We start from the raw sequence: 72,089 nt of genomic DNA, 5'->3' as shown, positions 1-72,089 counted from the left end.
GTGGGATTGGTCAAAATTACCTTCCCTTTCCCTCGTGTCTTTTGGGCAGTAACATTTGGTCTGAAGAAAGAGTTCTCCTTTGTACAAAGCTCACAGATGAAGGTATCAAGAAGGTATTAACTGTCCACTCAAAGGCTTTGTGATTATCCTTAAGGTCACAACATGGTCTTACTGGCTTTTGACCTGTGTGAACATTATGTATGTCCACGTAGCAAAAGATGGACTAAAAGACAATAAATGTGTTTTTAAGGCATCACCCCATATGGCAAGCATAATCCTTATGCATGGAAACACTGAAACAGGCCTGACTGAAGTACATTAAGGCTGGTCAATCTTGTGCTTTCACTAACATTTCTTCTATCACATATTTCATTGGACAAGATTTAATTCCAAATGATAGAACAGGCCTTAAATCCTTAATTCAGCAGCTGCCGTAGGAATGGCCCAATTGATAATCTAAGGATAATTACAAAAACAGCCTTTGGCAAGGAGGGTTTTTTGCTCAATTCTTAATGGATAAACAGGAATGAGCAGAAACCAGGTATTCAGATATTATTTCTTTACATGATACAGTCTCAGTATACCCCTCCTGCCTTTAATTTTAAAGGAAAGTTGATATTATAAATATTTTTTTTTTCCTTTTTGTACATTAAATACAGCTTCATGTTGTAGCCACAGTATCCTTCCCTGATGTACCTTTTTTTACTAACTGTGTTCTTCTTCCTCTCTAAACAAATTCCGAGGTTCGTAATAGAATTTACAAGTTAGAGTTACAAAAATCTATAGAAAGATTAACTGGCATTAATGGAAACTGGCAGCTATGCAGAAGTTTTGTACAATGAAGTTTTGTACAAAGGACCGGCCTCAAACGCCATGGTTGGTGCAATACAGTGTACAGACAGCATATGAATGAATTATATGCCCTGATACTGATAATGCTTTGTGCATTGTGCGAGCTTTAAACATGGCCTGAGAGGGAAATACATTCAGTTAGAGTAAATGCACCCATGCAAATATAGCGCTGCCATAACTGCATAAAAACAAGTACACTGTGGGCAAAAAAATTGGTCTCTGCGCCTGTTTTCGGCACATTATACCTTGACTATGTGTCAGGGCCAAGTAGTATTGCTGCTCAAGACACCCCGCCTTACTGCCCACTCACTTCCACAACCCCAATGTCATTGCCTCTGGGTCCTCTTTCTCTTCCAAACCTTGTCACTCGCTTGCTTGCTTTGGCAATTGGTCTCCAAATTTGCTGGCACTGCACCTCCCCAACTGCTTCCTAGGTATGTGCCTACTGCTAGTTCTGGCCCTGCACCCTATAGAAAGGCCTGGATCCCGGGCGCAGCGTAGGAGGAGGGCCCACATGACGGGGCTGACGATGGGAGCCCCGATTGGTCAGCCCGGGCATGGGGTAGCAAGGGTTAAAAAGGGGTGCAGAAGGAGGCGCCAAACAGTTGCGCGGGAAGACAGCTGGAAATAGGATAGGGCAGCAGCAGCGGCGTGAATCCCCACCCACCCTCCCTATTGGTCAATGTATTCGGCAGGGGGAAGCCTGGCAAGCTAGGGGATAGGGTTAGGGCCGGTAGGACCCCTAGCGGGACTCAACATAGGGAGGCTAGATGTACTACCCATGGTAGCGTCTTAGTCACAGCTTTGGCGGGTCCCTTGCCAGTCTGCCGGGCATGATGGTGTGTTTGTTTGGACAATACTGGACCGTTGGGGCAACCCCTAAGGTGGGTACCCACGGTGGGGTTGAATATGTTCAGTTAATTTCCCCAGGGCTTGGTCCCTTGCAGGTTGTTTCTGTTTAACAGCTATGGTGTGGATATTACAACGCTAGGCAATCTCACTGAGCTAGGGGCAAGCGTCTAGTGAGCATTGCTGGCATTTGGAAGGGCAGACTGGCAGAGGGCTTTACCAAGGGCTACTGATTGTTACCAATAGTTACCAATTGCTGTCAATTATTATTGTTACAAATCGTTACAAGTTTTGTACCATGTTGTTAATGACGTTTTCGGATATGTAAACAATAAAGTATTGCTAAATGATTGTATACAAATAAAAGCTGTGGCCATATCATCCAACAAAGGTGATGTCACGCGTGGTTTGTTCAGAACGGTTGGAGGGAGGAGTGAACAATGGGTCATGCCCCTAGTCAAGGAAATGAGCCTTTATGTCCCACATAAACTACACTCAAATCTATTCTGTAATTTTTTTTTTTAATAGGGCAGTTCACCTATACATTAATTTTTAGTATGATGTAGACAGTGATATTCTGAGACAGTTTGAAATTGGTCTTCACTTTTTTTTTTTATGGCTTTCCAGTTATTTAGCTTTTGCTTAGCAGATCACCTTTTTGGTATTTCAGCAGATGGTTGCTAGAGTATTATTTTCCTTAGCAACCAGGCAGTGGTTTAAATGAAAGATTGGAATATCAATAGGAGAGATCTGAATAAGTGCATAAGTAAGAAAAGTTAGCAATAAAATTGTAGCCTTACAGAGAAAAAGTTTTTTTTAGCTGCCAGGCAGTACCAGGCCTTGCCCACCCCCATAAGCACGCATGTCCAAAGAGTGCACAAGTGTATGCACACAGGGGTATGGTGAGGAGCAGCGCCAGAAGTCCCCATTGCTCCGTATGGGAGCAAAATGTCACAATTTCATTGCGGCTGGGCAACATGCCGCCCCTAAATTGTGTGTCCCGCCCTAAGCCTGGGCCTTTGTGGCCTCATCACAAATCCAGGCCTGGTGAGGAGGCTGGCAGTGCTGAAGACAGGGAAGGGAGGTAATGCACATGCAGCTGGTGGGGTGGGGGGAAGGGCCTGGGACTAGGGGTAGGTGAAAGAAGAGGTACGTGCTTAGCGCCCCCTCATCACTGTGCCCTAGGCACATGCCTCTTCTACCTACCGTTGGTTCTGGCCCTGCTGTCGGGTCAGTGACCCCAATTGAAATCTGGAAAGATGCAGAAGAGAAAGGCAAATCATTCAAAAACGATGTATAAAAAAAGACTACTTACAAAATTTATATAAATTGGACATTCTATAGAATGCTAAATGTTACCTTAAAATTGAACAACCCCCTTAAGAACCACTAAAGTCCAAAAATAAAATCTTTACAAGCTATCCATTTACTCAAATAAAACTGTGTTCAGAGTTTGTGCTCCCCCTATAGGCTGTGCATGAATTCTTATACGCTTTGCCTAGGAAGTTTACTTTTAAACCCATTACCTTTTGTACAGCAAGTAAGAGCTCCTACGGGAAGTGGCCCTTTAAATTTCTGGGCTCCCACTTGCATTTTTCTGAAATTAGCCTTGGACTTCAAAACACCCATAGTATTTCTAGTTTATTTAAATTATTACAGTAGAGCTTTATGTACAAAACATAATATGTAGTGATATGATGCCAGCTGTCTGTCATTGTCTTTTGGCTCAGTGATTTTTTCCTTATATTAGACATGTTTCATGTGGAATGAAAAGCTTTCAGCAGAGAGCTACAATATGCCTATTGTTATTTGCTGCAGTTACTGTTTTACAATTAGCTGATTTCTAGGAAATATACTTTGCTCAGGTAGAGGTTTATGTCAGATACTACATATTAATAAGAACTGTAATTCAGTTATTTGTTGGTACTAATAACATGGTTGTCAAACCTGTGGTCCCACAGCTGCTGGGAACTGGGGTTCAGAATATCTGGAGGGTTATGGGTTTGGCATCCCTGGTATTTGAATAGAGATATTGATACACATCTTCTCCTTCTTCTAAATATAAATTAAATTAGATGTTGCAAAATATATTGAAGTCATACTGATACATTACCATCAGTACATTACCTTATACAGGCATGGGATCTGTTATCCAGAAAGCTTCAAGTTACAGGGAGGCCATCTCGCATGGAATCCATTTTAATCAATCCAAAATTTTAAGACATATTTCCTTTTTTTCTGTAGTAATAAAACAGTACCTTGTACTTGATCCCAGCTGAGATACAACGAATCCGTATTGGAGGCAAAACAATCCTATTGGGTTTAATTATTGTTTAAATGATTTTTTAGTATGGTGATCCAAAGTATGGAAAAAAACCTTTTCCGGAAAACCCAGAGCATTCTGGATAACGGGTCCCATACCTGTATTACATATGACACGATGCATTTGAAAGGCCCATAGGGCTTAATGTGTGACACACATCGAGGTGCTTGATTTGGATAGTCTGGAATGACACTGAAACATTTAAGTGTAAAAGTTAGATTTATGAAGTCCACCTGCCTTTCATTGGATACAGTATTTAAACTGCCAAAATAAACCTGCCTTATATTAACATTGCAAGAAGATATTTTAGACCATCTACCCAACAATTCATGACCAACTACCAAAACATACAGACCCAGATTCCCAAGGTGTAAGGGGGTTATCCTTTACCTACTAGGTAGGCTAGAGTAGACATACCTTGTAGGATGGGTGAGCTTCCTATTGCCCAGGGGTATTAATGGTAGTGTATAAAATGGAGCATGAATGGTACTGAAAAGGCCTCAGTAAGAAGTGGAAAACACCTTAGTGTAAGTAGGGAATAAGAATCCCCCTAAATAAAGACTGGTATGGTGGGAAGATAGTTTCCTGTTTTGCCTTAAAACAGTGATCTCCAACCAGTGGCTAAGGGGCAACATGTTGCTCCCCAACCCCTTGGATGTTGCTCTCAGTGCCCCCAAACCAGGTAGTTATTTTTGAATTCCTGACTTGATGGCAAATTTTGGTTGAATAAAAACAATATGTAGTACCAAATAAAGCCCCCTGTAAGCTGATAGGGTGCATAGAGGCTCCCTAATAGCCAATCTTAGCTCTTATTTGGCACCTCCATGGACTTTTATGATGCCTGTGTTGCTCTCCAAGTCTTTTTACATTTGACTGTGGCTCACGAGTAAGAAAGGTTGGGGACCTCTGACTTAAAAAGACACAGGGAGGCACTTAAACCCCCCACAACCTGACAAGTGACACAGAAATGTATTTCAGAAACATGTCATGGACTTCAATAGGGAACAGGGCATGTGGATTAGTCTGTGGGCAACCACTCTACACATTTTATTCAGCAGATAGACAAGCCTTAATTCTCGCAAATGCCATTGACAATCACCATGAGGCTGCGGGGATCTGCATAGGCTTCTCTGTACATTGAAATGTCAATTGTTTTGAATCTCAGTCAGGAGCTGGATGAAGTTGCAGGTGTAGGGATGTTACAAGTGGGAATCAGCTGTGAATAGGGTTGAACCTGTAGCGTCTGAGTAAGTGATGACCTGATTGAGTAAGTGATGACCTGAAGTGAATGTGCTAAGCACTAAATCATAGGCTGGTTACCCAGAATGCTACTAGAGCCAATGAAAATAGCGAGAAATGTAACCAACCACAGAAAGGGGTAGAAGAAAAAAATGCAAGATAGGAACAATAATGTGCCCATATACAGTACTTGAATTAAAGCAACACAATGTATAATTGTGGGGAACTAATAATATCGATGACAGCTAAAAATCAGATTGAAAGAACCCTATACTACCCCAATGATACCTTCTCAATTAAACGTTCAAATCACTAAATGCCTAGCATTATTTTTCCACATGTTTTCTTTTAAATATCAGTGACAAAATTCTCAAATGTATTTTTAGTGTATGAGAAGGCAGCATGTTGCATATCGTAAGGAAAATATTTTTGGTAAGTGAGATAAATTATCTTACAGCATAACTTGTGTTGGTGACAGAAAAAGTTAGAGATATGTTAATATAGCTAGAGAGCTTTTCAGCTGATTCAAATGTGAGCTGCCATGTTTGGGGAAGCTTCCTACAAAACATATTGCAGATGAAATGGTTGATTGTGGTCCTTGGGCATAAGTCCACTTTATTCCACTGTGTAAGATCTAGGTTCATAGTGAACACTATTAAATAGAACAAAAGCTCCTTGCAGATATAACCCTTGTAGCTCTCTGATAGCTGCTTAGCGCTGGACAGTCCTTTTACCCCATTCATGAGTTGTTTTTATACTTACAGTCTTATAGCAGATTTTCACACAGCTTCACTACACAGATATGGCCACCAACCAACCATGACAGAAATGCATGTTTATGATAAACACTCGCTGAGATCTAACAGCATCGCCGTAGCAGAAGATAATAAAAGGACACAGTCCTATGATTTTATTTTGCAGAAATCCACTTTAAAATGAATGCAGTTAAATTGATTGGCACTAGGTGGAGGCATTGTCATAGCTTCTATCTTTAAGCACCATCGCAATGTACATTCCCCAACAGATCCACACAGTTAGCAGCACAAAATATTATCAGCTACATATGCCGGTAGATACCTTATAGATTCTAACCATACTGGGGGGTCTGACTTAAATCTTACAGGGGTGCTGACCAACTTGGAATGAAAGTAATCTAAATTTCTAACAGAACTGGTTTAAATGAAAACAAACAATATTTGCTCAAAGATTATGCAGGTTTGCTGATTGGGGTAAAAATTGTATGTTGAAAAAATGAAATACAAGTACAAAGCAATGCCTTATAATCGTCACTAGCTAGTGTATTGCCAGCTGGCTTTATCTTGTCAGCTGAAACCCCTACATGCTGAATTTGCTTCCAATTCTGTGTTTTTAAAGGAATACTGTTTTTCAAAACACATCAGAATCCTGCATTGAAATCTGTTATTAAAAAACACAAACAGATTTTTTTATATTTAATTTTGAAATTTCACATGGGGCTAGTCATATTCCCAGGGTGCCAAACCATTTGACCTGTGCTCTGATAAACTTCAGTTACACTTTACTGCTGAAATGCAAGTTGGAGTGATATCACCCCCTCCCAGCAGCCGATCAATGGGAAAGGAACAAGATAGCAGCTCCCAGCAGATATCAGAATAGCACTCAATAGTAAAAAATCCAAGTCCGGCTTGTGACTCCTCCAGTTACATGGGAGTAAGGAGAAACAATAGGTTAGCTGAAAGCAGTTCTAATGGCAAATAATTCACAAACTATAAAAAATAAAAAATGAGGACCAGTTGAAAAGTTGCTAAGAATAGGCCATTCTATAACATGCTAAATGTTAACCTAAAGGTGCAGGGAATCTCTTGTCTCTGTCAACAGATTTAAAATTTAATGTTGAGCACAACTTTCCCTTTTATGCTATAGATATAACTTAGGTCAGTTAACTTGTGACTAGTCCTGCAGCCTCCATATGGGAAAATGCATTAAACGCCCCTGTATAAGAGCACTTAGGGCAGGGGTACACAGGGCTGGTGACTCACTTTTTCTTTCTATGTTTTGAATGCAGGTTCTATCTAAGCTGATAAGAAACCCGTGCTCTACACAGAGTCAAACTGGTCTGATCAGCTATTATCCTGGCTTTTGCTTTAAAAACCCAATGGGTGAGCTTTAGCCTATAGCAGGGGTAAGGAACCTATGGCTCGGGAGCCAGATGTGGCTCTTTTGATGGCTGCATCTGGCTCACTGCCAAATCTTTAATAAAAAAAATAACGGGGGGCGTGGCCTGCGCTCAGCAGATAGAAGACGTGTTCTAAGCCTTAAAACACATCTTTTATTTGCTGAGCGCAGTCCACGCCCTTCTCCGCATCTCATCCAGCATCCTTGGGACCCACCCTACCTTGCCCCTGCGCTCGGAGGATAGAAGACGTGTTCTAAGCCTTAGAACACATCGTCTATCAGCCGAGCACAGGCCACGCCCTCCTCCGCATCTCATCCAGCATCCTTGGGACCCACCCTACCTTGCCCCTGCGCTCAGAGGATAGAAGACGTGTTCTAAGCCTTAGAACATGTCTTCTATCCGCCGAGCACAGGCCACGCCCTCCTCTGCATCGCATCCAGCATCCTTGGGACCCACCCTACCTTGTCCCACAGCATCTGCGGCCAAACATATTGTATGGCTCTCACGGAATTATATTTTAAAATATGTGGTGTTTATGGCTCTCTCAGCCAAAAAGGTTCCCGACCCCTGGCCTCTAGGATAAACCCATGTAAATGGGATTTTTTTGGAGCTCTTTGGGATTAGTTCCTAGAATGCCTTGTGTTCATCTTTTTGTTTAAACTGTACTGGCAGGGACAGGACCACAAGGGGGAGAGTCATGATCTAAATGGGCAGGCCAATGATGTTGCAGGGGTGGGGTTATGATGAAAAGAGGGCTGAGACAAGCTCGCAATTGTGGTATTGTGATGTGGTTTGGTAAGTATTCTTGTTAGTAATGGGAGAAAGGAGAAGATTGGAGCGGCCAAAGGGTTTATTTACTTATTAGAAATTTACCAGCAAATAAATTGTTAATAAATTTGTAGTACTGTCCCTGGCCTTGGCTGGTATTTTTCACCAGGTAGACTGATGAAATACTAGCCAAGTGGCAACCCTAGCAACTATACTAGCTGTAGTAGTTATTCGGCAGTTACTACGTTATTGCTATTGGACATCAGTTATACATAGACCATCTTGATTGGTGCTGAGAGGAGTATTTTTAGGAATCAAAAATATGGGTTTTTCAGTAAGAACTTTTATTATATTACCTGGTGACTGATAATACTATAACATTGGCTTTCTTTCTTACATTGCAGCATATGTTCCCTAAATACTTGCTAAATTAAATTTGCTCAGAGGTAAAAATGTTTGCACAAAGCAATCACATTTCACATATATTTGCATTAATAACTTTTATCACATTTTCCCTATTTGTATGTAGCGGTTTTCAGCCCTGTATGTCAGGTCGGGCCCCAGGAGGCCCTGTCTCACACTATATGTGTGGTGCTAATTCACACATGGGAACTATGTAGTTAGTCTTTCTGCCAGGTCAGAGAATGACAGGGCTAAGAGTTGAACAAATGCCAGAGAAAGATGTTTACCCTTGGGTAGAGTTTTTTTTGCTAGATGATAAAGTGGATTTTTATATTTATTATTCAGTTCAGTGTAATCACTAACATATATAAATCTTTATACTACAGGAGTAAAGATGGTGCCAGTCTGTGCAAATCTTCCTGCAGTAATAGCTACAGAACATCTAATTGAAATATTATATTTTTTTATTAAGTGGCAGGTAATATTTTGTGCATATCTTGAGACACTTTATGGTTACCTCCTTCTACCTTCTCTGATTCAATAGCTCAGGACATAGCTGGAATCAGACACACTAGCTGCTGGTTGGCTGAGCTGGTTGGGTCCAACTTGGCATGCTTTTTACAGTAAAGAATAGCTACCCCTGTACCTGAATGGCTAAACCTCCTTTTCTTCTGACTTCAGCTATGCCAAAAGTTTATCAGCAGACCAACCATCTTAAAAATGAGCAGTCATGCTTTATACTATTTAACAGTGTGATTAACATAATCCTGCCTAATACACCGATTTCTTCACTGTCACAGCATGAAACTTTCAGCCTTTATACAAGGTGGCAATCCAAAGATGGTATCTGATAAAGAGGAGGCATATTAAAAAGTCTTACAAACAACTAATAATAATATTGTTAACTTATGAGCATAGTAGTTTATCCTCATTATGTAAATTCTTCGCAAACCTTTAAAGATTCCTTTGTATCACTTGATCAAGCTGATGGACGAGGCAAAATCTACTGGATGCAAAAGACAAGTTTGTCAAGGAGATATGGCAGAGATTCACATAGCAGCGAAGGTACTTTGTGTACTTACCTACCTTTGTGGCCCTTACTATCCTTTATATATTAAAAAAAAACAAAAAAAACACAAGTCAAATTACAAACATTAATGGTTTTGTTTAAAAAAAAAAGTCTGCTGCCATTAATGGGACAGTCAACAGGAAACAAACAACTGTAACACCTATTCCTTAAGGTGGCCATACATGGGCAGATTCAGCTGCCGAATCGGTTTCTTCAGACCTTTTCGGCAGCATATCTGCCCGTGTATGGGTGCTCCACCTACCTGACCGATATCTGACAAAAAATTGTTTCATTGATGCAGTCCTTGGCCTCGACAGCCCATATACCTGCCTTTTTAATTCGATAATTTGGCCCTAGGGGAAGCACCTTTAGAATCCTCTGGATTCAGTTATGCCTTCTTCAGTTTTACTCCTTATGGTAAAAAAACACCCTGGTAATAACACTGTTATTTCTATTCAGAGAGAACATTGTCGAGAAATGATTGGGCTGTGCTGTGTAAGGGGCTTTTAATGAAAGCATAGCATGCCTTTCAGTGTAAATTTCTATTTGAATAAGTGCATCTCATGGTAATATAGAGACATTTCATTGCTTATAGATTTCTTGCCAAGCACACCCTTCTCATTACAAAGACAAGCAATTCTAGGATCTACTGTGCTGCTCATAAATATAGCACCTATATGCAATGTTGTTTGCTGGTACCTCACCCTGTCATCATCACAGTTCTAGATTAACACTGAGAAATACCATGCCTTTTATGATAACTCTTACATTTAAACCCTCTAAATTACAGTGTTTGTTGCCTGTTTTGCCCCAAAGCAGACTTGGAGAATGCAATGGTGCAGCCACAATTTATAACATAATTAAAACAACTGGAGGACCTGAAATATGTTAACAAGAGATCTACCACTCTGTATATGAATTTAACCCTACCCAAAGCAATTTACTCTGTAACAGCAGAATAAATGTTCATGAAATGTATGATTTTGTTATTGCAGCAAGGTACCTGTAAATTGGAGTGGTGTAGCCAGTATAAAAAAGCTTGTGCCAGGCTTGTGCTGCAGGAGTTGAAACAACCCAACACAGCCTGAAACAAGATAAGGCAGAACAAGGCAAAGTGGCCTAACAAAGACATGACAGTATACTTCTGCCTAGCAGTATACATTTTACAGCCCTACATGTTGAAAAATAGACATTGTGTACATAAAAAGCACCTGGAGATGTGGTGGATCACAATCTGAGAACTGAGATCATCTGCAGTTGGTTGGGCAGGGTACAAAGTGCAAAAAAACAGGTGCAAGCTGCCATGTTTTTTGTACTTTGCACCCTTCTCTGCTCAGAGCACCAGTGAGAGCAGGCCCTTGCTATCAAAAATGAAACACAAGGACCTGCACTTCCTCCAGGAAAACAGTGCTGTCTGTGTTTAGCAGTGCTGTATTCATAAGTGATGGGTGGGCACATGTAGGTGTCCCCCTCCCACCCCTACCTGTCCCCTAACTTACACGTCATTCAAATCTCTGATCTACTGCATGCCAACTTGTACCATCAGTTTAAGGGAATTGGGAAATTATTCTTAATCTACTAATGAATGGTTTAATAAAATGGGTAATAAAATGGGTTAAAAAATTTCCACTGGCAAAAACAAAGAAGGGAAATAAATATTTAAATCACAAACCAAAATTCCATTATACAAATTCAAAATGAAAAAAAAAAATGAAGTTATGGCATAGCTTTAATTTAATGGCAAGATTGTAAAAGCTGCCTTCTTTTATATAGAATTAATTTTTCATCACAGTTTGTATGTCTTCCTTACGTTTCCTTTTTCTTTTAAGAAACATTCCACAGTACAGTGTTGCTGGCGGGTTCAAGGCTAAGGGCATTTTAGCCTTTCTTAGCACTAGGCGTTAATTGGAAGCCTGAATGATAGCCTGCGAATAAAGAGCATAAGTTGATGCATTAATAGCTGCTTGAGTGAAGCATTCTTCTAGCAGTGATTTGTCACTGATTCCATTATCAGACACAGTGTGTGATTGATTGCTCGCTCCTCACACACAATTTACACATCTTGCCAGTAGGCTGATGCACTGCAGAGTGTTTAGCACTTGCTGTACAATAAATGACCTATATAGCGTTTTATTTAAAAAGAAGAGGATTAGCACTGTGTGAATATCTTTTTGAAAATATTCTGGAATTCACATTAGAACAGTTCCAAGTGCGGTAGCGATAGGGCCATTAATATTCTGCTCCGATAGAATCATATTTTTGGTAAACAACAGGTGTGATAATTTGAAGATTCTTTGGAATCTTTGGGGGGAGGGGGTTGGACTAGTTTAGAGCTGAAGATATTGACTTACTGTATAAAATTATCTTTTATCTGTCCCTTCCAGCTGGCCGTACCAACATCACATTATGAGCACTATTGGTAAGGGGTTTATCAAACTACTGGAGACAGAGCTGGGTCACAAGTACTTCCCTAACCATATAAAAGCAGAAGGTGCTATTATATAGGTCACTGAACTCCAAGGGGACCTCTAATATTGTAATACATTTTAGCAGGTGCTAAATTATCCATTAAAACCTACAACATATAATTCTGACAGCCTGTCTGCATTCAGTAAGGGCTTTCTCTTTTTTGTCCTCATGTTCTCCACCATTCTTTTCCCACTTCATTATGACATAACAATTTACAGTGTGACAGCCAGGTTTCTGTAGTTTTAGTGTCCTCTACAACAGTGCACCCACTTGTGGCCTGCCCAGATCTGATGTCAATGGCAGCCATATTGGATACCCGCATATGCAGGCAGTGGGAAAAGGGAGCAGGGTCAGTATGACAGAGACAATAGAGCAGGGGTAATGCAAGTGGGAGCCGGGGCATTGTAAGAAGGGTTGTGTAAGCAGGCCTGTAAGTAATGTGAGCAGGATCGGCGGCCAATGAATAGGAGCACCAGGTAGGGGAAAAAACAGCTAGGAGCATATCACTAAGTTATAAACAATGTGTTCTGATGCCATGTGCAGTCTCTAAAGATTCAATTTACAGTTTAAGCCATATAGTACAAAAATCAGATTTCTCCACTGATGCAGATTTAAATAATCTCTGTAAACAGCAACATATGTTGGCTCTGTACAAATGCAGTTTTCCCACTGTATTTCCCAACCACTCTTATATGGGAGTCACTGTATTTTCCTTCCTAAGAGAAGAATTCAGCCTTAGCAACTCTAGGCTTCCTTCCTTCATCCTATATTTATAATATTGAGGCTCATACTGAACATCTCTTAAATTGCAGTACAGAACCTGGTGTTATGCTTTCCCGCTCAACTCTGTATACTGTACATCATCTAGGTGCAAGACCAACAGACAAAAACCTTGCACCGTGGAGCCCACCCTGTTACCGATATTTATGGATAGACATGACTGTATTTTTAAATCTCACTTTGAATTATGGGGATTATTCATTCTCTTGGGTTAAAACCTCCAAAAATCTATAATAGCATCACATTAATGTGTGAGAAACTGGAGCCATATTGAAGGAAGGGAAAGTTCTCTTTGCAACAATTATGAAAATGTTTGGCATGCAGTTCCCTTCACACTCCCGGGTTGTGTATACTATATTTAGTGGTGATTCTCACCACATTAGCCCAGAGCCTCTACAAGTATATGGATAATGTTACCTTTGGGCATAGTTTATTTTCATTTTATTGAGTTGTATGTGCTTGCTGCTATGTATAAACATATTGCCAGCTTTGGAGACTTCGGAATAACACAATAAGAGATCCCGCCTTTTAGAAATTTTCTGACAGACTTTCTTCCATCTGTATCTGAAGGCTGGTTAAGCTCCTAGCATTCAGGATAATTTGGTTGCTGATAAAAGGCCAGCTTTTAATGGATCTTGCTCTGTGGTGAGAATAAACAATACCAGCCTGTTATGGTACAAGGAACTTCATTTACCAGGTAGATTTCATGAAAATTGTGAAGACTGATAAAAGTTGTAATAAAACAAACCTTAAACATGCCAAAACACAGGAGACATGATGAACTATTTCCCCAGAATGCCCTACATTTACCAGTATAACTTTAAAAGTGGACATTTATCATTCTAAAGTACTAACACTAAATCGGGAAGGAATTCATGATGTCACTGGGGCTGAATGCACATAAGCATCTATACAGCAGTATAACCATACAGCTAACATGTTGATTTACATTTTCACTCTCTTTACCAGTTTAAACAAACTTTACTTTATTTACTGTCAGGTGCAGGAGACAGGTTTAGGTGTGTGCTTGCTATATCCTCGGACTCTCTGTAGCTCCCCCCCCCCGTTTTTAGAATTGCTGTTTGTTCCTTTTGCAGGTGCTCCTGCTAGGAAAAAAAACTGCACTGGCCCAGGGAAGTTTGTATTGCAGTGCCACGGAGCCATCTTGCTTTCCCATTTGTCACACCCATTTGTTACATTCACATGTGAGGATCTATAGCCAAGTCTAAGACTAATGGGGAAGCTAGGTAACATGGTACTACAGTGACAGTGACCAAAAAACAATCCAGTGGGCCATGGTGCTGGTGCCTCCCACCCCCCGAGCATGTCCAAGTTTCACCTTGGCATATCAATGGAGATAGGGGATAGGGGTCAGACTGCCATCATTAACCAGTATTCAGTGATGGACACTGAGAGACAGCGGCAGTGGTACAGCAGTGTGGTGGCTTGTGGTGGGCCCCAAATAAGGCAGAACAAAACTGAACCTAGCAGTTCTATTCATTGCGTGGGTACCTAATATTTTGGCACCTCCTCAGTGAACAAGGCTTTCCTTGTCCTTGTTATAGGGTATAAGAATCCATAGCAGTCTGTTTTTGCACAGTGAAAGAAAATATACATTTATTAAAATTTGAATGGTTTTATGTGTAATATTTGTAATTGCAGTGGAAAACTGTGCTTGTTTATCCCTTTCTGTTATCTGGGTCTGACTCTTAACACAATTTAACAGGAGTCAGGTCTCTCTGTTCTGCCTGTAACCTTGGCAGGTCTGATACATTCTAACAAATTCTTACATGCACACTTCTTTGTTTTGGCAACGATGGGGTTTACACACCAGCCATCCTGCCACACATGCTGCTGGTCGCTTGCAACCCACTTACCCCCATGCCGCTAGTCTCACAAGGCCCATTCAAGATGCTACCCCTACTCATTGATTGCAAGGGGCCCCCCTCCACTTCTCCCACCACTGGTCACTGCCTTGCTCATGTCCCCTTCTTCAGTGAGTAACTTACTGACCTCCAAGCTGTGCGCCCCATGCTGCTGCACCCTAGGCAGCCACAATTCTGCCTAGTCCTGGTTCTGTCCATATTTGTTTGCCGGAACTAAAGTATATATATTCAGTGGATTACTGAAGAATAAATCAGTCATTTCACCAGTTTAACAGAAGTGTAAACTTTATTGTTTGTTACAATTGTTCTGCATGTCTTTCCTTCCAACCTCTGAATAACCGTTCAGACAAAAGGCATCATTTCACAACATTTCTCCTATTTTTTTTTGTAACTATTACTGAGACCTGAATCAGTCTCTCTCACCTCTACTAGGAAACTAATTATTTAAAAAGCAGCATGAATTGCAGCACCATTAAAGCTAAAAAATAATCCCTTTCGTGGAAATGTTTCCACAAATGACTTTTTTTTTTCTTAAGTAGCCAGAAAATGTGCTTCTACCAACCACAGGGCTCTAAGATGATGACTGCGTGTTTCCTACATATTTCAGATTTACAGTATGATTACTGTATTTCTACAAACAATGGCAGCCACTAACACAGATGCAGGAAAGCCGTGGTCTTTAAGCAAATCCCAAGGCTGGCTGAGGATCCTAGGTGTTGAAGTTTAGTAACAGTTGGAGAGCCGCACTCTGACTGTCCCTGTTAGAATACCTCTCTTCTAATCTGCTAATATATTAACCTATCTAAATACAATTAAGACTACATTAAAACATTTAACATCAAGTTACATTAAGTGCTTCCTTGAAATATTAGGAATTTGTTTACACTGTATTTGGCTTCTTTTGAGTTGGTTATACAGACAATACACATTACGGTCTTTTAAAGAATATGGCTTGCAACAACTTGAGATCTATCATTCAAACCTGGTTATGGAATTCTTTGCTTAAGCCGGTAAAAAGTCCATGGACATAGATAAGTACAGATGGCTGGAAATCGGATGAGTCTCAGACTGCGGTGTCAAATAATTACACAAAAAATATGTCCCATATCCTCTTTGTTACTCCCTTTAAAAAAAATGCCATGAAATTGTAGAATGGTGAATTGTACTGTCGACTTGTACCAGGAGAGGGCACTTTAATTAGAATTGTACTGCTTGAGAAGCAAATACAAATGAAAGCACAGTGTTAACCCTTACACACACACACACAAACAGCCCTGCAGTAGTTATCTGATAAGGAAACGGTTCACAAAAATAGAAAACATTAGCCTTTAAGATTTATATAATAATATATAGATGTATAGATATACACTGGGCTTTTTCATGTCACTTGGAGTGAAACATTCCAACAAGCAAACCCACGTTATTTCCTTTCAACTTTACGTGCAACCTTTAGTTTGGCTTGAAGGTAGATCCTTAACAACTGATGAGGCTTTACATTTTGTTTGGTCCATACCTGCCATGAATTCAATTGCAACTGGGCACTGTATAAAAGATAATAATAGATAAGTAGAACAGTAAGAGTCTTGCGGTAATACTGTAGTGAACACCTTGGCTAACTGGTTTGATTTGCATATTGAAAGGAACCAAACCTGTAGATGCGCATATCACGGGAAAGCAACCTCAAGGTCGTTGTTCAACGCACATTTTTCCTGTAATCCGGGTTACTTCTAGTCCATGACACACAGTCTTGTTTTAACCCCAATCAAATACTGCAAAGTGTTAAATCTGACTGCTCTCGTGTCAGTAGTTAGGGGTCTTAGGAATACACCCAAGGTGAAGCTTTCCCAAAGATCTGATACTTGGTCTAAGATCACAGTCCATCCTTGCATTTTGTTCCCTTGACATACTATGTAACACAACGAATCATCATCACATTTTAATAGTAATCTCATTTACTAAATCAATCTGTTTTCTGTCTGTTGTCTTTAAGAGGTCTCAGTCTAAGTGCTCGAGATGTAGTTTTCTTTGTGCCTCTGAACAGTTGCTCAATCCTAACCTTCTATTACTTTTGTATTTTAACAATTGGTGACCCTGAGCTGTGACTTGGCATCGGAGTCCATCTTTAGTCAGCCTTAGAAGCTTTCCTGGTTTTGGTGATATAGGCTTCAAAGAAGAAGTGGCAAAAAAGCACAAAATAGCTAAGGTACATAATAGAAGACCATACAATGTTTTGCACATGAGATGGGCACTGTCCCTGCTGCATCCAGGAAAAGACCAGATAATTCACCACACAGCCAATAATCATTTGGGTGATCTGTGACAATGTGATCAACATGGCAAACTTCCGTGACACTCTAAAGCCAGCTGCCCGGAGAGCATAGTAAGAATACATGACGGCATGAACTCCGTAGTTCATGGTCATAAACCAGCCACCGCCTGCAACCATGTCCTTATATGAATACCAGGAATACAGCAATACTGTTATATGGTGGTACCAGTGAAGGAAGATGAGCTTCTGTTTTCTAAGGATAATGAAAATTGTATCTCCTGAAAGAAATAAGACATTATTTGTTAGTGATTCAGTCTATTAAGAAGTAGTTTAGTCTCTATAGTGATTATTTAGATAGATAGGATAGATGACAAGCCGAAAAACGATTGCCGAGAATACGCTCCATACGCTTAAAACTCCCCCTACCTGTGCCTGCACCCGAATGAATTGAATACGCTTGGGTACAGGTACATGTAGCCGATATCCGTCTAAAAAAGCGAGAAAATGCAAAGTTTTGCATTTTTAGGCGGGTATCGGCTACATGTGCCTGCACTCGAACATATTCAATTCATTCGGGTGCAGGCACAGGTAAGGGCAGCTTTAAGCATATGGAGTGTATTCTCGGCATGCTTTTTTCGGATTGCCGAAAATATTCGCGATACGCTTCATGTGCATTAGCCTTATATGAACTGCTTATTATAGAGTAACATCAGCTGTTTATATTGCACACACAAGGGGTGTGGCGAAAAATGTGGTACTGTGGTTGTGTTAATGGGGGCCCCATATAAATAACCTGTGTGGGGCCCCAGAGTTTCTGATGGCAGCCCTGATCAGCCCCCTCACTCTGAACAGCCTTTCCATGTGCCTGCACTGCGCCCAGGCCAACACAGTGTCTCTGGGTTCAGACAAACCATAAAGCAGATTGGAGTGTAGGGGCGTTTTTCAGTCTGTGCTTATATGCAGACCAAGAAAACACCCCCTATGGCAGTAGTCGTACAGGTATGGGACCCGTTATCCAGAATGCTTGGGACCTGGGGTTTTCCGGATAAGGGGTCTTTCCATAATTCAGATCTCCTACCTTAAGTTTGCTAAAAAAAAAAAAATTTAAACAGTAATTAATCCTGGAGCCAAAACAATCCTATTGGGTTTAATTATATCTTAGTTGGGGTCAAGTACAAGGCACTGTTTTATTATTACAGAGAAAAAGGAAACCCTTTATAAAAATATGAATTATTTTATTAAAATGGAGTCTATGGGAGATGGCCTTTCCGTAATTCGGAACTTTCTGGATAATGGGTTTCCGGATAAGGGGTCCGATACCTGTATGCTTAAAGCTAATGTCCCACATTTAAATGTGATAGGTAAAATAATCGCAGGGGTATCAGTGATTAGAAAACTTGACTACACTCAGCTCTTGTTGGCATGGAAGGTTAGGAGATGAAAATGTTGCTGCTTGCGATTCATCTATGGGTAGAAAAACTGTGGCATCCCATATTTTTATATATATATTTATATATATATATATATATATATATATAATTGTACAAACTAAAGTGGAGCTAACGTACCAGTCTAAGGACCTAGTCCGAACTCACGGACATATATATATATATTATAAACCAAATAACTATAAAATGCTGACACATGTTTCATAACCTTTAAAGGCAACAGATACCAAAGAGCCAAGTGGAAAGTTCAACTTTGACACGTCACTGGCACTTTATTCTTTTCATGCCAGGGCCGTAGATTCTACATTTCACAGCACGTAAAGGTTAAACAAAACAGCATAATTGAGGGAAAATATTCATAGCGTTATTTCTCAGAGAGATTTAGATTTTCTAATGTGACAAAAATTAATCTGGGGGAATGAATTTGTAAGTATTCCCTAACACGGGTTACACTGCTTTGATTAAATTGCACCTAATCCCGGATTCTATTCGAGCAACTGGCCAGCACATCTTTTTGGCACAGTGAGAACATAAGGCACTGAAAGAACAAATGCCAAATATTAATCAGGTGCTTTGAACCTTAAGTATTTAGGCAACTGTAGACATATTAAATGTCATAAACCACAAGATGCTATAGCTAAAGATATAAAATAGGGCACATTACGGATTATTTTCTGTGTTCTGCAGAGTGCGCAAAAATACCCATAACTTAAAGATGATCTGATAATAGAATGTTGTTGGGCAGAGGTGAGCAAGGAGAGATAGAAGTCAGTGCAAGGCTTACCAGAGATTAAGTCATTTGCAGCTTAGTAGGGACAGACTATGGCTAATGAGCATTAGGACAGAAATAATATAACCTTTAAATGTACTTGATATGCAACTCCATGTGTGCAAACTAAAGAAAGGCTACTGACTGGCAGAACCTGCTAATAAATTGTACATAGAAATATTCTGTTAAAACCACTCAGAAAATTTAATGTTATCTGGAAAATAATGACATGAATATGTTCGGTCATTATGTAGAGTTTAATTTCACCTTTAAGTGCTGTGAAAATTAGAACCTATGGCACCTACAGGGAAAGTGCCGGCATTGTGAAGTCTACTTTTGCACCTTGCTATCTGATCTGAAGTACAGGTTTGTTTACATTCCACATGTGGTATAAGCTCCAAGCCACTGCTGTCTTCTGTGATGTGAATGACAGTAGCCAGGGTTTGGATGCTTCTCCACTAGTAAAGAATTTTCATTGTGTGCCATCAGTCTTAGGGCTCTGTCACACGGGGAGACTAGTCGCCAGCGACAAATCTCCCTTGTCGCAGGCTACTAATCTCCCCGAAATGCCATCCTACCGGCGTAAATGTGGGATGGCAAGACTAGTCTAACCATGTGCCAGAGCCCTTAACAGTTACTGCTGTGTTTACAAGGGGAACTTTAATTAAACTTAGCACCAGAACTAGGGATAGGTAGCAGCGACACGTCAGAGGGGGACCAAGCAGTGCGTGGTGAGTGAATGGACCAGGCTGGAGGAAGAGAACCAAGCAGTTAATAAAGCTGCTTGTGAGCAAGCTATCTAGGGAATGGAGCTATGGACAGGCTGGGTGCCAGGCCATGCAGTATTGCCTTGGCCACCAATACTACTTGGCTCAGCAATGATTAAATAATTACATTCTCTTCCTTTCTCATAAAGCTATAGTTCAGCCATACTTTCTGTGTGAGATTTAAACTGTATCATAGAGATTCTGATCTCCATTATGCATCATCAAACCTGAAATCCATTGTTTAGATCTCTACAGAATTATGGACCAAATAAAAAAAAAAAAAATAATGCACAGAATTCAGTAAGAGTAATGGAAGAAAATAATTTTGCTTTTCATTTAGAAAAGTATTTGTATATTTTATGTAACACTGTATGTATGCTTTTCTGCATTCTCACAGTAAGGGCAATTGAACTTGAGTAGACACTAGGCATCCCAATTCAATATTAATTTGTTCAAACTTATGGCCTCAAAACACCTCGTTCTCCTTTGCACCCAATTAATTTTGTCTAAATGGTGCTTGCCAGTCAATCAGACCCTAAATTGCCATATTTTACCATACTTTCTCCTTTTTGTATTCTTTTGCAAACAGTTCAAATAGCCTTGGTCATGTTTGGCACAGTGTCAGTGACTTACCCAGTTCTGGTGCTTTGCTCAGCACAAAAGCATAAGCCCAGAATTTGCTTACGGGTCCATAATAGAAGCTCTGGTCACATACTGACTGCTTCAGGCCTTTGGTCATCAATATGTACAGCATATAAGCGCCAGTCCGAACAGCACCGAAAATACTTTTAATAAAAGAAAACAAGTTCACATTAAACAATGACCAATCCCCAAACTGATACCCGAACTGAGACCTGTATTCAGCGCATCCTTACAAAACATTTGCATGAATTTGCATGACTAAAAACATGGGGCACGTGTGAAGCTTACAGTTTTATCCCATATGTAGGGCTATACCCTATAACCCATAATTATTTGTTTCTGCCTGTTTAAGGACTTTATTTTTGCACTAAGACCTGTGAGTGCGGTATCTTTTCAATTTAGTACAATACTTGTGTATACTGCACCCAGGCATACTTACTCCAATATTACGTGAGTGCCTGTTTTTCATTGCTTTTATATATATATATCAGGATGACGATCCTGTGGTGATCGAAACGCGTAGATGGTATGCTGAAATAAATCACTGACCTGATTGATGCTGTAGCTGTGAGTGCTTTCTACTGTTGAGTTTGATGCATTATTTTTCAGCACCCAGCCTGTGCCCGATACTGGCGAGTGCCGATTCTTTACAAGACTATATATATATATATATATATATATATATATATATATATATATATATATACACACACATATAACATATTATGGTGGTGCATAAGACCAGTCAATCCATTTAGTCTGCATGCCTCAGGGAGGGTCAAACATAAATGACAATTTTAAAACTGAATCTGCAGCCCACAGACAAGTTATATCTATTTAAACAGAGCAGCAGTGCTTTCAGGCAGCGGTGATTTACCAAACTGGCTGTTAAAAGCTTCCAGAAGAAACCAGAAATAATTTAATGGGCATCAATCTCTGTTGCTTTGCGTTTAATCATTTCTTATTTATCAATAAAAGCAATTTAAGTAGAAGACTGCCTGCATAAATCCCCTATCTCTTCAAGACTGTTTCACTGTCCAACTAAGTTCTTAGGTACAAAAAAAATGTATATAAATAACTGCAGCTCAACTCAGAAACATATCCTGAATGATATTCGCTATAAAAATGGTGGCATGGGGCCAAATAACCATATTATATTGAGTTCAAACTACTTATGGGGCAGACACAGACACAACAACAGTCAACACAGTCTGATCAATGCCCTATGTCAGCAATGTAATATTATTGCTCTACTGACACACTGCCAATAAATAACGTAAAACTAAATCCATACTTGGCAATCCTGATACAGTAATATACTCTACAAATGCACTGTCACACATAGACACAGCCACAAGGCAATTAACTGCTTACTTTCAGGAGAAAATCCTTGAAGTTAGCAGACCTGGCCAATAATAAATTGTAGATGTGACATCTAGCCATCACAGAACTGCAACCCATGACAAAGCATCATCTGAACACGTGCTGTCTGACTGTGCATTTTTTATGCTCTGCCTTTTCATTCTGTCTAGTTATACAGAAGGTATTCAACTGCAAACAACAGGTTTCAGACAGGATCTAAGACCTAATTTACAAAATCATTAAAGAACTACTTCTCTGTGGGAGACTTAATGGGGCCAAAAATGGTGCAAAACACTGTTATGTATCATTTTACTGGTACAGGTATGGGACCTGTTATCTGGAAACCTGTTATCCAGAAAGTTCTGAATTACAGAAAGCCCATCTCCCACAGACTCCATTTTAAGAATATAATTAACATTTTGAAAAAATATTTTTTTCCTTTTTCTTTGTAATAATTAAACAATACCTTGTACTTCTGTCCCTCGCTGAACTACCATTTCACTATGCACACCTATTTACCTTTATGTATATTAATGTCTAAATTGTTTTTATTTGCTCATACTGCTTTTTATTATTGTATATAATCAAGTATTTTACCTTTACTGCACTTACTTCAACTTCACTGTATTTACTTCAATTTCACTGTACCATATTGTACAAGTACTTCAATTTCACTGTACTTACCTTAACTTTACTGTACTTTAACTTCACTTACCTCACTTGTATTTATTTTAACTTCACTGTACTGTACAAGTACTTCAACTTTACTGTACTTACCTTAACTTCACTGTATTTACCTCAATTTTACTGTACTTATTTTAACTTCACTATACTATACTGCACAAGTATTTCAACATCACTGTATTTACTTCAATTTTACTATACTTCAACTTCACTGTACTTATTTTAACTTCATTGAACATTGTGCTATATTGTATATATTGCTGTTGTCCCTTGCATTTCTGATTAGATGCTAAATTTCATTTTGTTACCCTGTATTTATACATGTGTCATGACAATAAAGTTGACTCTAATCTACTTGATCCCAACTAAGATATAATGAATCCTTATTGGTGGCAATATAATCCTATTGGGTTTATTTAATGTTTCAATTATTTTTTAGCAGGCTTACGGTATGGAGATCCAAATTACGGAAAGATCCCTTATCCGGAAAACCCCAGGTCCCAAGCATTCTGGATAACAGGTCCCATACTTTACATGTAAGGCTAGCTGTAAGGTTAAAGCTGACCATACATGCATTAATAAAATCATTCATAACAAAGTTTCATATAACCTTTGGTGTGTACTTGCTGGCCCAACAATTATCACCGATATATCCATGTACTATTTCTACGGTCTTTTACATGCATAGTGGTCCTCAGCTGTTCTATGTTCTCAGTGGCATGTGTTCATGTGTATGTTGCTGATGAAGTGGGTACAATAGTCCATGCATCTATGACTTCTGGACTCTTATGATTGCTTTTAATCTACACAGGGCAGAAAAAGAGAAATAGCCGCAGGAAAGAACTGAAAAGTGAGCTCTGGGCAGAAAGCATAAATTGCCAATTCAGAGAAGCTGCATGTTCTTTAAAAACAAAAAGTAATCAAAATCTTTATACTTGTGCAGCAAGTTAATATAAGAGTCTGCTTTTTGTATTCATTTTTGGAATGGTCTTATTTGGTTTGTGCTGAATGGACACCTGTCCTTTCTCATACTTTTAACCCATTGCATCACATTCTGAGAGTCACAAAAGTAACTAATTTTTAACCCAAATAACCAAAGCATCAAGCACTGTGGTTTAGTCATGTTGGTCAATCTCCCAGAAGAAGATAAAGGATAAACCATGCAATTTCCTTTTCAATACAGAGCCACCATATTTAATGTCATCATGAGGAGGTTTCAGCACCCTCTATCTACACACACGTTAATATATAATGAATCCTGCTGAACACTGTTTAAAAAGTTCATTCTACCAATTAAAATACAAGATGCATATCTGTTACCTAACCATGCATAGGATAGTGATCACACTGAACTATAATGACTTTTTGAACTATTTTTTAATTATTTCATTTAGTTTCTGGCCTGCATAAGAAGACAGGCCCATAACCAAGTAATTATGTTGAAAATGAAATCTGCCTTCACTACCTTATAACAGTTCTTCTACATGCACAACAATAGTTTAAGGATAAGTCAAGGTGAATATAGGCAGCCACACTATGTTATAAAAAAACCCCCAATTGTTTGGACCAGGATTATTGGACATCAAATGTGTCTTGGACCTCTGAGTTCTAGAATTAGCAATGCAGCAGCTTCATTTAAATATGCAGCTAAAAAAAATTGTGTAGAATGACTTTTTGTATTTAAAATAAAATGAAAAGCCACATATTCCTTTAACATAAAATTGATAAGTGTACCTGAAAACTGCAAGACTAAGCGACCACAGGATGAGGGGCTTTCTTAACTCAAATTTTTCTCGCTGCTTCATTAGGTGCCGGCCACCAAATATAAAGGCTGCATATAAAGCGGAGAAGAGGAATGACTTCTTCCTAATAAAGGAAAAAAAAAATACCATAAATGCGATCAACGACAAAACAATTGCTAAAACAAAAATATTTGTCAATCTAGTGAAGAAATTGTAAACACAGGCTTGAAAATTGAAATTCAGAACATTAAGTGAATCAGCGTTTGGAATGATCTATTTCTCATTCCACTAGTATTTAAGTAATGGCAACCTACATGACAAGTTTTAAAGTCTGAAGCTCGCTTCTATGTATCTGTAGGACGCATTTATTTGGAATCCAACTTAGAAATAATACGGCTAAGCAATTGCAAATCTTTAAAAAAAAAACTCGACTTATGAAAAGATCTGTGCAAAGTAAATTTCTGCACAAAAAATAAAAATTTTAGAATACTGCTGAAATGAACTGGAGTGCTATCCTATTCTTTGCAAGTTTGCTTTAAGAAGACTTCTAAAGAATACTAGGAACAGTGACCCGCTCAGAACAATAAGAGTGTTTCTTTCTAAACCTATCGTTGGTGCTGTGCTCTTCTCTATTCTGTTCCTTTACCCTCCTTTTCATTAGATGAAGTGTCCAATGATGCAAATCCAGGTCTGAACAAGGATTCAAAATAAACCCTGACATTTTAAGTACACAAAGGCCTAAACTAAAGTAACCATAGTGACTGACTGTGGCATTTACAGCAGTGCCTCCGGTACTTGCCAGAATCCACAGATTGCCGGTCCAGGCCTGTGCGGAATGCATTAGGAGGGAGGAGCTAAGAGACCATGGAGCACTGAGGTACCTCTGTACTATTAGGGGCACATTTACAAAAGCACGAACGCTCCGAGCGTATTTTCGCCGATTTTTTCGGGCGTCCGCACAACTTTTTCGTACGCCGCACGACTTTTTCGGACGTTTGCACGAAAAAATCAGAAAGGTTTTACCGCTGTTTACAATTGTTCGGTACGAAAATTTCGTGACTTTCGGATCGCCAATACGATATTATCGTGACTAATATGATTTTTTCGGAAGCAATTTCGTGATATTTGCGATCTTACGAAATTTTCGTTTCCAATACGATTTTTTCCCATTCGTGATTCAGATTCGTGGATTAGTAAATGTGCCCCTTAGTATGGTATATTTCTTTTTCAACCAATTTATGATTGTTTTGTGTTACAAATAAAAATGTACCAGTACATAAACTGAAATCAAGTTTGATACTTAATAAGTGTGAATGCAGAAGCTCTAGACTACCAAAAAAGGGTAGAAAATTGGGATCTACTTCTCAGAGCCCCTAGAGGGTCGCGGTCAAGAGTGGCACAGCATAAATCCCATGTGGAAATGTATACCTCTTAAACTTGGGAGACCCCAATGGCAAATTCTACTAGTTACCTGGTATTTTACAGGGTCCCCATCAATAGCATAAAATAGATGTACAAATAAAAAGTTTCCTTTTTAGGGACCAGAGACTGATGTGGCCCTCCAATAATACATTACCTTTTTTCACTTTGGCTTTCATATTTTGGGAAAGCCAAAGGGCACCCCTTGCAAAAGAATTAAAAATACTGAATAGTAAAAACGAAACCCTCATATTATGTGTTTTAATAAGCAAACCCAATAAAATTACCAGATATACAAGTCCTGTGCACCTGGTTGTTGTAAATATAATATAGAAGAAAAAAAACATCTGTGACACTGTTGTGTGCAGGGCAAATAGAGTTTCCCGATAGAGAGGACAGCCATCTGCTTGACTAAATGGTTGCATATGGCACAACTGTTTATTATCTGGAAGTTTTTTACAGTAATTATACTGATGTGCCAAAGATGACCAAGTCTTTGCTGAGTTTAGTTCTCTTCAGTCACAGAAGAAGCGAATGCTTCTTTCTTTTTTAATGAAACATGCTAGAATAATAATATTCTGAAGTCTCAGAATAACTCTCAGAATAACTAGCTTGAGGAGAAAGCCTACATGTAAAAGCAATTGGAAAAGTCTTTCCGAAGACATTTATCCCTGTATTTTGTACGTACAGATCATTTATCCTGGGTTATGATCTACAACAGGGGTCCCCAACCTTTCTTACTCGTGAGTCACAGTCAAATGTAAAAAGACTTTGAGAGCAACACAAGCATTATAAAAGTTCATGGAGTGTGCTCTATAGACACTATCAGCTTACAGGAGGCTTTATTTGGTAGTACATCTTGTTTTTATTCAACCAAAACTTGCCACCAAGTCAGGAATTCAAAAATAACTACCTGGTTTTGGGACACTGAGAGCAACATCCAAGGGGTTGGGGAGCAACATGTCGCTCACGAGCCACTGGTTGGGGATCACTGATCTACAACATCAATCACACAAAAACAACTTGGGGAACCTCAATCTGACAAAATAATGCCACTTTTATATTTATCTGTGTGAGTACCAAATGATGGTATAAGCACCACATTGCAGCTGCTATTTATGCCCATAGTGTCAACATTGGTCTCTACTGCCAATACATTTGAGGTTACATTACTATAATTTGACTCAATAACAAAGAAATACATTGATAACTTCAAAATGATCATGCAACTTCTTGGTCACGTCACAACAAATACATACTTTGAGGGGCAATGAGATATTATAAGGTAAGATAGTTGCAAAATGAAGCATCTGTATGTCCCCCAACTATCTAGTCAGACTCTCTATTTTGCAAACAGTTTACAGGTAGCAAATAAAATTCTTGTAGGGAATAAAATGTGAAAAGTAATCCTCTTGTTTGGTCAATGTGCTAAAATGGGTGCAGTTTGGACAGACATGCAGCAAACAAATTGTACATATTGCTATGGGATCCATTTATTTGCTCTCCAAGCCAAATGATGGGATCAATATGTGTGTGGGCATGGAGAATAGTTAGGTTGGGCAAAAATTAAGTGCATAGAAGACTTTTGGACCTTTTGGCTGTTAATTCTATCTGACCAACTAACACTATCCACATCATTAAGTTTACATTATTTTCATTACCTTTAGAAATGGTAAATAAACACTTAGGGGCACATTTATCAAAGTCCGAATTTCTATGCTTCTAAGTACAATTGGCAAAATTTTGTATTAATAACGATAATTTTTGATGTACGTTAATTGCGCGAAAATTCGTATTGTGGTCGTATGAAAATATTGTGGTACAATCCTAAAGTTGCGAAATTTTTGTATCCAAACTATCGTAAACGGCGCAAAAAACTTTCTGACTTTGAACCTTCCGTGCATGATTTTGGAAACCTCCCATAGGACTCAATGGCACTCTGCAGCTCCAACCTGGCCAAAAGAAAGTCACAATACCGAAGCTTGAATGAATTCCGAAACTTTCGAAGTTGTTGCGACAAATACAATTTTGTCGCACAAATTGACGCAAAGCACAAAAAAGTTGCGGAAATTAACGAAAATATCGTGGAAAATACACAAAGTTCTGTAAATTAGAAAAAATACAAATTTTTCCCATTCTGACCCAATCATACTTTGATAAATGTGCCCCTTAAAATCAATGAAGCATTAACTTGTTCAGTAAACAAGGATATCACCGACACTTTTTTGTGTGCAGAAATGATTCAGCTTTAATTCAATAAAATAGCTCCCAGCATTTCTTTACAAAAACAAAGTTTAAAAGGTAAAGAAATCAATAAAAGCAAAAAAAAAAACTTCAATAATTATTTTTGTCCTCAGCTGCCATCTGATAGAAAAGGCTACTCTGTCATTGTTTGTAATACTAATAAATGAAAAGCACCCTACTGAATGCACAGAGTGGTGACAGGCGGACCATGGTACATCAGATGGACAGTGGCAGACAAAACCTATGCTATGCCTCTGAAGATGTTGCAGATGCCTATATTTTAAGGGACCAAATAATAATGCATAGTAGACTGTATAGAATAAAAAAAATCAGTCCAAGAGTAATTAGGAATCCATTTAAAGCTGCATTATATGGCAGCAAAGAAAAGGCACTCTTTATCAGAATAAATAATCAACACTGACTATACAGTGAAATGTTATAAAAAATAATAATAATAATGTGAATCTTAGAAAAAATATGAACAAAGACAGCACAAAACAGAAATATGCAGCTTGAATAAATATTCAATCCTTGCCATACTTTGGTATTTTGAGGAGCTACATTCTGCAGCAATAACATCTTTTATTTTACGGGTAAAGTATGCCTCTAGCTTTACTAACTGTTGATTTTGCCTATTCTTCCAGGCAGATTTGTTCTAACAAAAAGTGCTGGGCAAGTACATTGCTTAAACAGCCTGGAGGCAGCACTGAATTGAATTGTACTAGTCGGTTGTATCTGGTGGTCTTCTCATGCCCAGCAATAACTCGAAAACCAAAAATTATTCAATTTTTATAATCATTTAATCAAGTCATAATTTTATGTTATATTACATGAACCAAAAATGACTATTGCTAAAATACAACATCAGGAAGAACAAAAAAACAGTTCTTTGCCTGATTTGGGCCATCTGCTAAGCTAGACTGATCCAGCCAACTGCATCTACATGTGAACCGGCTGAACTAAAAAAAAGACAAAAAAAAAAAAACTATTAAATTTTAGAGAGACTGAGTTGCATACTAACTGCCCAGCAACATATAATTATTTGCCTGCAAACTTTTGTTGTTTGCTAAATTTTAATTGTAATAAAGTAAAAAGACAGCACAAAAACAGAAGATTGAAAACATGTAATATGGGTTTTGTTAAAAGGAAATCTATATATGTTTTACTAGACATAAGTTATATTCTGCCTACGTTATGGGTAACTTACAGAGTTGTGCCCTCCTATATGTGCTCTATGACATTACTGGCACCCATGGCAGCCAATGACATTAAAACATATTACACAATGCGTTTGCGTCTAGGGAATAGCACTGGATTCAATGAATAACACATAAGTTTGGTGGATTGTGGGTAATGAGATGGGTGAATGCCTTTGTGCCTCCCTCTGCCAGTCATTAATACAGTGTTTCTGGACAAAGGCAGTGCTATATTCATGGTGGCGGGGGTACAGTCTGTTGTTCATTGTGCAAAAATACAAAAGACATAGTGGTCTGTTACCATTTTTTGCACTTTGCACCATGTCCCATATGTAGTAATCTGTACTGTACAGTAGAATACATTAATACAAACAGGGGGTTATTAGGATAATAATAGATATATACACAGTATAACAATAAATACAAATAAATAAATACAAATAAATACAAGATACAGTTGCAATAAGTTAAGAGTCAAAGACACAAAAGGATGGAGGTTCCTGTACCGTAGAACTTACAATCTAGATGAAATCTAGTAGAAATATAAACAGAAGTTGGGATTCGGTGGTCAGTTTTTCCTTAGTAGTGTAAGTTCAAATATGATGGTATGCTCTGGACAGCATAATATGTATAAATTATATATTTATATACTTATTTATATTCAATACAAAGTACAGTTACAATAAAGATTAAATGATAACTTGATTAAATAAGCAAAAATTCAGTCCTAATTTGCTAATACAGTACAATTTTAGATACACCCCCAATGCTACAGCAAATTCATCAGAATGGAAATGGGATGATTGTGATGTTACAGAGTGGGTAAAATTTGCTTTGACCGCAAAAAACGAATGTTTCATGGCATTTTGCAAGCTTTCAGCAATAACTGCAAATTCCTGCAATTCCTTCGTTCAGCTGACTGAAAGGCTATAGTGTTTTCATTTAACTATAAACCTATTATTGAAAAAATATTATGTTTCACCGAGTACCAAATTTTTCAGCTAAATGCAATACTTAGCATAGCTCTGGTCCTATTAGACAGAAAATGTCCGCAATAACAAGTGACAGCTTAAAAATGAAAAAAAGAAAGAAGCTCAGAGAAATGGAGACACCCAAAAGCACAGCCTGTGACCCTTAATACATTCGTGCTTCAAATCGAGTACCCATGGGTATTTCCAGGATACCTGCAAATCGGTTGGCACTCAGCTGGAATCTACTTGATGTCCCCACTGTTGGTTAAGTATTCATTCTAGGAGTATGCAGAATCTACAGTGAGGCATAAAGAGTTACCAATTGGCAGCAACACAGATACTATGGTGTGTAACTGCCCCTTTAAAAGATGATTAGCAGCTCTTAGTTGTACAGTTTTTCGCAAGATTCCCCACTGGTTTAAATTGGAAATGGAATTCGAACACAACAAACCAATTCAAGCACAGGAAACTGCAAGTGTGTATGTAACTGCAGTGATATTGCATTGCAGTTTGCAGCTTATTATCAAAATTTAAAGCAACATTTGTGACTGTACAGTAAAAATTTACAGAAATGCATATACAAATAACACTTAAATAGTAACATATATACAAAAAGGATATTAAAATCTCCACAGCTAATTCTAGCTTAACCCACTGCTCCTGACCACAACACATCACATCACTGATAAGGAAAGCCCAAGGGATGACAAAGTTGTGGTATAGCCAGTATCAGGAGCATGAAATTTTGTTCTGCCAGTACTGTTGCTAAGTAACTGCTGGCTAAGTGACGTAATTCAGCCTTATATTCCCACGTGACATGCCTGTAGTACTATAGCAGTGACAACAATGCACAATATTTCACAGAATTTGGAAACTAGAATTTGCAGTTTAATGCAATAAACAGAATACCTTTAGAGTATTGGTATTTTCTGTATATCATTTAGCATGAATGGATTATCTTACTGTTGATTTTTTTTTTATGCAAAAAACCCTATATGGCAGATTCATTATGCGGTGTAAAAAAATATAACAAAATTCGCCACACATGGGCAGGCTTCGTTGTGTAAAAAATTACACCATTTTTTCTTGTGAACTAAAGTTAATGCAACACATGGCTTTTGTAAGCTGCATTTTTTATTATTCACTCAACTGTGTAAATATGCTAATAATGCACTCACATTGGAATGAATAGCATTGCCCCAATTGTAACGGCTGTTAAAAGACAAAACACAGGACTGTGCATGGTTCGGTGTTGGCGAGGTAATGCCATTAGGTTTCCAGTGACTGCAATGCAGACGCAATCAATGTTGTTAAAATACACTGTGGTATCAAGATGGCAACAGTAATCTGCGTCAAAACTGATGCAACAGCACTGCGTCTGACTCTGCTCTGTGCCCGAGTTGGCAAAATGGATGCAACGGTGCACATGCTTTGGTGCAAGTTATGCCTGTACCTGTGTTTTTTTGGCGCAAGTGTGCTGCATCTATTGATGCAGGGTGGTGTGCCTACAGTGTTTGTGGATGTAAATGAGCCCTAATGACACCATGTGGACCATGAGGAATGAGAAGTCACTGATGGAAATGGATTATGGGAAAGTAAAAAAAAAAAAAACAAAGTATGGCAAAGTCAGCTTGTATCTGTTCATGTTTATGCACTGGTGTATATTACATTGCCAAGGTAATTTTTAAAACACCATGTGTTGCATTAGCTATAAAGGAAAAGTCAAGCCAGGGTTGGTAAATTTGGACATAGGGCAGATTTTTTTGTTTCAAAAGGCTGCTGCAATGTATAATCTCTGTACTGCATATGTATTTTTATACTTGGTTGTTATAGGAAATTCCTTTGTATCTTTGTGTTCGATTTCTTACTGATAGTGTTACATCCTAGCACGTGAATAAAATATACTGGCAATATATAATGCAACTTGCTGCTGCAATGATTGCACTTTAATTTTATTAAAGGCTCACAATTTGTTGTTTTGTTTTGTGCAATCTGTTCACATTACATTATTTTGTAGTTTTGGCAAGTGGGTCAGCATATTCTGTTAAGCCCAGGGAATGAACGCACAGCTGCAGGCAATGCCCAAGACAGCAGAGCTGCTGACTTAAAAGGAACAGGACTCGGGTCAGCAGTTTTAGTCCCATAAGCAGCTTTTAGAAACTTCAAATGGGCAGAACATCTGTTTGGAGCAGATCTGGAGAAGAATAAGAAGTTGGCATTAATTAAGGCAGGTATAGGCAGCCCTTACTGAGAATACAGCACATGCAGTTACTACTCCATTAGCCAACAAAGAAGGATTTTATTTTCTAATCTACGCAATAGATTTTAGCACAATAATTTAAGCAAAGAAATGCTCCTGCTAAACAACATCTAGTGGATGCATTACAGGGTCTTTCAATGGCAAATCAAGTCCAAATGCATGAGAAGATTATGCCCATAAATTGCTCAAGTGATGCCTATAATGACATGGGTACAACTTCCATGCAGATTACAATACTGTGCTAACCCTCTCTCACTCACAGCAGGGAAAGGAGCTCCCATATTGAAAGGTATTTGTTTCCACAGACAGAATGGCACCAGTGCCTCTAAGGCTAGAGGCAAACTGTGCATTTTGCACACAACTCTCCACCTGTGTACAAAACACAGGAAAAGGAAAGCGGATGATCCACACTGTCTGCCCTTAGCCTAAAGCTGGCGAAACCTAGTTTCGTATGATTCTTGGACTGTGTGTGCATTCAAAATTATTGTCCCGATTTTCGCACCATGTCAGTCATTTAGTCAGTCATTTAATCGATTGCCCAGGTTAGAGAATTTTGGTCAGATAATGATAAAATCTGCATGTATTGTGTATCGGACAATATCCTTGGGGGCCTACAAAGGAAGTCACTTTAGTACAATTGGTGTCTGCCAACTATTTCATTTTTCAGAACATCCTCTGATTTGTATTTTTAGGGCTTTATCCTACAATTTCAGTCTGAATGTTAGAAAGGCCTATGCATCACTTCAGTTTTCCAAAGTTGCTTGCAGGAGGAAACCGAAGTGAAGTGTAGTCATTTCAGAGAGATTAGTCACCTGCAGTAGCAGACATCTATCGTAGACAACTAATCTCTCCGTGGGACATTACCCTTAGATTTATTGCATGTTGCAAGGTGCACATCTTCCAATCTTCTGACAGATAAATCTCACATTATCCTCAAGCACTCTTGGGTACAATAAAGAATTCATAGTGGATTCTATGTTGGAGAACTGCTCAGGGTAGACACTTGTGGCACCTCTTCCTTTGATGCATGAGTAGTATGCAGACTTTTCTGTGCATGAACCAAGGTTCCAAGCATTCTTTGCATAGGTCTTTTGCGCGCTTTGAATGAAAAGCAGCAAGAGTGAACCAAAGAGTTGATTCTACTGCTAGAATCAATATAAATGTAATTATATTTGCTTTAAATGCCAATTTGGAGTTAATAGAAGACCCTGTTTGCCTAGCCTCTGGCTCCTACATGAATACTAACTTGATAATTAATTTATGTAATGAATTACTGCATAAAAATGATTCTTAACATTTTTTAAAATTCTCAGTTTATCTGTAAAAGTGATTTTATTTTATCAGATAGATTGCTAACAGTTAAGTTTGTAGATAATTTTTACTACATATATTGCATTTATAATGGTGTCACCAATGTGCACAAGGATGTAGTGCAAACACTAGGAGGCCACTCTCATTTGCCTAATGATCTTTCTGCTTTACCGACTTTAAAACTGTGACAACAGAGAGATTATTGCTTAGGGGGATTAGTAGAATGTATGACTTTTTTCTATATATATCTGTAGTGGCTCCAGGGATAAATGAAATGTAGCTGATTAGCTGTCCTATAATACCTTATTTTGATCAAAGTGAATTCCTATACTAAAACAAATGTGATTTACAGGATATAGCACTGTCCTCTGAAGAAATTTTGTCTGGGCAAAAAAAAATGTAGCCAAGTAGAAAGGCAACACCGTAAAAGAACACATTACAGAAGCCAAAGACAGCATGATTGTGCAAATACAGTGTGCAGTCTTACCAGCTTCTGTAAAAATATTATCTTATGGCCAGCTAGGTGGGTATGGGAGCAGAACTGATCAGACCCAGTCAGCTTACCAAATATGCTGGGCAAGGCTATGACTCCAGTTTTTGCTTAATCAAGGCTACCACACTGTCTTAGAGCATACTGTGCTCTCTCCTTCATATCTTGGAAGAACCTGAGGATTAAACACCAGAAGGGTTATTTACATCTGCAAGTGCAATGAGTAAAGTGCAACTGCACAATTTCAAATCCTCCCACCCCCACAATACGAAGTTTTTTTTAAAGAATTCCAGTGTAGTTGTGCCTGACAGAAAATGTCACAACTGTGCACACATTTTGTTGCAAATTGTAACATAAACTGCACTTGTCAGCGTGGCGTAATTTCTGGTATTTGGCGTGTGAGTGACATGTGAGCCAGATCACAAAGGAAACCCTGAGCTACTGCCTGGTCCAGAGGTGGCTGTAGAGCAAAGTTCAATTGTCATTTTCGAGAACAACTATACAGTGCAAAGAGAACATTTTGATGCACATACAGATACATAACCCATTAAGGCTCTGAATTACAGGAAGGCAGCCATAGACACCATTTTTAATCAAATAATTAAAATTTCTTAAAAATTATTTTAATATATTAATAAATCATTACCCTGTATATGATCCTATGATATCATTAATTCTTACTGGGGCAAAACAATACAATTGGGTATATTTAATTGATTTTTTAGCAGACAAAGTACAAGTCTCGAGCATTATGATTAACAGGTCCCATATCGGTACCTATACAATATGTCTGTAAAAGAGCACTTTTCTTTTTAATTTACTCTAAACTATCTCTAAATATACACAAAGGAACCTTCTACATGTATATTGGAAATATGATCCCCCAACTCAATAACTATAACAAAGGTAACATTTCTGCATTTTAACAAATACATAAACGGTAGACTCAGTACTGACTAAGATAAATAAATGTGTGTCTTTAATGATCTTAGGACTACCTGCAAAAATACCACTTTGCCTTATAGTCTACAATGATAAGACAGATACATTTTACATATTGGCTATATGCTAAAACCAATGACTTATGCCAATGGTTTTTCTCACTTCTCATCATGTTATTATCAATAGACACAGCCCAGGGCCACAAAGAGGCACTTTTTCACACCACACTTATAAGCCTAACAATGTACAAACACAGTCTAGGCATGCATATAATCTGGTAAAAAGTAAGTATGGATAGTTCAGGAACTACTAGAAAACAACCTTCTAGCCATGCAAATGTGCAGGTGTTGTATGCTCCCTTGTTACAGCCGTCATACAAAGAAGCACAGTTCAATTAAGGCTGGAGAGCTGAAAGATGCTCTTGTGATGACTGCAACCTAAAAAATCCCATGATATCCTTTCTACTGCAAGTCTCAGCATCCCCTGACAGTCAAAGCTGTTGATAGATAGATAAAGTTCTAACTCAGCAAGAACTAGAGGGCTACTAGTTGGGCATCACTGAAGCGAATAGTACATAACCGCACTTCTCTTTTACTTCAAGCCCTGACAAACACCCAAGGGGAGATGTAGAAAGCAAAGTATAGCAGGACTGACTGTGTGTAACATTAACATAGAATCAAGGATAGGAAAAAAAAAAAAAAGTAGGACAGCTTGCAATTCGTTTGGCAAAATGAAAATGCATTTTCTTGCTGTCTGTACTGAAACATTTTAAATGGTCTATACTGCTATTAGTGAAAAAAAAAAAGATGCTTCTTGTATCATGCATACAATAAAATATAGACAAGTAATGGGAAGGCCATCTCCAAAATAGTGTATAAATAAATATTGGTGGCAAAACAATCGTATTTGGTTTATTAAATGATTTTATTTAAATAATGTATGGAGATGTAAATTATGAAAATATCCTTTATCCGGAAGACCCCAGCTGCCAGTCATTCTGGATAATAAATCCTATGGCATCTGCCTTTTGCAATTTCTAAATGTTTCACATACCTACTCTCCCCCCTTTTATAGATTATAATTTGCAAACTTCCAATTAAGAAAAATGTCTGTTTTGGTTTCCAGAGTAGTTTGCATTCATTTACAATAAGAATAAAAAAAGAAAAAACGACTTCCATTTTCTGTTAAGCTGGGTAATTGCACTCTGTAATACCGTAATTACAACTGCCACAACAAGTTCAATTTTAAAACACAGTCACATCCAGAACAGTAAATATGCCAAACAAACGAGAAACTGTTTACCAAGGGTAAGATTTTAAAGAATGTGCGTCCACAGAGTAGTGACAGAGTAGTCAGGAGCAACCCGCTCCAACCCTAACCCACAGCTACGTCTTTCAGCTCTGTATGTTACTTCTGCGTGCACCTCTGGCTCCAAGACAGGAAAACTTTGGAGCAGAAAAGTAGTGTACTTCCCTAGTCTTACCTGCACCCAACCAGAAGAGTCATCCAAATTTCAACCGAAACCCACGGGTCCCACAGGTTTCGGGTCAACCTGCACATCACAACTATACAGATATTTTTCCTGTTACCACCAAACTCTGCTGAACCTGCAGTTCTTACAATTGATTCCTCAGGGCTTTTAGTGTCCAGTTTACTTATTAAAAAAAGGTTATGTTCACTATATAGAAGATGATTATAAACAGCTGTTAATTCTGTAATACAAATTTTATTAACCGTAACTATTAAATAGATTAAAATAGCATTTTTCCATATTTTGGTATGAATATGATGGAGTAACTAATCCCAAGAGAAAAGAATACTGAGAGCAAGTCAAAAGTGAATCACAGATTCATAGAGCATAATAGAAATACATAATTAGTGCACATTTAAATGATGAGAATGATGATAGAATAATAAGGATCTAAAACCACAGTATTAGAGATAGCTGACAACTCTGATAGCTGAAACTAGAACACTGCCTCCACTGGCTACATTAGCTTTAAAGATATCTGTGGCATATAGCAGTATAATGTCCACTGGGAAGTTTGAGGGTCCATAAAATATCTTGGAAGACCAATTGCAGCTAGTAAGCCTCCATTTGAACAGTGCTGCTTCCAATGATGATTAGCTGACAAAGATCTAATTAAGTAATAGAGACTTCCTACAGACAACTCTAAAGATCTGCAATACAGATATGTAGACAGTTACTCCGCTGGCAGCAACACTTTTCCCCAGGGCATTTGCAGTAATGCAAATGGTAATTGGCTTTGGGCAGGGTTGCTGGGGATCTCAAAATCATCATTTGATTTTGTTTATAATAGCTCAGAGTTAAAAAATTATCAGAGCCCCTTCTTCTCCTTCCATAGTTCCTCTGAAGACCAGAAGTTAAATATCAAAAGCACTCTCAGTTTCCCTTGCTTAGCGCAATAAATAACTAAAAACACCGATACTTCTTAAATAAAACAGGGAAAAATAGTTTCAGCACAAGCCCTAATTATTGATCTCATGTTGAGCAAATAGTGTATGCCGTTTAGTACATTTTTTTCACTTACAAGAAAAATAAGCATTCTCCTCCATTGTTACACTGAACTATTATTTCAATAAATCCTTGATGATGATCATGGTTGACAAAAGTAGAATAAACAGCAGTTACAACTGCTCTGCTTCTCTCAGCCCTGTGTTTTTTGTGCCAGGCTGAAAGAAGCAGATCCGAATCTGTACGCTCCTCTTAAAGACTATGGCAACTGCCCGAGTGTGGGCACACACAGAGCGTATGGAAGCGGATCTACTTTTCTCAGCCTGGCAGAAAAGCGCAGGGCTGAGAGAAGTGGATATACGCTTCATCTGACTTCAGAAGTACAATGTGTGATTTCACTGTTGCAATGTTAATATGAATGTAAAAATGTTTTACACACAGCAAATTAATACAATGTAATAAGTTAATATTCAATACTACAGAGCAGTAATGTATTTATAATTTAGATGCCATGCCAGTTCATATATGATTCAAAGAGTGCTAACAGTTGCTAAATAAACTATTAACTATTGCTGTGTTGAAACCACTGTGACCAGTGCCAGGGGTTAACTATATGGGATTTAGTGTTTGGGGGGGGCTGTACAGCATTTTTTTCATAATTATCCTTCCATATGTCTGTGGAGCCACCGTGCTAATAGTCACAAAACAAAAGTTCTATAGTTTACACAAACAATGGCCAACTAACTGTAAATATGATGTAATATAACCAAGCAGGGAAGCAACAAGAACTTCAGTCACAGCAAATATAAAAGCTCAGCTAATTCTGAAAAGCCAACACTGGCCATGTTAGCTACCCACATAAGCATTCTAAAGGGCACTACATTCTGTAGGGCAACAATTTTAAAAGAGAAGGAAAAAATAAAAACATTTACAGGTATGGGACCTGTTATTCAGAATGCTCAGGACCTGGGATTTTCCACAATTTGGATCCCCTTATCTTAAATATGCTAAAAAATTATTTAAAACATAAACCCAATAGAATTGTTTTGCCTCCAATAAGGATTTAATTATCTCTTAGTTGGGATCAAGTACGACGTATTGTTTTATATAAAATAGACTCAATGGGAGATGGCCTTTCTGTAATTTGGAGCTTACTTGATAATGGGTTTCCGGATAATAAGTACAGAACTTTGCTACATAATTTATTTATTGTGTATATATATGGCCAAAGCATTTTTTAACTGATTTACAGACATTATACATCATTCAAATCATTACCTGTCCTAGTGGAGCTTACAATCTAAGGTCTTTCTCATATTCACACACACTAGCGTGGGGGTCTCCAGCCAGCGGACAGTGGGCTGTGCTGAACCAAGCAATCTCTGGTCCCAGCTGCAGATTCCAATAGCTCAAAGACAATTAAAACAGCTCAATTACCTGCAATCCCAGCTCCCGATGTGTTACACAACATCATACATTTGAAGCATCATTGCCATGACAACAGCTGTGCGAAGCCCAGGAAGCTTTCTACTGATAGCGACAAGGACCAAAATACTTAAAGCTCCGTACTAAGCAGTGGGCATACCACCACTTAGGGGGGAGTAAGAATAGAGAGGGGCTAGGCAAGTCTAGTTGCAAGGAAACTAGCTCAGGCCTCCCACGGATTCTTCAGTGGGAGCAGATCTCATCTTGTATTGCCAGCTTTGTATTTTTGGGATTATTGCACTCCCGTACATGGGGGGGGGGATGGGGATGGGGATTATGTTAGCACAAGCCAATTAAAATGTAAGAAGACATGTGTGATGTTCTGGTACCCTGAGAAATTATGTAAAAAATGCTCAACTTAGTTTTCTAAATGTTGCTAAACTAAAAATTCCAGCCCCCAAAGAACAGCTATTAGCTTGGCTGTGGGGGGGGGGGGGGGGGGGGGGGAGGGGTGGGCAGAATAAATTTAAATATTATCATATGAAGGTGTTTTTTGGAAAAACAAGTAGAAAACATATCAAGATAGACATAATAATGGAGTGAGAGTGAATGTAGAGTGTGTTTACAGTGGATATAAAAAGTCTACACACCCCTGATGAAATGTCAGGATCCTGTGCTGTACAAAAATGAGACAAAGATAAATTTATTTCAGAACTTTTTCCACCTTTAATGTGACCTATAAACTGTTCCACTCAATTAAAAAACAAACTGAAATCTTTTAGGTGGAGGGAAGAAAATGAAAAAACTAAAATAATGTGGTTGCATAAGTGTGCACACCCTTAAACTAATACTTTGTTAAAGCACCTTTTGATTTTATTACAGTCTTTTTGGGTATGAGTCTATCAGCATGGCACATTTTGACTTTGCAAGATTTGCCCACTCTTTATTGCAGAAGTACTCCAAATCTGTCAGATTGCGAGAGCATCTCCTGTGTACAGCCCTCTTTAGATCACCCCACAGATTTTCAATCGGATTCAGGGCTGGGCTCTGGCTGGGCCATTCCAAAACTGTAATCTTCTTCCGGTGAAGCCATTCCTTTGTTGATTTGGATGTATGCTTTGGGTCGTTGTCATGCTGAAAGATGAAGTTCCTCCTCTTGTTCTGCTTTCTAGCAGAAGCCTGAAGGTTTTGTGCCAATATTGACTAGTATTTGGAACTGTTCATAATTCCCTCTATCTTAACTAAGGCCCCAGTTCCAGCTGAAGAAAAACAGCCCCAAAGCATGATGCTGCCATGCTTCACTGTGGGTATGGTGTTCTTTTGATGATGTGCAGTATTGTTTTTGCACCAAACATAATTTTTGGAATTATGGCCAAAAAGTTCAACCTTGGTTTCATCAGACCATAACACCTTTTTCCCCATGCTTCTGGGAGACTTCAGTGTTTTTGCAAAATGGAGCCTTGGATGTTTTTCTTCGTAAAAAAAGGCTTTCGTCTTGCCACTCTACACCATAGCCCAGACATATGAAGAATACAAGAGATTGTTGTCACATGTACCAAACAGCCAGTACTTGCCAGATATTCCTGCAGCTCCTTTAATGTTGCTGTAGGCCTCTTGGTAGCCTCCCTGACCAGTTTTCTTCTCGTCTTTTCATCAATTTTGGAGGGACGTCCAGTTCTTGGTAATGTCACTGTTGTGCCATATTTCTCCACTTGATTGTGACTGTCTTCACTGTGTTCCGTGGTATATATAATGCCTTGGAAATTCTTTTGTACCCTTCTCCTGACTGATATCTTTTAACATTGAGATCCCCATGATGCTTTGGAAGCATGGCTGGATGCTGTGGACCATGGCTTTTGCTGTGGGACGCGACTAAAAAATGTCAGGAAAGACCAACTAGAGCAGCTGAACTTTATTTGGGGTTAATCAGAGGCACTTTAAATAATGGCAGGTGTATGCTGACTCCTATTTAACATGATTTTGAATGTGATTGCTTAATTCTGAACACAGCTACATTCTCAGTTAGAAGAGGGTGCGCACACTTACGCAACCACATTTTTTTAGTTTATTTGGTTTTCTTCCCTCCACCTAAAAGATTTAAGTTTGTTTTTCAATTGAGTTGTACAGTTTATGGGTCACATTAAAGGTGGAAAAAGTTCTGAAATGATTTATCTTTGTCTCATTTTTGTACAGCACAGCAACCTGACATTTTACCAGGGGTGTGTAGACTTCTTATATCCACTGTATGTAAGAACATAGCGAGAGCTGCAGTTGTACATGGCATGTACTAACAATACAATCACACAGCTTCCCTTCAAGGCAAACTAGAACAGGAACACCTATTCATCATACCTGACCCAGAAGCATGCTGACTCCGCAGAGACTAATTACTAGTGTTGTTAGGAGAGGTCAGCATGTGTATGACTATTCAGCATTAAAATCAGTAATAAAACTTAGGCCTAACTCAGGGGAAAAATGTAATTTCTGCTGTTTACAAAATAGGTAGGCAGCACTATTTTAATTGGTTTTCTCAAGTAAAATCTGACACGGAGATTTCATCTAGCGTTAGGTCAATGAAAAGCACTTCAATCTGTAATAAACAGAACAGAGGGTGAAAACGACCTAACATCTAATCTTAAAGGGGATCTGTCATCCAGACATAAAAAGCTGTATAATAAAAGTCCTTTTCAAATTAAGTAGGAATTCCAAACTCCTATTTTTTTTAAACATGTCCATACCCATTATAAAGGCATTTAAAAATCCCAGCTGTCAATAATATATTCTGTGCCCCACCTCTATGCGTAAGGCTCCGTCCAGAATTTCCTAGATGTCCCTGCCCTCCTCTTATTCCCCCTTTCTTTTTACCATCTAATTGTGTAGCCAGTGCATGGACATGGGCATCAGGTCCCCCATTCCGGCTCATACGCAAGATTTTGACATGATGCAAAGCTTTTCTTACTAACGGGATCCACAAAATGGCTCCTGCCTGCTTTCTGGGATTGTGTTGTTCAAGGACTGAAGGAAACAAGATTTAAATGATTTAAGTAAAGTAAGTAAAGGTTATTTTGCAAACAAACAGAATAGAAAATAATTTGGAATTATTTCTTAAGGTGAAAGTTCCCTTTAACAAGTTTACATCTAACTAATGCAAGAACAGGTATTTCCACAGCCACAGGGTGAAGGAACGACTTTTAAAAAATAGTTGGTCTCCTCAACTAATTGCAGTGATTTAGCTGCTATAGGTTAACATACTCATTGCTACGAGCAACTGGGCACTGTTTGCGAGTGTCTTCGCTTATAAATGGGCAAATGTTTCTACATCCTGATTCAACTGATCCAAAAATTACTATTCCATTGTTATTGGATGGAATTGTTGTATTGTACAACCACAAAATAAATGTGCTGAAAAGACAGTGGCATCACTAATCTTTAGAAGAAAACTTTGGACGACTTAAGAAAGTCGAAGCAGCACATGTTTTCCCACCGCCAATTTACATTATCGCCAGTGGGAAAGCATTTGGAGGAGATTAGTCGCCACTGCCAGAAGAGATTAATCGCGGAGCAACTAATCTCATGTGTCATTGCCCTAAGACACTGATATACCTTTATGCCTTATTTATGTTCTTATTGGAACAACTCTGACACTGCTCCACAGATTTGTTGGTCTATCCTCCAGGTGATAGTCAAACTTATTTAAAAAAGGCCAGGTTCTGAGTTAGTTTGCACGTTAAAGAAGAAGGAAAGGCAAAGTCACTTGGGGGTGCCAAAATGTTAGGCACCCCCAAGTGACTTAAATCGCTTACCTTCTACCCTGGGCTGGTGCCCCTGTTAGGAGAGAACAGCACCAGCCCGGGGTAGCTGCAGCACTTCCTCCTTCCTAACATTTTGGCACCCCCAAGTGACTTAGCCTTTCCTTGTCCTTTAAGTGAACAAACTATGGGCCAGATTCAATTCAATGAGAAAAATCTCATGGTTTATCATGTGAAAACACATGGATGAGATTTAATTTAAGGAGAAAAAATTACTTCAACTTCAGGGTTTTCACATGGTGAACTTTAACTTTGAACCAAGTTTTTCTGAATTGAATTGTATCTCAAATTGAATTGTGTCCATGCATGTTCACATGATAAATCTTTTCTCACAATTGAATTTGGCCCTATACTGTAAATAATATACTTAACTAATCAATTAAATAAATTCAAAATACAAATTCACTGTGTGTGTTATATAAATATAGCAGCTTTACCCAAAACCAAATCAAACCTTGTGGTTTTAAACTGATAAATTTACCCAATTAGGTTACAATTCAACCTAATTGTGTAAAGGTTTACATTTTAATGAATCATTTTCACAATTAAAATACAAAGTACCGTATATACTCAAGTATAAGCCGATCCGAATATAAGCCGAGGTACCTAATTTTACCTAAGAAGACTGGAAGAACTTATTGACTCGAGTATAAGCCTAGGATGAGAAATGCCGCAGCTACTGCCAAGTTTCAATAATCAAAATAAATACAGGTATCGGACCCCTTATCCGGAAACCCGTTATCCAGAAAGCTCCGAATTACGGAAAGCCCATCTCCCATAGACTCCATTTTAATCAAATAATTCAGATTTTTAAAACTGATTTCCTTTTTTTATGTAGAAATAAAACAGTACCTTGTAATTGATCCCAACTAAGATACAAATAATCCTTATTGGACACAAAACAATCCTATGGGGTTTAATGAATGTTTTATTGATTTTTTAGTAGACTTAAGGTATTGAGATCCAAATTACAGAAAGACCCCTTATCCGGAATACCCTTGGTCCCAAGCATTCTGGATAATGGGTCCTATACCTGTACCAATACAATTACATTAAATGAGGCATCAGTGGGGTATAGGTTTTTAAATATTTATTTCAAAGAAAAACCATAAACTAGCTCTGTAAGTGGAGAAGAGGGTCAACAAAAACAATATGGTATCAACAATGATACCTTAAGGGTACTACCCCCCTTAGCTCAATCAGCAACCAAGCTAAAACATAAAGAGTTAAAATCCTTCAAAACTATATATAGTTTATATAGAATATAAAGTGCAATGTCTAGTGCAGAATGGGACAAGTGAGGATGGTAGATGAAGATGAATTTGGGAGCGGCACAGGGCATTGGAGGGTCTGGTTGCGGGTGGCCTAATTTGCACACAAAGGACAGAGGGTGCCAGTATGGAGGGACCCATGGCATCCGACTCGAGTATAAGCCGACTTTCTCAGCACATTTTGGGTGCTAAAAAACTAGGCTTATACTCGAGTATATACAGTATGTATAAATCATATATTTGTCTTGCTCCTTCATCCTGTTCCTCTTTCTCTTTTGACCCAAATTTTTCTCATCTCTTAATACACTTTCTTTTCTTCCTCTTCTGTTCTGGTAACATGTTCTACATGACAGTTTATTTGTCTGTTCTCTACTCATTTTTACTTCATCATCTCCTCATTGTCTACCTTTTTAGTAACTTATTGATCTGCGTTATCATTTTTCATCACCTTTCCAAAACTTTCAGAACATTTTGCTGTTGCTTTTCATCCCTCATCATTTTTATTCATATACCCACACTTTTATTACACTGTCTCTTTTGGTTTTGAATTTTACTAAATTATCTTTTTTACTAGTTTTCTATCCCCTTGTCTGAGCTCCCCTTGACTTATGCTTCTGTTTTCGTCTTTCATTGTCAACTGTACACTATTTTCATTAGCTCTTCTTTCATATTTCATATCTGCTACCTTTCTCTTCTCTAACATCTATCCTTGTGAGGCTACTTCCTCCTGCACACACTTTTTGCAGTGAAAGTGCTCCAGCACTCCAGCAATACAAAGAGAGCTGTGAGCAGATGCTAAATAGATTTACAGAAAGCTCCTTTATAAAATTTGAAAGGAAATGTTTAATTTATACATGACTAAAGCAGGCTAGGCCATTTTCTCTCACATTCTCTTTAACCAGAATATTTTGGATAAAAGCTCATACATAGCAAATATACCCTCAGGGAGGATAAAAATAGGAGAATAGGATAAAGAATAGCTTTAGACTTACTTACATTTGACTATGTGTTGAAAATGTTATTTTGGTTGATGAAATGCTACTAAGACAATTAATAAATACCGGTATAGGATCTCTTATCAGCCCTGTTTGGGACCTGGGGTTTTCTGGATAAGAGATCTTACCATAATCTGTATCACCATACCTTAAGTCAGGGATCCCCAACCTTTTATACCCGTGAGCCACAATTAAATGGAAATCGTGTTAGGGAGCAACACAAACATGAAAAATAATCCTGGGGGTAGCCCTTATGTGGACTGGCAGCCTACAGAAGGCTCTATTTGGCATTATACTTGGTTTTTATGCAACCAAAACTTGCCTCCTTACCAGAAATTAAAAAATGAGCACCTTCCTTGCAGCTACTGGGAGCAACATCCAAGGGGTTGGTGAGCAACATGTTGCTCACAAGCCACTGGTTGGGAGTCTTAAGTCATCTAAACACTAAATAAATACAATAGGATTGTTTTCCCTTTAATAAGGATTAATTATATCTTACTTAGGATCAAGTACCAGGTACTGTTTTTATTATTACAGAGAAAAGGAAATTATTTTTAAAAATTAGTATTATTTGATTAAAATGGACTCTATGGCAGATGTCCTTTCTGTAATTCTGTACAGGAAAATCACCAGTAAACTAAAAACAAATGTTAAACAGCTACTGCCATTCATTGTTCTCTAATCCGCTATAGAATGGACATTTTAGACATAAAATAGGACTACTGCTGCTGCTAAATATTGCATTTGCAGATGCTAGGCAAAATAATCTAATTTTTAAATGTAAATAAACTTTTTCCCTTTCTAATGGTACTGATTCTCCTTACAGTAAAAAATTAAAAGGAAATAGGCCATTTTTTCAAACTCAGCAGCAATGAAACTACGCAAATAAGCAACTTGGATCAATTCCCATTTCCAAATCTATGTGGTAAAGCAGTTTCCATCACATCATCAACAAATCCCAGTTACCTGCAAACATTACTACCAGATAAACCACCATCAAATATCTCCTGCTGTGCTAAGCAATACTTCATGAAAAATAATATACTTTGGATTGATAGCTCCCAAGATTATGGTCCACTCAACATTTTATTGGACTGCATGTCAGAAACTGTTGTGGAAAATGTCTCCTCATAAATAAGATATAATAATGCTGTCAAACAACTGTGTGATGGGTTTACTTTGTAAATGAGCAACACAAAAATAATAATTTGCTATTTTACGATTTATCTACCACAGTGACTGTTTGGGAAGTAAGTCACCTTTGCAAAACATTATGTCACTGTAGGCCCAATATCAGACATATGACATTCAGATGTCCTTTCACTTTGGAAACAAAAAATAAACGCAGAATGCTCAGTTAATGTCTTAGAATGTCATAGTGAGCCTCTGGGTCACTTAAATAGACAGGAATAAAATCTTTTCATATATTGCACTGTTATTGTTACACTCTACTATATAATCATTTTAATTTAAAATTTAGTACAGTAAAGTTCTGGCAAAAAACATTTTGTAGTTATCTGTGCATTGTAAAACTATCAAGCTATCTGGTCAGTTGGCAACTGACTACAATTGTTAAGCTGGCCACACACACACCGATGATATTGTATGAAAGCTCGTTTCGTATGATATTCAGTGCGTGTATGGCAGATCAACGAGACGACTGATTTCACAAAGGCTGCGGATATCAGTTGTCTTGTTGGTCGGCTGGGTTAAAAGATTTTTATCAGGGCTGAATCGGCAGGTGGAGGTAGAATTCCTATTATTTCTACCTCCACATCTGACAATTCAGCCCTCAACGTCAGTGGGGGAAATGAACAATCTTTCCTACGACCGCTACGTGTATGGCCACCTTTACCCTTGATACCAACTTAAAAATAAATCAGCAAAAAATAAAATAAGGAGACAATGAAAAACTGGCATTAAAGGGCACCTATATTGTTTCCCAAACCAGAAGTGTGGGCTAATAGAGTCTGCACTCCAGATAGGGGAAACAATATTTAAAAGAAAAAAAAAGTGGTGGTGGGGGGGGGGGGTTCCCATGGGTGGGTCTCCATGATCCCCTTTCAAGCAGGGGCATTTCATCCTACAAAAGAAAATAGTGATCAAAACAAGGTTTAAAATTTATTCTACACCAATCTCTTGATGAAACCAAATCCAAACTCTAATTATCACGTGGTTTTTTTTTCTTGCTGTTTTTTTCTGTGACATTTGATTTGGCATTTAGCCAAATCTTTTGTGGTGGAGTAGCTGCCCAGTCCATTTACCATAGCAAGCAATCAGATATTAGTTCTTACTGGTCTACTACAGTTAGGATAATATAACTTTGGGGTGGTTACTAGATTGTGACCACATTTCACATATTACTTAATAAGGGTTACCATTCAAAACTAGGGATGCACCAAATCCAAGATTCTGCCTTTTTTGGCAGGATTTGACCGAATCCATGCCTCTGACGGAACCCTAAAAATCACGTGACTTTCTGTCACGTAAACACGGAAGTTGAAAATTTTTCCCAGATTTAATCTTTCCAAAACCTAATTAGCATAGCCTGAATCCATTAAGAAGGGTCCGGGGGTTCGGTCGAATCCAAAAAAGCAGATTCGGTGCATCCCTATTCAAAATATTCTAAAATGAAATGGCTGCTGGAGGACAATGTTTTATTAGATATTTAAGATTCTCAGAAAAAAATGGCAATAACTTTTACTGAACATTTATAAAGAAATAAACTCTGCTTGATAATGCACACATATGGCATTACATTCCCTAAAGGAAAAATTTTGCTTATATATCAATGGTAGTTAAATGTAAAAGATACACTGAGTGGTGCTGGCATCAGTGTTTGTTTAAAAGGTTTTTCCCTAACCCATTAATAAATAATGCACAATGTTTATGGCAAAGAACAAATATACCATGTTCATTTTGTGTAACACAAGCCTGTGCAGAAATCTGACCTACATGCGCTAGCAGAAGTAAAAGCTTAATTCACAAATGTGGTTTCTTTTTTGCTGCATAAAGAGTGAAATGTTTCCAAATGCATGCATTCTCATCTAAATCTGGAACTGCTAATACTGTAAAGCAGGGGTACCCAGAAAAAGGGGGTGCTCCATTTCAATTATAGGGTCTACTATCTTAAGTGTTACCCTACTACACTTCTACCTTCACCAAATCAGCCTCATAGCACAGCAAATGTTTTCTCTACCAGTGGAAAGGAGAAAGCTCAGTCACTCCCTGCACTGTCACTGATCTAAATCCTAAATGTATGTCACCAGAAGCGCTAGGCAGAGTTCTGATGGGTAGCCATTCAAATCAATGTCAAACAGTATGAGTGTTTACAAAAGTTTCTCTGCAGAGAATAACATCAGCCACGTTAATTTAGCAAACAATTAAATTGTGCTTTGGGTGTATGATTTCATTCTCCTAATCCAGGATGTCAGACTTCCAGCCATATAGTTTGTTGCAAATGTCAAATACTAGCACAGCGTTTTTCAACCGTGTGCCGCGAGATGTTGCCTGGTGTGCCGTAGGCAGGGCCGCAATTTTTACTTTCAAAAAAAAAATCCGGGCCCTGTCATTGGTTGCGCCCCGTGTGTACGGGTGACGTCAGTACGCACGGGGCGCAACGTTATAAAAGGGCCTGTGTGCGGTTGCGTGTAGGCAGAAGTGCAGAGGCGGCGCGCGTGAGGGGAAGATGCTGCTGAAGCCGCCGAAGAGTAAAATGCTGCTGGGCACCAATGTATTAGGGGGGGCCACGGGGCACACTGACTTATGGGGGCACTGCTGCTGGGCACCAATGTACTAGGGGGGCTGGCTCTTGGCACCAATGTACTGGGGGGCACTGCTGCTGGGCACCAATGCACTAGGGGGGCACTGCTCTTGGCACCAATGTACTAGGGGGGCACTGCTCTTGGCACCAATGTACTAGGGGGGCACTGCTGCTGGGCACCAATGTACTAGGGGGCACTGCTCTTGGCACCAATGTACTAGGGGGGCACTGCTGCTGGGCACCAGTGTACTAGGGGGGCACTGCTCTTGGCACCAATGTACTAGGGGGGCACTGCTGCTGGGCACCAATGTACTAGGGGGGCACTGCTCTTGGCACCAATGTACTAGGGGGGCACTGCTGCTGGGCACCAGTGTACTAGGGGGGCACTGCTGCTGGGCACAGAGTTACATTTTTTAACATTTTCTAATGGTGGTGTGCCTCGTGATTTTTTTCATGAAACAAGTGTGCCTTTGCCCAAAAAAGGTTGAAAAACACTGTACTAGCATGTACCAGGCTCGAGCATTCGGCACCTAAAACCACATGTGAGTTCCTTAGGTGCCAAGCTTTTTATTTTTTTTAAAAGCCTGCTCGGGGGGGAAAAAACCCCCACTGGTATTAAACCAGGGTATTCGCTTGTAGAAACCATGTGTTCAAATATTAGAATGAGATTTGGGCAGAACAGTTATTATACATTTTGGATCTTATAGCAGGATACCTGATACAGCAATGTTTTCCAATATTCATAACCTTATTGTGACATAATGGCAAAGAAAAGATGTTCCATTAATAACTATCTTTGGACATTCATTTATCTGTGTATAGTCCTAAAAGAGTCTTGAAATATTATTAAATCAGCACAGAAAAGCATTTGTACCAACGGACTCAATACATTAAGCCTACAACAGTCTCTCTTAAAGGGACAGTAACACCAAAAAATGAAAGCATATAAAAGTAATTACTATATAATGTAATGCTGCCCTGCACTGGTACAACTGGTGTGTTTTCCTTAAGCTGGCCATACACGTGGCGATCTCACGATGTTTCGTACGACCGTCGGTCGCACGAAACATCGTCAGATCCGCCACACACCATTCAGGGCTGAATCGGCAGGTAAGGAGGTAGAAACAATAGGATTTCTACCTCCTTCTGCCGATTCAGCTCTGAAGGGAGAATTTTGGTCAGGCGCCTTCTATGGCGCCCGATCAAAATTTTCTAACTTGCCCGATCGGCGAGCCGACCGATTTCAGCAGCTTCCTGCGATATCGGTCGGCTCGCTGACATGCCATACACGCACCGATTATCGTACGAAACGAGGTTTCGTACGATAATATCGGTGCGTGTATGGCCACCTTTAGAAAGACTACTATAGTTTATATAAATAAAGCTTCTGTGTAGCCACGGGGGCAGCCATTTACAGGAGAAAAGGCACAGGTTACTTAGCAGATAACAGATAAAACCCCATTATATTCTACAAAGCTTATCTGCTATCTGCTATGTGCCTTTTTTCCTTTTTCCCAGCTTTAATTAAGTTATCAAACGTTTTAAATACATTTTTTTTAAATAATTTATATATTCTATAGCTTTCCAGCTTTCAAATGGAGGACACCGACCCCAGCAGCAAGAGTCAGGCAGAATGACGAGCACTAAACAGAACAGAACTAAACAGAAGTGCATATTGACTTAAGTACCTTTAAAGGATGGGACATGTAACTGACTATGGGCCAACAGGACTGCAACTGCAGTGTGGTAAGTAAATGACCCACCTAAGTGTCTGCCAACTGATCATAACTTTAGGTGGCTTGAAGTGAAGACCATGCAACCTCAGAAATAAAGGCTGAATGAAAGATCTTGTAAATGCATTTTGGGGGTTGAAAATCCTTAAAACATGATAAAAGAGGAAAACAATAGCAGGACTACTGCTTTTATACAGAAGTAGTTTCATTTATCAGGACAATAGTACTCCAAACTCCAAAGATTATCATCAGACAACATTAACATTTTCAGGCAGATCTATTTTAATAAGAAATTGTTGAGTCAAATCATGGTTATTAGTGCAATGCTGCCCAGAAACCATTTGCTTTAATGGGTAATGTATTTGAGAAATGTCCATACAGACAGGTCTTAAATATTTATTTTGGCATTGCTTTTTCATGAACTGAAATCAGAGATCTGCCTCTGTTGAAGTCATCTGATATATACAGTAATATTATTTCTGGCATGTCATGGGTTTAATGCATTAACAGCATTTACAAGACGCTGCAATGGCAAAGCTTATGAATACTCAATGTAAATTTGTTTCAATATCAGAGCTGTGGATGTATATAGGCAACTCCAAGGCCCTTTCAGAGGTCTCTAGGAAGGGGGGTTAAAATGAAGAAGGGGAACAAGTTGGGCAACACAGGGACAGAGGGGCAAGTAACAAGACATGAGTCAGACATTCATTTACACAACTAATGGGGCCCAACAAGCTCTATGCTCCAGGAACCACCAGTAAGGGCCTATCAATTTATATTAGTGTTGCACAGTGTGCCTCCAGCACATTTATTATAAACTTTTTAGGTACCAATAGGTACTAGGCTGATATCAACAAAATATAAGGGATCATTTACATACATAACATTCCTATGTGTGCCAGTTTGATGGCTGCACCCACTTTTTACAAAGTTTGTACTACAATTTAAGGAAAATGTGGCATTATGGGTAAAAAAATTACAACTTGCACTAAAGTTTTGCAATTTGCATACCTTTAGTAAAGAGGCTTACGGAATCAAGCTATGTTTATTTCAAGTATCAATTTTAAAAAATGATTAAAAGCAAAACTAGAAAAGTAGTTTAACTAAGTCACCAAGGTACCTAAGAATACTAAGACATTTTGTTTATTTCTGAAGTGAGCTGGAGAATAATTTTCATTCCAATATTAATATGGGGCTTCTAAAATAAAACCTTTAAATGGAAAAATATTTAATTTAAAAGGACTCTAATCTTGTCTAAAATTATCCTTAAGTTATCAAATGAAAGAGAAGGCATAGTTTATTGTAGTGACAGACTATACGTGTTTCTTAACACATGTGCAAGAGCAATTTTTTTCGAGTAAAGTTCAGTGTAAAAATAAAACTTGGTAAAATAGACAAACTACACAAAATAAAAAATGTTTTCAATATAGTTAGCCAAAAATGGAAATAATTAGTGCTGCAATGCAGCACACAATGTTGGGATACTGCAAAAATGTTTATTTTTTTGCACTTTGATAAATGAGCTGTAAAGACTGCATCATTAAAAGCACACTTTTCTTCTGCTTCCCCTGGACCTATACATCCCCATATCCAGTAAAGTGGCATAAAATGCATTCTCTGACTATTACTTCTCATTTCCTGTATATTAAATTATTCAGAAAGTACACTCTTAATACAAGGGTTAAAAACCATGCCTTGGCTGATTCATGTGCTCATTGGGGAATCAGCGTTCAAATTTGAGAATCCAAATACATTTCTGACTAGTCATGAATACTGCAGTTTAAAGAAGTTAACCTAATTAGTCATAGCTAATTTTGCTCTCCCAAATCCTTCTTCCTAGAACAATAAATGATTCAGTCTTACTTCTTAAGGGTGGCCTTTTACACCTGTTACATAAAGTGGAGGGAGTTTATGTTCTTGCATATTCAGCATGCACGTCCCCAAAGCACTTCCATGACCCAGTGTGTCATGCTACAAAGACAGTTAGCAGTGAAAGTTAAAAATCTGTTCAGAAAATACCAAGACAACTCTGGCAAGAGAGTACAGCAGTAGGGCAGCGCTGGTTTTCCTGCAGCTGGAAGTGTATTGCGGCTCTGTGGATTAGAGTCCCTCAGGATACATGAACAATGGGCATGTTAGGCAGGCTTTCTTTTTTTACAGTTGGCTCCCATTACAGACAGAGTTCCTTCCTTATAAACAACTGTTTCAGCATGAGATTCCTGTTTCTGCTTCACTAGTTTTATCTGTAGTCCAGATATATCTGATGTGTAATGTACCAACTGTTCTAATATAGAGAAGTACTAACGCTGCTAACACGTGGTTTTTCTGCCTGATACGCTCAGTTCATTCATTACGAGCTGAAAGTTTCCAGTGAAAAAGATTTCAGGCATGCTCTGTGGCGTTATTGTGCACGATTAGTTTACAGCAGTCGGAACAGGCTTTCTGCATTCCAATTGGTGCCTGCTCAGTCAGCAGACATCATAAGATAACAGTCATTGGCCAGGAAAATACCTCTGCTGCAGCTGTCACACAGTATTGCAAGCCTATACTATGCAGGCAGGAAGCAGAGGACAGAAAAAAAATATGAATTTTAACATTTGCCTTTTTACTGTAAGTGTATTTGTACTGCAAACATTTGCAGCTGCTGGGAATGCAATCCTATGTAAGACAGAACAGCAGAGCAGCAATTTCTACTCCATTTTCGTGAATTTGTCAGTATTCAAAATTCTATGCTAAAAATTAAACACTCAGTAGTCAAGGTTTTGCATTAATTATGAATTCCATACAAGATCTTTAGTCACAATGTGGTTTTTGCATTCAGTGCAAATGTTTATAAAAATACATTGCAGTGCACTCAGAATTCTTGTAGATTTCTAATAAACTATGGCAAAAAGGAACATAAGCATTTTGTAGCAAATACAATTATTATAAACCAAAGAAGCAGCATGTGTGACACTAATTAGGTCAACAGAAAGCTAAAATGTAAAATCCTGCTTTGTCAGTATCTATTGGATTCATAAGTGTCCTAATGCTGAGTATAGTTCAATAATTGTTGCAGCCTATAGCCCTAAAGGTATGTTTGGGGTTTGGTAGTTCAACGCCAACTGATTGTTGGCACAAGCAGCAATCAAACGCTTCTTCATTAAATTTTAGTCGGTTGACCATAAAAATCAGCTATGCCATAAGTTTAATAGCAGACAGTAGGGCTGGGCGATATACCGTTTAATACCGAATACCGGTGTTCTTTTTTAAAACTATATTCATTTTTCAGATACCGCAATACCGGGGTGTCAGGGTACTCACCCGTGCGGGCCGGTCTCGCGCGCCTCCTTGCGTGTGCGCGCGTCCCGTTGTCCGTTGCGCATGCACGTCCAGGTGCGCGTGCGTCAAAGCGCACGTACATGTCAAAGCGTGCACGTCCGCGACGCGCTGACGGCGCCGGTTCTGCGCATGCATGGGGGGTATTTAAAGCTATCAAACGCCTCCTCCTGTGCTATGTTGTCTGCGGCCTTGCCTGGGAAACTAAGCCTGCCTGATTTACCTTACGACTTTTTGTTGCCGATCCTTCGCTTGCCTGACTCTGATTTTCAATACTGCAGTAATTATTCTCTAATTTATTAGGAAATGGGGTTAACACCTAATCATGCATGGAAAAAAAAAATACCGTCAAATACCGTGACACCGATATAATTTTGAAAAATACCGTGATATAAATTTTTGGTCATACCGCGCAGCTCTAGCAGACATGAGTAAATACTGAACTACAATGGGTGGTTTTGAACCAAAAGGGCAATTACACACAGGGAGATCTGCGGCAAGTAAATTACATTTGTCTTAACTGCAGGGGAAATGCCTGCTTTTGGGGGCGACAAATCTCCCTGTGTGTCATTGCCCTTAAACCACTACTAAAATGAAAACTTACTACCTTTCCTTTTCAGCATGGTTGGCTGCCTTGAACTGCACCATTCATTCATAAAATCTCAGTTTTCTAAACTATTGTTTACAGAACTTCAAAAAAATGACAACATGATTAAAATTTCCAATCCTTGCTTTACAGGATTCCTTACTGGATTCTCACAATACATGACTACATGCAGTTCCATTAAAGTGAGTACCATTGTAACTAAGCATGGATGTGATAATTTTCCTCAACAGCTAAAGCCTGGGAACAGTGATTTGTTCTGCAGAACTGCCTCCCTCATACACATTTTAGCAAGAGCCCTGCAATAACTACAGCAGATAAATTATACACTTTATATCACTTTATAGAGGAATATAGAACAATAAAATTTTATACAATACAGTACTGAATAAATCCTAGGTCTTGGTAATCTCTTCAGCAAGTAACTGTTATGTTTCAGCTACTGTTTAAGCTAAAGTTACATTCTGGGTTTGGCCAGCTCTTACTCTTGGTTCTTCTTTGGGGAAGCACATGTGCAGGGTGTAAAGTTTTAATGCATATTATTACTATTATTTTCTGTTATTTAAACAGTGCCAAAAATTAAAATATGTGAAGCATTATGTAGCACAAAAAACATCTTAGCAGATATGTTGATCTAAATAATATATTAGATAGATATCTAAATATCTAAATAATATTTTGATTCAAAACTATTACATTTAAGAAAAATCTTTTAGGCTAAAATTACACTTTCAAATAACTAATGCTTTGGTTTTTACACTATAACATTCAGGTTCCCCTCATGAGACAAAACATTTGGTCAGAGTACCCCTTAGCTCGTAACTAAGTTACAGATATAAACACATCGCTGTATGTAATTCGGCCATAGATTCAATAACATCTTTACTGAAAATTCGCCACAACACAAAAAAACACCCATTGACTTTAATGTACTTGGAGTGAGAAAAAAGTTGCATCCGTTAAAAAAAAGTTTTGCAGTGGGAGTGAAGAGATGCAAAAACGCATTGTGCAAATTTTTCACCATTTCACAATTTTTTTGGCAAAGTGAAATGGGACTGATTCGATTATTACTACTAACCATCAAAGACCTGTATAAAGGGAACATCCTGAGCACAACATAACCATTATATTTATGGGACAATACATGAAAACTATAATGGGTAAGACAGTTTTAGTGCTGTGCTGCTGTCTTTTAATATCTTGTGTCATATAAAACTTCTCATGTGTTTCAATGGTTCTGCTGTGATAGAGAATATTTCTTATCCAAGCCACCTATCCAGTCTTTTCTTTAATGACATGACATTGCCGATGCCTGCATGAAAGCCTAAATGTGTCTCTGCTGACATGCCCTTTTTCCAGGAGGATTTTAGCCTACTTTCCTGCATAGGCTAATCAAGCAAAAAAAAAAAAATTTCTAAAAGAAAAAACTGCTTTTGACTTCTATTTAGACTTTAGACTTTTATTCTGATGGTGACAAATAAAAAAAAAAATAATGCAATGTTCACTACTTTAAAACTCATCTTGACAGAAGTCCAAGAAAATATAGTCACTGTAAAGGTCCCCATACACGGGCCAATTCTAGCTGCTGATATCGGTCCCTTAGACCGATTCAGCAGCTGACCGGCCCGTGTATGGGGACTACCGACCTCCAGGTGATGTCAGTGAATACAAGGAATGAAATTGGTAACACAGTACCAAGACTATTTTCATGTTTTGTTAATGGTTTCAGTACATAAGAGGTTCCCTGACTGTGGACTAAACCACTTGGCACAAAGATAAGGTCACTAGATCACATCTTATAAATGCAAGCTGCTGAGCTTCATTGTTTTTAAATTATACGCAATCAGAACAGTGTTAAGACATGTCACTGATTTTTCATATGATATAGTAACCTCACCCCGTCTCTGAGTGCCAACTAATAAGAGATCTGATGGTGGGCGCTAATATACATTTTTGGATATTGGCAGAACTAAAGCAGTGTATCTTTAACCTTGTAATTAACTATAGAGGCCTCAAAATGTTTGACTATCACAGGGAGCTTAAGTGCAAGAGGTGTGACAAATCCCTTCAGTAGAGTATGAACTAACTGCAGTCATGAGCTGAGTTTCTCAATCGGTTACTGACTTGCAATGAACAGTGTGCGATACATTTTTGTAACAAAGATGGAAACACACAATCTCATTTTAGAAAACCATATCCTGGAATTAGAATGCACTTCTTTTATGTTTCTACTGCAGATATATAACAGAATATGTTCCAATAAAATAACTGTCTATAACTATTGCAGCTTTGTGATCTGCTGTTCCTTGTGCCTGTACAATGTTTTGTTGTAGGGTAGGCTGTGTTTGTTGTGAAAGTCAAGTGCATATATTTTCTCTAATTAAATAAAGCTGTTGAAAGTAAGAACGGTATGTGCAAACATATGTTTTGGGTATCGATTCCATCTTACTATTTACAGTTATTTTATGCAATATATTAAGTAATATGTCATGCATATGCATTACAGGTAGCCAGACAATTTTGATGGGCAGTGCAAAAATTAAAACAAAGACGCAACTAAGTAAAGGTCTTTATTGCTGGTGTACTAGCAACAAAAACCCCCCTGAACTTAAAAATAAACAAGTAAATAAATAAATAGTATGGAAGGTGACCAACCCCTTTAAAAGTAAAATAAAAATATTAATTGGTGTAGTAGTCCATCGCAACCATATTTTTTTTGGCTTTTTAATAGGAGACTGCAAAATGCTACCTGTTGATATATAGTCACCAATAATAATGTTGGGTCCAGGAGTACATGCTCCAGACCTACAGCATAATGAGCACCCTTATGATAGCAAATTGAAGAAAATTACGACTGTTGGTTGGCAATAAAAAGTGGACCACATCAGTTGAATATTTCAGTAAAATGTGGTCCAATCCAAGATTGGCTTAATCAATAGCAACTAATCAAGTATTATAAGGGTGCTCCTTATGCTGTATGCACGGGGCATGTGCATCAGCCATGTGCATCAGCCATGTGCAAAGGCAAACATCAATTTGGGGAAACTTTTCAGCCTTCAGGCTGGATGGCTTCTTAGCAAGTGAGGGAAAACAGGGTTATGGGAGATAGCTCTTAGCACAAGTTGATCCAGGGACTGGTCCGATTGCCATCTTGGAGTCAGGAAGGAATTTTTTCCCCTCTGCGGCAAATTAGAGAGGCTTCAGGTGGGGTTTTTTTGCCTTCCTCTGAATCAGCTAGAAGTTAGGCAGGTTATTTATAGGCATTATGGTTGAACGTGATGGAAATACATCTTGTTTCATCCTAACTTACTATGTTACTATGACGCACATAAGGGGTTATTAACGATTACCCCGGGCAAATGCAAGCAGCATGCCCCTTAGCGGCTGGCAGAATTGCTGTGCTTTGCAGCTAAGAAAAAATCTAATGTGAGGTATAAGTGATAAGGCCAGTTCTGCCATAGGTAGGCACCCCAATGTACTATATACTTCTTTATCTGCTGATGATCTCTTATATTTAAAAACAGGGAAGTGGAAGCCAATTCAATTTCCTGTTTAAAAACAACTCATTTTGGGAGGGACCGTGGAATGATGGCCATACATCACCTGTATCATGCCATGGTAAGTCATGTACAATCATACGCATACATGCAGCTATATAATTATTTTAATGTATGTAGCGAAATATAAAAGTTTTAACCAAATACTAGCTTGAAAAAAAAGTTCAGCATTCATTTCAGATATTATTGATTTTCCTGCATTCTCTGGTGCAAAACAAAACAAACACCAATATTTTTAAATTATTTCCATGATCGTGACACACAGCCAGACAACAGTACTTGCTTTTCAGGATATTACAGCAACTTTTTTTCAGGTGTAAAGAACTTTTACAAAGAAAGCATGCCTATTTAAAGGAAATTAGGAACTGGTTGTATAGTTTGATTACAAACAAATTATATGGACATAAAATGGCTATAAATCCACACATGGAATTCTTTTGTTACTGCTAAGTAACCATGGATCCAAACTACTGGCTGCCCTGTGTAGGAAGGATAAATTATATTTATACAGCAGCCATCTTTCAAATAATTTTCAATATACAGTTTTAAATTGCATAGCACTCTTTATAAGCCAATATAATATAGAAAGCCTGAAAAGAGAAATGTGGAGTTTAAGTGTCTCCATTAACAGGTGCAGCAGATCTTTAGTTACAGCTCCTGATTTCATTGCCAGAATTTTCTAGAGAGCAGAATTCCCATGAATTTGCTGTGCTCACATTGCAGAAGTACTGGTAACATTCCATGCTTGCATACAGCTCTGCCAGTCTCGACCGCTCAATGTGTCACTAAATGATGTTGTCTGGTGAATGGTAAACTGCAAACAAAGCAATCAGCAACTTTTTACTGAAGTCATAAAGGTGAAATGACTAACAGTGAAGCAACTACAGAAAAGTAAAGCTTGTAAGGATGACTACTGACATGCCTTGGTTCCACTGACAAACTGAAACTCCCTGAGTCCTCTTTGACAGAGGGTGGAAAAACTTGCAGCTGTAAATCTACACACTTGACACCCACTATATGATTCTTTGCTTCCCCATTAAGGGAGTTAAGGTCCCCATACACTGGCAGATCCGCTCGCTTGGCGATCTTCTCCCGATATCCCCCACCTACGGGTGGGCGATATCGGGAGATCCTGGCCCTGGGGCCAAACGATCGAATTATAATAACGGGCATAGGTAAAGTCGGTCCAGGGACCGCATCCGACTAGATTTTCTAACCTGCCCGATCGAGATCTGGCTGATTTCAGGCCAGATATCGGTCGGGCAGGCCCGTCGGAAGTGCCAATACACGGGCTGATTAGCTGCCGAATTGGTCCAAGGGACCGATATTGGCAGCTACTATTGGTCCGTGTATGGGGACCTTACTTATACAGATCTGCAGGTCATATTCGGCACACCTGATTTTCTATTCCACAGTTATCTCTACTCACTATTAGCCTGTTCACCAATGCTTATCACTAAACTAGGGCAAATTTGATGGCACTGGGATTAGGCATTTGCAAACATCAAATACCTGGCAATTTCAAAAAACGTATGCAGATGCAGTGATATTAAATAAAATTGCAATTTTTTGCATTTTATTTGTTTTCAATTTCAAGTCATAGCAAACATTACAAGCATTAAGCAGCTAATGAATGCCAAACATGCCACTCAAGCCTGACAAATAGGAAATCCTCTCCAATGGCTGCTGAGCTACAGGCAGGCCTTCACCTTGCAGAAGATGCTGGTACAGGTATGGGACTTGTTATCCAGAATGCTTGGGACCTGGGGTTTTCCGGATAAGGGATCTTTCCGTAATTTCTTAAGTCTACTAAAAAATCAATAAAACATAATTTAAACCCAATAGGATTGTTTTGCATGCAATAAGGATTCATTATATCTTAGTTGGGATCAAGTACAAAATACTGTTCTATAATTAGAGAAAAAGGAAATCTTTTTTAAAAATTAGAATTATTTTCTTATACTGGTGTCTATGGGAGATGGCCTTTCTGTAATTCGGAACTTTCTGGATAATGGGTTTCCGGATAAGGGATCCCATACCTGTAGTTGTAACTCTATGAATTGATGAGTCTAAATACTCCTGAACAGGCACAAATAGTGATGTGAATCGCCTGCAGTCCAAGCATGCTCTGGGCACTGGCGGTTAGTTATCTGCTTCCTCTTAATGAATGAAGACTGAAAGTGCTTACTACATAACACGAGGAAAGTCAATTTGAGTATAGGAGGTGCACAAATGACTGAAAATGTCAGTTACACTACTCTGCATATTTGGGAAATAATTTGTCAAAACTGCTGGTATCTAGCTATATTAAACTAAAAGTCCCTACTACATCCCACCATGGCTCAAAGCTGAGTTAATGGAGTTTCAGCTACCGGGCTATAGGCCGAGCATCATTCATGTAACTTAACATATAGATTCACTACGAAAGCATGCAACATAAATTATGAAACTAGCACTAATGAATATTGGAAGGTTACGGAAAGAGCTATCTATGCATACTTTAAAATGTAAGGTCCGCACTTGTGACATAGTAATTGGGCGGTTAGTCCAGAGGCCTATCATAGATGTTCTTATATTTATATAGGGATGTCCATATTGTGGTCCTCCAGCTATTGATGAAAATCACTTCCCAGAATCCCGAAGGAGCCTTCCGTTGCTACAGCCTGGACAGCATGCTATAAATTATAATAGGACTACTATACTTTCATGTAATCACTAATGCTCTAAAGATTATGTGACTGATTTTCCAACCTGCAGCCCTCCGTCTGTTGCTCCTCTATCCCCTGATGGATGTAGGAAGTGGCAGTCCTACAAGAGCTAAGGGAAACCAAATGTTCTGAACGAGAAAAGAACAGGGTTATAAAAATCTACAGATTGCTTGTATGGAGCCAGTGGAGCAGTGGCAGCACGGTGTGAAGCCCATTCATGCCGATATGAAGCCATTATGCAGGGCTCAGTGTATCCCCGCCACGAGGAGTGCTTGCTGGGTGGCTGGGTGCTATAAAGGGCGATGCTGGCATGGATGGGAATAAAAGGGATGAGAGGAAGAGCAGCTGCCCTATCGGTCGGGCCACACAATGCAATAACGGTAGCCGGTGCCCTGATCAGTACTGAGAGAATAATGGGCACGGCGAGCAGAGCAGCACCGTGTGTCAGGCATGGAGCTCCCCAGGCTGCACATCACTCCTACCTACACGGTGCCTCCCAGCCCCACGCCGATTCCCGGCATAGTGGGACTACACTGCCCTGAGACGAGCAGCTCTCAATCACCACCTACCAGTTCTCTTGCATCCACTGAATCGCTTCATTCTCGTTGAACTGCTTCTCAAATTCGTATTCTTGCAAAGTCAACGCTGACATGTTCATTTGGGCGAGCTGCTGTGGGATACCTGGCAGGGAGAATGGGGCTAATCCTCCGGCGCGTCACGGTCACATACACACACTTCACGTTCCTAGGTGCCTGCGTCGCCTAATTGTACCCTTGGTTTAGCATTGCTCTCGCCCTATCCTCCGTGCGGGTCACAGGCAGCTTCTCCTCCTCCTTTCTTCTGCATCCACCCTGTAAGCGCGCCGACGCGCTAAGGTCCTAGAGCCCACGGCTAGCACGCACCACGTGACTGACTCCCCCCTTATTATTTCTCCTTTATGCCTTCCTGCTCTGCTACTTATTTCAAATAATGCCTCAAAAAGAAAGAGTGACAAAACAGATATCCATGAGAACTGTAAAACACATTCTACTGTTTACTTGAAAGGTGATGAAAATGATGCTAGTTTGGGGCAGTATCCCTTTCAACCTGTCAGAGCCTGGAGTCAGGCTACCTATTTAAGTCTTAACGATACCTCATGGCTACTTGGTAGTAGTAGGTGGTGAGAATGTATGACCAATGTTGCAATGGTTGCCTTTAATAAGGGACACATATGAAATATACCTCATTCTTGCAGCATTTGTGACACTACCAGGGCCATTTTAAACCAGTGGGACCATAGCAAATATGTAATTGGTAGGCCCTCACTGTCCCAAGAAATTTGTGATACAACTACAAGCTGTTGAATTTCACTATATAACAAGGTACTAGGCAAGCAAGATAGATGTGGCCTACACTGATTGAAGTAGACTTGTTCCATGAGTGTGCTACCCTGAACCAACTGCCATGGGAGCACATAAAGGAGAAATGAGTACAACACAAAGCCTAAAACAAATAAACTGAAATGACCATGGTGCCAAACACTTCCAGGTGATTAAAATAAAGAGTCTGCCATGTTCAAGGGATGCTTCTGTCTGGGCCCCCTGTCCTGCTCATTTATTAAAATGGGCCTGATTACATCGCATTCTTCATAAGTGTCTACTATTACAGAGAAAACATGTCTTTTCCAAAACGCATCAGTTAATAGAGCTTCTAGAGCAGAATCCTGCATTGAAATATGTTTTTAAATGTGCAAGCAGATTTTTTATTTATTTATTTAATTTTGAAATTTCATATGGGGCTATCTCAGTTCTTTATTTCCCAGGGTGCCACAGCCATGTGACTTGTGCTCTGATAAACCTTTTACTGCTGCGCTGCAAGTTGGAGTGATATCATCCCCTCCTCCCCCCCAGCAGCTGATCAGCAGAACAATAGGAAGGTATCAAGATAGCAGCTACCTGACACCTGTATTGCTAAAAGTGGTAGATATGAGAATAGCACTCAGTAGTGAAAAAGTCTGGCTTAGGACTCCTCCAGTTACATGGGGGTAGGAGAAACAATAGGTTACCTGAAAGCAGTTCCAACGTGTAGTGCTGGCAACTACTAAAAGCTCAGATTCAGGCGCAGCCATGTCAGGTGAGATGGCTGCCTACACACCAATATCACAACAAAAAAAAACATTTGTTGGTTCAAAAATAAAATTTTATTCATGAACCAACAAAACTTCCAGACCTTCCCGTGGGTGCCAGTGGAAACAACCAGTGGCATGTAGGGGGTGTATGACTGCTGCAAGTCATGGTGATAAAACACCCAGGAAAGCATTGCCTATAGTCCATAAAAGAATGCCTAAAATGTTATTGTTTTTCTTTTTTCTTTTATGTTTGATGGAGCTACTAGTGCTAACATTGAGCAGAAATGTGTAGGATCAAATGAAAGCAAAGTATCTAGAATAACACTTCAACTATTTTCTCGGTTCATTGCTTTGCCTGTCATTTTGTCTGTAAAATAGGCAGCACCTTCTTTTCCAGTCACCCACAGTAATAGGAAATGCACAGAGAGAAAGGAGTGTCTACTGAGACAGAAGACCATGACTAGACATTAAACAGTTAAATACATTTCTTTATACAACACTGCCATTTCATCTGTTTGTAGAGATTCCTTTGGAGATTCAAACTTGCTGATAGTGGCAAAGCTGGAAGTTCAGGGGCCCACCGCAATTTTTTTAAGACCCCCTAAATTGTAAAAATCACTTTTATAGACATATACTAAAATAGTGTTAGCAGTTACATGGGTTATAGGGAATGCTTTCTCCATATTTACACCCCTGCTTGCTCATTTGTTTTTTCTTCCATCAGTAAGGAAATGGGCACAGAGAGAAAGTTGTCAGACTGAAGCATACAAATTGTTCCAGGGCCAAATGGTCACACCTGGCGCAGGTGCATGTTCTGATGTCACTGCTGACAATGGTATCATACTTCAGAAATAAATTAGCCCTACTGCTTCTGCTGACCAGATAAAACATTTTTAGCGTTTCTTTTATTTTGTTTATGGTTGCTAAAAAATTCTAAACAATTTTAGTCACCCAGATGATTCATGCTCAGAAGGGTTTCCCCCATGGTTGGAAATGTTGAGATGGCTGTAATAGTGGTTTGTAATGTCCAGTATATTGCCACATAGTTAGCAAGACAGCTAATGTGCTTCTCATCATTGCATGCACAACAAAAAATATGGTTAAAATAATGTAAAGGACTACATAACTGAATAATTCTTGAAATAAAATAATTTTGTTGCACGTGTGAATTTTTATTTCCCTACAGGCGGACATTAAAGGACTGATTGAGACAGCGAGTCAATCAAGGAAAGCAACAGCATGCAGTACTCTACATGAAGATAAAGAGATAAGTCATAAAGTATGTATTGGGCCAAAAACCTTACAAAAATCTCTTTATTTGCAGGTCAGAAATTTTGCAGCCAGCTAGACCCCACCCTGCACCTTCTTAACACACATTAAAATGGGCCAGCAGCATTCTGCCATTTTTAGAACCAACCTGATCTTATCACCAAAGGGGGTGTGGGATAGAGCCGTGATGTCACCAAAAGGGAATTACCTTTTCATAATTCTAGTCCAGTGCAGTCCAACTTTTGTAGTACTGAGGGCTGGAATAACACACAGGCAGGGCAGGCAGAATATCTCACACACAGGCAGCATTGGGCAAGCAGAGTATGGTACACACAGATAGTGTAGGGCTGTTGAACTACAACTTCCACTGCCACTGTGTAGTGTGTTAGCTCAGATTAAAGTAAGATGGATGCCAGGAGCTGTTGCAAAGCAAACTGTAACTCTTTATTGTCCGAGACAAGATGTAATAGTGCTGGGATAAGTCAATACTCACATAAACAGGTAGAAATAGCAGAACCTACTGAGGATAACAAAGGAGGATGCCATCGGTTTATCCCACCTCTTTTGGAGACTGGGAAGGGTAAAGCACCTTTAACTTTTGTGGGTCCTACGGCTGGGCATGGATCAGGGTTTAGACTAACCTGTATCCTGTCACTTATCCGTGGCCCTAAGCTAAAACAACATTGCCGGATGGAAGGAATACTTCCAGCTGTCCTAGTTGAGGCCTGAACGGCCCTTGCCTATCTTGTTCTAATTAACTCTCCTAGAGAGTGCTATAACAAGTGGTGCTATTCTTGCTAGTCCTCATTCATGGGACCCTGTCCCTGACTTCACCAGAGTTGATGGTAACTCTGGGGCAATGGCTTGGCTGTACTGGGGCCTCTTTCTGCACCCAGGCTCAGTGGAGCTGTTCTTGGGTAAGCAGAAGGCAGCCAAAGAGGTAGCCACACCTCCTTGCTAGACACTATATGAGGCTGCAAGGGGTGTGGACAACCACCTAGACCAATAAAGGATAAGGTATAACTGTAAACTGATAAAAAGGCTTTTGCCCAGCAACAGTGAATATGTGAAGAGGTAGGGAATTAAAGTCATAGGGCAGCTTAACCCTGTGGGTCCGTACAAAGCGTATGTCACACACAGGCAGCACAGGGCAAGCAGAATATGGCACACACAGGCAGCTCATTCCAGGCACAGTGTGGCACACACAGCCAGTATAGACCTGAGGTGTGAACAATGGAGGAGTTATATGTGTGAACAATTCAGGGGCTTACAGATGTGAACAATACAGGTGCTTACAGCCTGAATCTGAGGTGTGAACAATGCAGGGTTTCAGTTAGTTTCTGTACTGATACAATTTATAACTTACACAAAGGTACGCTCTCACAGCAGCCAGACAGATGGGTAGGTCACAGATGAGGGGGCTGCCAGTTGGACAGCACTGTTATAGACCATTACACTTCCAGTCTCATATGCCCTGATTTTTTAACTCAAACTCATCTGACCCATGGGTATCTGACAGACAGACCCATCACTATTGCTAGCCTAAAAGTCAGGGCAAAAAAATTAGTCCCCAAGATACCTTCCTACAAGAGACAATAGTTCTTAAAATGGTGCATAGTTTATTCTAAACCAGTCCTTGGGTCCTAAAACTAAATTATTAAGAATTATTCTGGGACCCAAAGAGTCCCAGAATAATAAAATTATTTTAAAATTATAAAAGATCAGAATATAAGCATAATAATTGGTATGTGATTGTGTTCAGAGTGAATTTCAATTATTTGGAACATACGCACAATTTCCCTAGATTGGTTGAATCTTTAAAACCTTTATTAGATAGTGTTTAATACATTGCACTAATTAATGCCTAATACAAATGTGTTTATGCCACAAGAGCAATGTGTATTACTAGTAGTAGTTGCAATGCATATTTATGCCAGCATATTACACACTGCAGTACAATAAGTAGCTGTATACATTTAAAATGCAATCAACAACCAATGCAAGGTATAAAGAGGGCCCTGCTCAAACAATGTTATGTGAAATCACTGGAGAATGTAATCAAGAGGTCTTTGTAAAAATAGCAGCTATCACTTCACTGTATTTTCCACATGTAGCTGTTATGTTCATCTTTTATATCCTATAATAAAAGAGAACACACACTCAAGGGGCTTTAGTAGTTAGTGTTTTTGTTGTTGTTATGTAACCCTTTGAGAATAAAAAAAAAATCTTAACCATAAGTGCAATCCCTGTTATAGTACTATGCATTTTATTCAATTTTTATATTATAAAATATATATATTTAAAATTATATTATTGGAGTCACTAAATCGGGGTTGCCTACTGTGGATCTGCACTTCACCTGTAATTTCTGGATGTGGTCCTTGACTGTTTGGTCCTGGCAGTGGAGATTTATAAATTAAGTAAGATCTGAGGCCTTTATCTTTGTCTTACTCAAGGCCATTAAGTCATCTTTATTTATAATTTACAAGGGAATATGACACTGCTTTACCTTATGGTGTGACCCCAGATTAAACAATCATTGGCTTCTTCTATTTTGAAAGTCCTTGACTTTCTGGATAGCATATGTATGGTTTTATTATAATTTGAGCTTCTTCTGGAAGGTCTGGAAGGTCTTCATTGTCAGAACTCAAATTCCTGTAAATACATAAAATGATACTGGATTAGTGTGTAATTTCATGTACGATTATCAAAATTGCTAGTTGTGGCAAGGCCACAAAGGCCTGGGCGTAGGGTGGCAGGACTTTAGCCCAGCTGCTGCTTCAAAATTGGGTCTGAAGCACTGGGACGTGCAGCAGAGGTGATAGTTTGTAAAGCTTGCTCCATGCACTGATCCCCAGTGCTCCAGACCCGACAACGGATGTGTGTGCGTGCGGGGCCTAGGGGCACCTGCTTTGTAAATAGAGGCCTGCATCTCCCCCATTCTGACTCCACTGCTCAATTTATAAAGGCTCACCCACGGAGCACAAGATGAGGGCTTATTTATAATCCATAGGTAAGGTGCTGGGCCAAGATGATGAAGCAGGTGCATGTAGTGGTGCTTGCAACTACACTAGACTTCTGGGAAAAAGCACCATACTCTGAATAAAATACATGACAGATAGCTCCCTATAGTGTTGGTAACTGGTACTGGGTTACACTCTGGTGAAAGAGCTTATTTAAAAAACAAACAAAAAAAAAAAACAGTTCTCCATGTTTTTATGTGTATTTAAGCAAAATAAACAACTGCCAAAATAAATTAGCAAACTGTTAACATGCGCTTTATTTCAGAAGCTTTTATTGGAATTTGTAGCTATCATATTATCTCTATAAGGTTGCATCTCTTATTATGAGGTAAACAAATAGTTAATTTAACTTTTTTTTTAATTTATATTGTTCTGAAAGTGAGGTCTTGTAACTTACATGATTTTTTATATATGCCCTTAAGTGCATAACTATGTCAATGTTATATATATATATAGCCTTTCCATGGGGACTTTTCTGAATTGAATTTTTCCTCAAGAAATCTCCAATTAAAAAAACATATACGTACACCACAAGTATCTGACTAAAGTAAAGGATAATATAGCTGCAAATATGTATTTGTGCTTATGTTTGTTTTCCTGTCATACACTGATCTAAACTGAGATGCTCACATCAAGGCCCAGGGGACAATTGTATGCCATGTGAAGCAGAAGGCATAGATGTAGCTGAATGTCACCTTGTAATGTTTGCTCTTCAGGAGGCACAGTTAGAATGATTTGATGAGCTCAGCAAAGACAGCCTATTGCTTATTTGCTCTCTGGTAGATAACTTAATTTACATCAACGAGCAGAGAGGAAAGAGGAAATGTGAAAAATATAATCCATAAAAATCTATGTCAGGGCATTTCTGCAGTGACTGCATTTTGTACATAACTGTACAGTGAACAGTGGGTTAAATACCTTTAAATGTATCCTTGACTTGTCCGTTCACAAGTGCTTTCTGTGTATGCTAATGGATAGAAACAATAAATGGTTGTATATGACCTTGAATTGTCCTGTCACCCATCTACATGTGATGCCATATTTACTAATAGAAAATACATGTCTTGCTGACATCACTTCCAAACTGAAATTTGTATTACAGGTATGAGACCTGTTATCCAGAATGCTCGGGGTGCCTGGGGTTTTCTGGATAAGGGATCTTTACGTAATTTGAATTACCATAACTTAAGTCTACTTAAAAATAATTTAAAACATTAAATAAACACAATAGGATTGTCTGGCCTCCAATAAGGATTAAGTATATATTATTTGGGGCAGATACAAGATACTGTTAATTTTTACATAGAAAAAAGGAAACAAGTTTTAATAACTTAATTAAAATGTAGTCTATGGGGGATTCCTTCCTGTAATTTGGATCATTCTGGATAATGGGTTTACGGCTAATGTATTTTTTGCTGCTTCGGCATAAAAACATATATACACAAATTATATGTCCAAGTTTTATCACTTGATGCCCACTAACTAAAGAGAAAAGAAAAACTTGTAAATTAGATAGGGCAAGGGGTTTTGAAGTCTTCTGTGGTCCTCTCGGATTGCCTAGGGCATATATGTCAAACACAAGGTCCGGGGGCCAAATCCGGCCCACCTGGCTATTTTATGTGGCCCTTGGTGAGTGTGTCTAACCATCCAGCCTGATCAATTTCCATTTTCCTCACATAGTAACTAAGACTAAGGGGCTGATTTACTAAGACACGATTTCGAATCCGAATTGAAAAAATTCCGATTGGAAACGAACATTTTGCGACTTTTTCGTATTTTTTGTGATTTTTTCGGCGTCTTTACGATTTTTGCGTAAAAACGCAAGTTTTTCGTAGCCATTACGAAAGTTGCGCAAAGTCGCGATTTTTTCGTAGCGTTAAAACTTGCGCGAAACGTCGCGCCTTTTAAGTTTTAACGCTCCGAAAAAGGCGCGACTTTGCGCGCAAGTGTTAACGCTACGAAAAAATCGCGACTTTGCGCAACTTTCGTAATGGCTACGAAAAACTCGCGTTTTTACGCAAAAATCGTAAAGACGCCGAAAAACTCGCGTTTTTACGCAAAAATCGTAAAGACGCCGAAAAAATCGCAAAAAATACGAAAAAGTCGTAAAGACGCCGAAAAAAATCGCAAAATTACCGATCATTACGAAAAAAACGAAATCGGACACATTCGGCCCGTTCGTGGGTTAGTAAATGTGCCCCTAAGGGGTATATTTATCAGGCTGTGTAAAAAGTGGAGTGAAGCATTACCAGTAATGTTGCCCAAGGCATCCAATCAGTAATCAGATTTCAACAGTAGCAAAGCATCTATTGGCTGCTATGAGCAACATCACCGGTAATGTTTTACTCCACTTTTTACACATTGATAAATATACCCCTTAGTATCTTACTAAGTATATTAATAAAGATTTGGCCCACCTGTGTTTTAGATTTCGGCCCCCTTATGTGATTGAGTTTGACACCCCTGGTCTAGGGGGTTACATGTCTCCATAAAAGCAACCCTTCTACAAGTAGGTTAAAAATTAGGTTCCTTCGTTAGGTTTGTTTGTTGGCACTGTAGATTGTCTTCCATTGGACTGTGTCTGCTTTCCCCTATTTCTGCCATATCTTATTACTGCTGTCAAAGCCAAATTGGAGGATGCTCTGAACATGAAATAGTTGGCAGACACCAATTGTATGACTCTCACTGTAGGTCCCCCAAGTATCGCCTGATACACAATACATGCGCAGATCGTTATCCAACCAAAATTTTCTAACCTGGCCAGCTAAATGACCAATTGCCATGGTATGAAAATTATCGGGGCGATTATTCTGAGCCCACATAAGGTCCGAAAATCATATGAAACTAAGTTTCAGATGATTCTATCAATATGTGTATGGCCAGCTTTACAGAAACTATGCATGAGCTGCTACCCAAATGTAAACAATTGTAAAACCCCAGGAGATAATACTGCTTCCATTTATATTCTGTGACCTGCTTGCATAATAGTATTTGATAAGCAAAATAATCACAGCCTTACATAAATTAACTGCACACAGCATGTTATTTTTCTTAAAGCAGATCAGAATTAGAAGAATGGGTTGTTAAAGTAATCCAGTTTTAAAATCTGAGGTAGCATATTGCTTCTTCTTCTTGCTGTCAAAAGGCAGAAAGGCAGCATCAAATGATGTGCTACAGCAGCATGAATGAAGTGACGTCTGAGCTGCAGCCCCATGTTTGTGCTGACGCTTCTTGTGATGTATAGCAACTGTATGCTATGTCATTTAGCATTCCACCAATAAGGTTGCTTTGCTGCCTATTTTCAAATTAAAGCCACCCAGTCACCATGCTGTAAGGCAGAGATTCTCAATCTTTGCTCCTACTGATGAGGCAGAACTATAATTCCAAGCAGTCCCTGACTGATGAAGGAAGACAGAATGAGGTCAAGTTACATTACTCTTCTGTTTTATAAAGTTATTCATTGTCTCACATTGCCCTTTCCCTGAATTTCCTATACAAGTTTATTTTCAGCAGCAGGCAGGTTTTAAAGTTAACCGAAGAACTGAAAGTATTATCCTAGATTAGAATTTTCTTTTGTGTTATTACTGAAAAGTACATTTGAAACACCCCTGTTTGAAGATATGACTGGTAAATGTAAATAAAGGAGAAAATCTGGAGTGATGCAATAGACATGTAGATATGTACCAAATGTGTACTGGATACCTGGTGTACAGGTACATATATGTAACAAACATTGCACTATACTTTTCTATTTTTTAAAATAATGAGTAACCACACAGGGTATTTTGCCCCCAGTCTCTGATGACCAAAACAACTAACAACTGCCTTGCCTAAAAGGATTCTCTTGTGTGCATGCTGTGTGGTGTATTTCAGTACTTTCACTGCACTGTACAGCCTGTACTAATTGGTCCCATTAATTGGTCTGTCTCTCTACTAACAGAAGTGAAAGCTGAGTGAAGAAGAACAGATATTTTAATTTTTGCATTTAACATTTTGTCATTTTTTCTCAGTGATAAATAGAGCTAGTTACTGTATAGACAGAGCAGTGGGAAACACTGTACAGGTACTTATGTAAATATTCTGCATACTTTGCAAAATGCTGTGGAATATGTCAGTGCTGTATAAAGGGTAATAATAATAATACACTAATTTAAGTGCAAATTAAAATGTAAATCAAGCATATTTATAGTAGCAAATATTGATTTGTTTGTGTCGTTTAGTTTTACTTCTCACATAATTTGCTAACAGGCAAAGCAATTCTGCAAGCTGTAATATCCCCCAGTTATTATGTATGCAGCATAGACAATAACTGGGGCTTAAAATACAATAAAATACAATAAAATCTTGGATTGTCTCATTCTGACTTTCACCTTCTGCAGAGAAAACACCTTGCATGCCACACATGGCACTTTATCATCTGACAGGAAATCTCCTCTCCGACAGGTGATAAAGTGACTGAGAATACTTGTTTTTTTCTGTTTTGTGGCATTACTGCATGTAAAACACATTACAAGTGGTGCTGGGTGATGAAGCTCCCTGTGTGTCAGCACCATATGGGGCACATTTACAAAAGCACGAACGCTCGAGCGTTCATGCGAATGCTCCGAGTGTATTTTCGACGATTTTTTCGGGCGTCCGCACGACTTTTCCGTACGGCGCACAACTTTTTCGTCCACCGCACGACTTTTTCGGAAGTTTGCACGAAAAAACCAGAAAGATTTTA

The 72,089-nt window shown here is 38.8% G+C and overlaps 1 protein-coding gene across 1 annotated transcript; it reads right to left on the bottom strand.

The window, feature by feature from the left end:
- Positions 1-15,059: 15,059 nt before the first annotated feature.
- elovl6 (ELOVL fatty acid elongase 6) lies at positions 15,060-61,692 on the bottom strand. The gene is given in 4 exon segments (NM_001017257.3): positions 15,060-17,339; positions 20,679-20,830; positions 24,468-24,599; positions 61,537-61,692. Coding segments are annotated over 4 exon segments (798 nt in total). The 5' UTR covers positions 61,626-61,692; the 3' UTR covers positions 15,060-16,914.
- Positions 61,693-72,089: the final 10,397 nt, after the last annotated feature.

Source organism: Xenopus tropicalis, chromosome 1, assembly GCF_000004195.4.
Source record: "Xenopus tropicalis strain Nigerian chromosome 1, UCB_Xtro_10.0, whole genome shotgun sequence".
Classification (NCBI taxonomy): domain Eukaryota; kingdom Metazoa; phylum Chordata; class Amphibia; order Anura; family Pipidae; genus Xenopus; species Xenopus tropicalis.
Note: the sequence above shows the minus strand (reverse complement) of the source record. Positions and strands in the feature narration are given on the sequence as shown.